Source organism: Cryptomeria japonica, chromosome 8 (genome assembly GCF_030272615.1).
Source record: "Cryptomeria japonica chromosome 8, Sugi_1.0, whole genome shotgun sequence".
Classification (NCBI taxonomy): Eukaryota; Viridiplantae; Streptophyta; class Pinopsida; order Cupressales; family Cupressaceae; genus Cryptomeria; species Cryptomeria japonica.
The window spans coordinates 13,343,764-13,415,852 of record NC_081412.1 but is presented as its reverse complement, the minus strand read 5'-3'; positions in this window follow the sequence as shown (position 1 = coordinate 13,415,852).

Here is a 72,089-nt window from a genome sequence, read left to right as displayed (position 1 = left end):
ATTGATGAACACCTGAATGCCTTTAATGTAGCTTGTGGAGTAATAGTAGTTCAACATGAGGATGTTGCAGTGAGATTGTTCATTCAGACCCTAACTGGGGCAGCAACAGACTATTTTTATCACTTACCAAATAGTGTGATACCGATCTGGCAAGATCTAAAAAATGTGATTTGAAGAAAGGTTTAAGGTAGCAAAGGATGAACATTCCCTCTTAGCCCAATTAGCCTAGCTAAAGAAAGAAATTCCTGAATCAATGAGGGATTTTATGGCAAAGTTTGACAAGATCTTGCACAAGATTCCAGTTAACCAAAAACCCTCAGATGATAATCTCAAGTGTTTTTTTATTAATTCTTTGCCTTCTGAAATAGGTTTCTTGATCCGTAGGCAAAGAGTTACAGATCTAAATGCTGCCAAAACCCTTGTAGTTGAATTGGAAGATGATCTAATCACAACAAGTAAATGGAATGTTAGCAATATTGCATTATAACAGACAATGAAAGATTGTTAGCATTTCATAAGGATATTGAGAAGGTTATTGATGATTATGGATATAATTGATTAAAGATGTTTACTATCTTGATATTATTATTTTGTCATTGATGTCAAGAAATTAATTTTCTAAATCAGTATGATGTTGCCATATCTTGAGAAGTATGATATGAAGATTACAAAGATGTCGATAAAAGACACAGGAAAAAATATGATGAATAAAGGGATGAATAAGGTATTCAATGGGCAACTAGTACCGAGTCAGACAATGATGAGATCATGATGTTTAGATTGTTTTAACATCATACATATGTTATAAATGTAAAGGTTTATACTATACTATGTTATCAAGCAAAGAACCTAGTCGGTAAACCCTAAGGTTATCACTATCGGATAATGAAGGTAGAATGTCTACCGAGTGAAGTTTAGTATTCACCAAGTTGTTACTGAGTTGTAACCGAGCTATAACAGAATGCATTAAATGTTTACATGCGTTATTTAATGAAGGAAGCTGATGAGATGGAGCTGATCAATGATTGGTGAGCCGTGAATGAAGTTTGTTAACGAATTTAAGGCAATGAAAAGTCAGCATGAAGATCTACAGCTCAGATTGAACTGCAATACCCTGGCATAAGTTCCAAGACTAATATGCAAGTTCCAAGGCAAGGTAAAATGTTTTCAAATCGAAAGATTCATTGAACCTGGACAAGATTGAAGATTTGATGGCTATGATTGATGATGGGAAATGTGATCAAGGAGATTAAGCAGTTACGTAATTGTTTATAAATAGGAGACTGATGATAAACAATGTATGCGGGCAAGTGTATGCACAGGGATGCTACATAGTGATTACCGAGCACAAAAGCTTGAAGACCTATTTGAATAACAGAGTATAGAAGCCCAGCAGATAGACAAGATTAGTTCTATGTCTAGATTGTATTGAACAAATAAGAATCTGCTTTAGCATTTTAGATGTGAAGTTGCAGATAGATTTTATTACTATTATTTTGTGAAAGTGACAGAAAATCTCTTAACCGAGTGGACTTAACAGTCTTATTTGTAAAACCCTTTAGCAAGGTGACATTCTGATTGAGTGTTTGAAATCCTTTAACAAGGTCACTTCTAACAAGGTGAAGATCCTAACAGATATGAGGGAAATCCCTTAACCGGGTCACATCTAGCAATGTGTTTGTAATCTTTAATAGGATTTGCTTTTAACCGAGCATACTCTAGAAGAGTATATTTCTTAGTGGGTCCGAAAACCCACAGTGGTTTTTCCCTATTTTGGTTTCCATGTTAAATCTAGTGTTATGAGGTTTATGATGTTCATATGCTTTTGAGTTTGTATGTTTAACAATTTTGGTTATATTACTGAAATATATGTTACCGAGGTTGAATCTGATGTTTTTATGGAAGATTAAGTTTGTATGATTCACCCCCCCCTCTCATCTTGTTGGCTATTGGATTTGTACTTATATTAAGTATCAGAACTATCAATTGGTATCAGAGCTTTGGACTCCGGAAGGAAAGTTTAAAGGCACTTGAGTTAAAGATCCAAAGATGTATAAGAGGGATGCACCGAAGCTGAACAAGTCAAGTTTCTCCACATGGCAGAAAAGGGTGAAGCTACATCTATCAGGAGTTGGAGAATATGCTGTATACTATCTGGAGAATGATTTTGTCACACCAAGAACCTATCCATTGACTATGGAAGAGATAAAGGCAAAGCAAGAACATATTCAACCAATGATTGAAATAACATCTGCATTGTCTGATTCAGAGTTTATTGATCTAGAAGGCTGCAATGATGCAAAGGCAATGTGGGATAAGCTCATATTAGTATATGGAGGAGATGAACATGTTCAAAGAGAAAAAATAGATAGTATAAGAGGACAACTTGAATCTATGAGGATGAATGAAGGTGATAACATAACTCAGTAAAGTACAAGACTAAAGGAGATTGTCAATCAAATCAAAGGAGTAGGTGGAACTATTGAAGAAAAGGATATAACAAGTAAATTGTTAAGAATGCTTCTACTAGCTTATGCAATCCGAGTCTCTGCAATCAATGAATTGAGGTCTATACCTAATATGCCAGTTTCTTTAGATGCTACTATTGGTAAGCTACATGCATTTGAGTTAAGTAATTTTGACAACAGTGGATCTTCGGTAAATAAAGTTGAGTCTGCATTTAGTTCTTTTCATCTTGATGAATCTAATGATTTCAATGAAAGAAAGTATAAGTACTCTGAAGGAGATCACATTGGAGCAAGTGAAAGATTTCATAAGAACATGGAGGCAGTACACAAATTATATGAGGAAATCAGAAAGCAAGAAGAGTTTGAAGCACTATTAGCCAAAAGGTTACCAAGAGGCAAAGATAAGTATAAAGGAAAACTACCTTTGAAATGTTTCAATTGTGATAAAATAGGACATATGGCTTCTAACTATCCTGACAAAGATTCTACTGAAAAGAGAGATTACTGAGATGATAGACAGAAAGATAATCATTACAGAGGACACCGAGACTTCAAAAGAAGAGATAGAAAGTCATGCCTAATAGCTGATGAGGAATCCAATGATGATAAATCAGATGAGACTGATACAGAGGAAGTAGTTTATGTGGCTATCAAGGATGGATTAGATGAAGAGAGGTATGAAGAAAAAGCACTAATATCTCACATAAACACAAATGATTCTTGGATTATAGATAGTGGATGCTCACATCATATGACAGGAGATAAACACAAGTTTGTTATATTAGAAGATTATGATGGAGGCTATATTAGATTTGGTAATGATGCACCATGTCCGGTGAGAGATAAAGGATCTATAAAACTTCTTGATAATGCAAGATGCAATGATGTTTATTGGGTTGAAGGTTTGAAATACAATTTGTTGAGTGTAGCATAGCTAAACAACATTGGTTACCGAATAGAATTTCAGAAAGGAATTGTCAAAGTTCATGACAAAAATGGAAAGTTAGCTACTATCGGGACACAAACAAAAGGTAACACATTTCACCTTGACTCAACTCAGAATAAGTGTTTGCATGCAAAGTTAGATGATACTTGGTTATGGCATAAAAGGTTTTGTCATGTCAATTTTGATAATCTGATCAAAATAAGCAAGAAGCACAGAGTAAGAGGTCTACCAAGTCTTGAAAAACCTGAGAATGCTATGTGCCGAGGATGCCAAATGGGTAAGATGACAAGATCAAGCTTTACAAGTAAGTCTTACACTTCTAAAGGAATTTTAGATCCAGTGCACACTGATCTTTGCGGTCCTATGAAAGTTCAAAGTTATTATGGTGATAATTATTTTATATTATTTGTGGATGACTATTCAAGGATGATGTCAGTAATGTTTTTGAAAGAAAAATCAGAAGCTTTTCAAATGTTTAAATGGTACAAGGCAAGAGTTGAAAATGAAGCATGAAGACAACTAAAATGTCTTAGATTAGATAGAGGAGGAGAGTTCACATCTGATGAGTTCAACTTATTTTGCAATGATCATGGTATTAAAAGACAAGTCTCTGCACTGAGAACTCCACAGTAGAATGGAATAGTTGAGAGAAGAAACATATATATTGTGGATTGTGCTAGAACACTGATGATTGAAAAGAAGGTGCCACAAACATTTTGGAGAGAAGCAATAAGCATAGTAGTTTACACCTTGAACCGAGTTCAATTGAAGAAAGGAACTTTGAAGACACCATATGAAATCTGGTATGATAAGAAACCTAATGTAAGTTATTTTAAAATCTTTGGAAGTAGATGCTATGTTCATAAAGATGATAGAAATGGCAAATTTGATCAGAAAAGTGAAGAAGGAACGTTTCTAGGTTATTCTTCTAGAAGCAAAGCATTTAAATGTCTGATCAAATCATCTAACAAAATAGTAGAAAGTGCAAATGTGAAAATTGATGAATTTGCAGAAAGAAATGATGAAGGAAATTCCAAGGAACCAAAAGACTATGATGAATTTGTCTATGTTCAACCAAGAAGACTATTGAAGAAAATGAAGAGAATATCCCATTACCAAGTGATGAAGAAGATCATACAGAGCCTACTGAGCCTGTATTAGCCAAGTATGTCAGAAGACATCATGCACCAAGTCAAATTATAGGAGATAAGGATGATCCAGTGATGACAAGGAACAAACTAAGACAAAACACATGTTTGATATCTGAATTTGAACCGAGAATAGTGAAAGAGGCATTTAACAGTGAAGATTGGATAAATGCTATGATAGAAGAGATTGATCAAATCAAGAAAATGACACATGGACACTAATCCCAAGACCAAAGGACAAAAATGTAATCGATACAAAGTGGACTTTTAGAAACAAGCTAAATGAAAAAGGAGAGGTCATTCGAAACAAAGCAAGACTAGTTTGCAAAGGTTATGCTCAAGAAGAAGGAATTGATTATGGTGAAACTTTTGCACCTGTTGCTAGACTTGAAGGAGAAAGAACATTGTTGGCCTATGCTACTTTCAAAAATTTCAAGATATATCAAATGGATGTCAAATCTACATTTCTGAATGGAATATTAGAAGAAGAAGTTTTCATTGAACAACCTGAAGGATTTGTTGAAGACAAGAATAAAGATCAGGTATGTAAATTGAACAAAGCTTTATATGGTTTGAAACAAGCACCAAGAGCATGGTATGAAAGATTGCACTCTTATTTGATTAAGATTGGTTTTATAAGGACAAGTGAGAACAACAACATGTACATGAAGAATGATGAAAATGGAATACTAATCTCAGCCATATTTGTTGATGATATTATATTTTGTGGAAATGACTCTTTATGCAAGAACTTTGGAAATGAAGTGAGCAAAGCAAAGAATTTGAGATGTCATTTATTGGTGAGATAAAGTATTTTATAGGTTTATAGATACTGGAAATGAAAAATGAGATTTTCATTACTCAATCCAAGTACATAAAGGAAATCTTGAAGAAATTTGGAATGGAGGATTCAAAACTAGTAAGTACTCCTATGACTACCAACTGCAAATTATCAAAGAATGATGAATCTACATCTATTGATGAGACACTTTACTGATCCATGATTGGAAAGCTACAATATGTTGTTCATAGCAGACCAGATATAGCACATGCATTAGGTATAGTTGCAAGATTCTCTGCAGATCCTAAGGAAACACACATGACAACTGTTGGTGTAAATAAATATTCATTATGGATATTATTACACTTTACTTAAGTTAACTTAGGATAATGCATCTCTTCATAGTTTGGATTTGAGACACTTAGGGAAGTGTGCACATAGGGATAGAGCTTGTAGGAGAAATTCCACCTTTTGTGGTCTTATTTTGCTGTTACACTCCACATTCGGTGGGTCATCCACCTCTTGTGGAATATTATATTATTTCTCCTACCTACCCCTAGTATTTCTTACCTACCCTTGTTTCTCATTGAGCCACATGTCATAATTGTGTGCTCGTACATCCATATGGCCTTGCCTATATAAGCAGGCCTATATTCATTGTATTGGTTAATCCAGTTGATCATTTGCATATTGATGAGAATACAGTTTGTTCTTGTCATTCTATTGTCTCTCTTTTTATGCTTTTCATTATGCCCTTGATCTTGGCAAAATCCTACATGGTATCAGAGCCTATAGGGCTTCATTGATTAGTTTTTTGGAGACATTTTGGAGGCTTCATTTTTTGGGGGCATCGTACAACGATTTGGACATCACCGTTGAATCCGGGAGGCTGTTTCCATGAATTTTGACTATAAAGTCAACCTATTTTGGTGAGAAATTTTTTTTTGCCCATTTTGGCTATTATTGTACGAATTTCAAAATTTTTTAAAAATTATTTTTTGAAAAAGGCGATCAAAAATTAAAAAAAAAATTTTAAAAAAAAATTGTTTTTGGGGGGTCCGTAGACCCCCCCCCCCCCCCCCCCGTGATCTCTGAGACTCACAAGGTTTGCAGGTTTGTGTATCGTACCCTGCAGTTGGGGCACCCGCCCCCTGTACCCTCCTTAGCGCTCCAACAACCCCTGCAACCTTGGCTTCCTTCTAGCGTTGGTTCCGTGCTCCGACCATCCATCTCCCGTGCCTTGGCGACCTCCCCGACGATAATTTCCATGGCGACCTCCCTAGCTTCTGGCACTCCCTGGCCTCACCGCCAACAAACCGTCCGCCGACCCAACCCCGCCGCCGGCACCTCCTGTAGCCGCCGGACTTTGGACAGCTGGGCCCCTCCACTTTCGGCAGCCATTTCTCTGGTGTGGCCCCCACCCCGACCACCACTTAGCACTACCACATCACTTGCCTCATCAACATAGTGCTACATCATCAAACACCTCTACCACGTCAGCATACAACTAGTTAGCATATTTGCCACGTGTCATTAGTCCGTACGGTACGGACATCGAATGGCAAGGAGGCAAATTTTTTTTTGACAAGCAGACGGGAATCAAATTTAAGCCTATGATTTGTTGACATCAGCACCACATCAGCAAACTTTTGAAATTTTTTGACCCCCTCTTCATTGAGCTTTTCAGTTTTGCAGTTCAACTTTGAAAGGCCATGTTTTGCTCATTTTTGCTCCTTTTTTGGTGCAATTTTTTTTGAAGTGGGCTAAAATTTCATGATCTTCACAGTGGTGTGGTTATTTTTTGATTTTGGTGCATAGGTTTTTTAGAATTTTTGGATTCTCTCAGCTGTACCTGTCCAATCCTCAATTCTGCAACTTCAGAGGCCTCGTTTGAGCTCATACGACCTCCTTTTCAGGTGTCATTTTTTTTGAAAGTGCATATTTTTTCATCTACTTTCATAATCTATGATCAAATTTTAGAGATTTTGAGTGGAAGTTGTACTTTCAGATATTGGTCTTATTTGGCCTATTAGGTACTTGTAAAGTGCTTGGATCTTAGTTTAGATCTCTTGCATTATTAGTTTGAGTCTCTTTTGGCCTTATTGAGGTAGTTGTAAAATTGAAATCAGAAGCCCACTTTGCCATTTTTTGCAAGTGGCCCATTGTATACGCACTAATTATGAAGTGCCAAATCATCACTTTTGGGGGGGTTCTTTGATTGAGTGAATTTAGGGGGGTGTCTTGTGTGATTGTGCCTCTCTTTGTGCTCTTTCATTTTTTGTTGCAATGAGTCCTCATAAATTTCCACCTTTAACTCCACATAATTATGCATCATGGAAAATTAAAGTATGGAGTAAATTAATGGAAAAGGGTCTCACACATTACATAGATGGAACAATAGGAGCACCACCTAATCCTAAGGCTGATCCTAATGCTTAATTAGAATGGCTCACTAAGAATTGCATGGCTCTTGGAACTTTGTACAAGTATGTATCAGATGACCTCATCTTTCATATTGAAAAGTGTACTACAATCAAAGATGCTTGGGATATGTTTCAGAAATTGTATGGTCAAGTTGATGAAATCAGAGGTTATAAGATTGACAATGAGCTCACCAACTTGGATCCCAAGAGTTTTGATACAATCCAAGATTATGTCACCAAAGCAAATGAGCTAATAGCAAAGCTTAAGGATTGTGGAATTGACAAAAAGGATGCTCAGTTGATATTCAACTTGTTGGACAAGCTTGCACCATAATATGTAGCATTTGTGTCTAGCTTCCAAACTCATCGTTTGACAGTGGGGAGTTCCTATGTTATGCCTTCATTTGATGCTTTCACTGAAATGTTGATATTGGAACAATCTAAGTTGTTGAACATGGGACTTCTCAAGTCTTCAAAGTCCAAGGCTTTGGTGGCTAATCAAGGGAATCAAGGAAGTCAAGGCAAAGATTCCAACAAGAAGAAGAAGCAATCCAAGTCTAAGCCACAACAGGAAAAAGGAGATTAAGCGGTTACCTAATTGTTTACAAATAGGAGACTGATGATAAACAATGTATGTGGGCAAGTGTATGCACAGGGATGCTACATAGTGATTACCGAGCACAGAAGCTTGAAGACCTGTTTGAATAACAGAGTATAGAATCCCAACAAATAGACAAGATTAGTTCTATGTCTAGATTGTATTGAACAAATAAGAATCTGCTTTAGCATTTTAGATGTGAAGTTGCAGATAGATTTTATTACTATTATTTTGTGAAAGTGACAAAAAATCTCTTAACCGGGTGGACTTAACAGTCTTATTTGTAAAACCCTCTAGCAAGGTGACATTTTGATTGAGTGTTTGAAATCCTTTAACAAGGTCACTTCTAACAAGGTGAAGATCCTAATAGATCTGAGGGAAATCCCTTAACCGGGTCACATCTAGCAATGTGTTTGTAATCTTTAATAGGATTTGCTTTTAACCGAGCATACTCTAGAAGAGTATATTTCTTAGTGGGTCCGAAATCCCACAGTGGTTTTTCCCTATTTTGGTTTCCACGTTAAATCTGGTGTTATGAGGTTTATGATGTTCATATGCTTTTGAGTTTGCATGTTTAATAGTTTTGGTTATATTATTGAAATATATGTTACCGAGGTTGAATCTGATATTTTTATGGAAGATTAAGTTTGTATGATTCACCCCCCCCTCTCATCTTGTTGGCTATTGGATCTGTACTTATATTAAGTATCAGAACTATCATGGAAAAGGGAAGTATAGACACCCAATTCTCAACCTTTGACTTCTTCTTCTTCCTCTTCTAATCTTGTTATCCAGAGGTTAATGAATGACGTGATTACCCTTAAAAGACAAATGCCCAAAGCTACTACCTCGTACTCATCTCCTTACCAAGATATACCTAGAAGGAATGTGAACCAGTCTCCAGGCTATGGGTATTAGACAATGTAGTTACCTCCTGCTCAGCAAAGACTAGCAATAGAAGCACCTCCTACTAAAGGAAACATGTGTGTATTTCACCTAACTGATGAACGTGATGGCGGTTCCTTCCCTGAGATGGTACAGTATGTACAACATATGAATTTTAAAGATACTTTGAATGAATGGGGTGAAGAGGGATCTCCAAAGCAACCTGGCAACTCTGAAATCCATTTTCTTGAGTACGAGTCTAATTTGGAAAGAGGCGGTGACATTTTGGTTACTTTGGAGGATCCTTCATGTGCGGTGCTCACAAGAAATCAGTAAAATGTGAAACCCCAAATGTCTTCTTCTTCATCTGCGATGGCCTTCAAAGGTAAAAGAATGGATTCAAAGTTGCATCAAAAAGATCAAGAATTGCAAGAACCTTTATTTTTAAATACTGTTAAAAATGAAAGTTCCTTTGATATAGTAGAATTTTGCAAGTCCTCACAAATTCAAATCACACCTACTGACTATCTAAAATTAAATCCTAAAGAATTAGATAGACTGGTACAATTCGTGAAAGGAAATAATACACAACAGATTAATGATATGCAACAGTCAATAAATACCTTTTTTCCCTCACATAGCAATGAGTCAGTTCATTCCTCGGTTTGTGAAAAAATGTCTGAAATTACTGCTCTTCAAATAAATGATTATGTTCCCCTTCTCGAGGCGAAACCAGAGCCCTTTTATATATCATTATTCATTAATGGTCATAGGTTGAGTAATTGTATAATAGACTCAGGTGCATTTGATAACATAATGCCCTATGTTGTAGCCAAAGCATTGGGGTTATCCCTGACCAAAACCTTTGGTAGATGCTATTCCATGGACTCAAAACAAATTCCTTTGCTAGGCCAAATTAGAGATGCTCAAGTAGTTCTTGCTTCTCACCTGGATAAAAGGATCAAGTTGACAATTCTAATAGCTCATATCCTAGCTAGCTACGACATGCTTTTAAGTCATACTTTCTGTAGAGACTTAGGTAGAGAAATCAAAATAGATTGGTCCCAAGCCACAATCCTTGTTGGAAAACAACGAGTCATCCTACAACCTGAACCAAAGTCCAAATTCACTATTTTCCCATCCGATGACCCTAAGGCCCAGATTTTGTACCATGATTGTCAATTTGGGAACTACATGATTCTGTCTGACAGTGAAGTGGATGGGTATTCATCCCAAAATGGAGAAAAAGTAGGCCTGTGGCTAATGGAGTTCAATGGCAGTTGTGTAGCATCAGGATATGGCACAGGAGTTGTGTTGATACCACCTTCCGACAATCCTATTCCTTTTTCTTTTAAACTAGAGTTCAAAAACACCAACAATACAGTGGAGTATGAGGCCTTATTGTTAGGCTTAGTTGAAGCTAAAAGGTTGGGGGTTAAGATCCTACAGGTTAAAGGAGATGATGAACTCATTGTTAAGTAGGTTAGGGGATTGTTTAGCGTTAAGAATGAAAGGTTGAAGCACTATTGAAACAAAGTTTGGGATGAAATTGAAGGTTTCGATGCATTTTCCATTGAGGAAATACCCAGGGAATTAAACTCAAAAGCAGATTCATTGGCAGTCTCAGCTTCATTGCTTGTCCTACACCCTAGATTTGCTAAAGAAACTTACATGATAGAGTTGATATATCAGCTTAGTGTTCCAGATAATTCTGACTCGTGGCAGGTATTTGAGAATGATAAATAAATAAATAATTTTATGCAAGGTTTGGATATGTTTTCTGCCATGTATTTTGATGGCTTTGATGTAGAATGCAAAGAATTTTCGCCTGAACGAGCCAAGGAATTACTTGATGGGATCATGCAATTGAGAGGAAATAAGATTCCTAGAGGACTGGTTTCTTTGGAACATTTATTTGACCGCAATGATGCCTACACAAATAATAAAGGTGACAAGTCTCAAGAGGCTCAGGATAGTGGAGGCTATGAGAAGGTCAACATTGGTATTGAGAATGAACCTAAATGTATCAATCTGGGAAAGTGTTACACATCGACAGAAAAGGAGAGGTTCATTAATCTCTTGGTAGAGTTTAAGTACGTGTTTGCTTGGTGTTATGACGACCTTAAGAACTTCAGAGAGGGAAAATTTCAGCATCAGATTCCCCTGAAGCCCGGAGCAAGCCCATTCAGGCAAAAGCTTCGAAGCTTTAATCCAAAAGTGGCACAAGCTATATTCCAAGAAGTAGATAAGATGCTAAAAGCTAGAATTATATATCCCATCCATCATTCGATGTGGATAGCAAATATTATACCAGTCAGAAAGAAAAATGGGGAAATAAGGATTTGCGTCGACTTTAGAAATCTAAACCAAGCCAGCCTAAAAGACAATTATCCCTTGCCGACCATGGATCACATTTTGCAAACTGACTCAGGGTCAAAGATGATGCCCATGTTAGATGGGTTTTCCAGATATAATCAGATCAGTGTTAAGGAAAATGATCAACACAAAACTTCCTTTATTACTCCCTGGGGTACATTTGCATATAACCGGATGCCTTTTGGATTAATCAACACAAGAGCAATGTTTCAGCGAGCTATGGATTTTTCATTTGGTCACTTAAAGGATAAGATCATTGTTGTATATCTGGATGATTTGACAGTGTTCTCGAAAAGAAGGAAACATCACATTCGAGACCTGACACGAGTGTTGCAGAGATGTCGCGAGAATGGGGTATCCTTGAACCCTAAGAAATCAATGTTTGGAGTCACAGAGGGTAAGTTGCTCAGTCATATTGTCTCTAAAGAAGGGGTGAAAATAGATCCTGAAAGGGTAAGAGCAATTCAACAATTAACTTTGCAATCAAACAGGAATGTTGTCAGATCCTTTTTCGGGTAGGTGAATTTTCTTTGGAGGTTTATTTTGGACTTTGCTAAGACTACCAGATATATTGTGAACTTGATGAGTGAGAAACAATCTTTCAAATGGAGCAAGGAGGGGAAAAAGGCATTTTCTTCAATTAAAGATGCAATTGGTCAGGCACCTGTCTTGGTTAATCCTGATTTCAGAAAAGATTTTATCATCTACTGCTATGCATCAGAGCACACTATGTCAGGGGTTTTGCTACAAAAGAATGATAATAATGATGAGGTCCCTATAACATTCATGAGCGTACCTTTGAAAAAGAATGAACTTAAATACTCAATAATTGAAAAACAAGCATATACGGTCGTAAAGGCAATGAAAGAGTTTAGGTATTATATTCTTCATTCTCATGCCATGGTTTTTGTACCTCATTCAGCTATCAAGAGCATTCTAACACATTAGGACATAGGAATGAATGAAAGAGCTTCTTGGGTATCAAAAATTAAGGAGTTTGATTTAGACATTCGACCCACAAATCTGGTGAGGGGCAAGGTTTGTGCAGGTTGCTTGTTGAAAGTAAGCAGGAGGTGATAAATGAATTGCCTTTAGTTTTATTTGTTGCTCTACAAGATTCCTGGTTTGCGGATGTAGTGTATTTCTTGACACATGGAGATTGTCCGGAACACCTTTCTACGAAGGAAAAAAGGAACCTGAGACTGAAAGCTGCTAAGTACGTCATATTTAATGATGTGCTATATAAAAGGGGACTAGATGGGACCTTTCTAAGATGTGTTGATAAATCACTCCAGGAGTCTCTTTTGAGAACATTCCACGATGAAGCCTGCGGAGGTCACTTTTCTTCAATAGTAACTGCTTATAAGATCCTGAGGAACTGTTACTATTGGCCAGGAATGTTCAGGGACACGTATACATGGGTGGCCAAGTGTGAAAAATGTAAGTTGTTCGCTAGTAAGCCTCAGCTTGCAGCATTACCACTCAGACCCATGATTGTGGATGAACCTTTCAAGCAGTGGGGTCTAGATTTTATTGGTCCCTTGACACCAACCTCAAGTGTCGGTCATACCCATATTTTGACAGCCACATATTATTTTACTAAATGGGTGAAGGCCATTCTGGTACAAAAGACAACCTCAGAGATTATTTGTAACTTTTTGAAGGAGAACATTCTTGTTCATTTTAGAGTTCCCATAAAAATTGTGGCAAATAACGCTACCAATTTCTCCTCTGCTGAAATCTCTTTGTTTTGCTATGATCATGGAATCTCTCTTTCTCACTATCTGATTATTATCCTCAGGGAAATGGCTAGGCTAAATCTAGTAACAAAAACCTCATTAATATTATGAAAAAATTAGTGAGTGATAATTTTAAGGATTGGCATAAGAAACTATATGAATCTCTCTGGACCGACCGTACATCACCAAAGAGGGCAATTGGGATGTCTCCCTTTGAACCGGTCTATGGTGTTGACGCTTAGGTAGCACTTCCTCTAGAGCTGGAAGCCACCAAGCTATAGACAGTGATTGAAGACACTTACTTCTAGAGCTCTTTGGAAAAGTGAATCATGCACCTAACAAAGATTGATGAAGAGAGGGATAGACTAGTGGACTGGATAACAAAATATCAAATGAGAGTAAAAAGAATATTTGATAAGCGAGCAAGGCCTCGAAAGTTCATGCAAGATGATCAGGTACTACTTTGGGACAGAAGAAGAGAACCTAAGGGAGCACATGCTAAGTTCGAGTCGCTTTGGAAGGGACCATTCTTGATTCGTGAGGTAAAAGGACTGAATTCTTTTAAACTTGCATATTTGGATGGTACTGTTCTTCCTTTGACCTACAATGGTCAAGATCTGAAATTGTATCAACTATAACAAGAGTCCCTCATATTTTTTGTACATAGAGTCTGGTTATTTTTGTGTTTGTGTGTTTCTTTAGGTTTAGCTAGTTTGTATCTTTGAATAAAGTTTAGCGTGAGAAACCAGAGATTCTAAAGTTCATTTCTAGTTCCTTCATAGTTCTAGTCCCCAGTCAGAGCCGATGTTAGTCCACTAATAAGTTTTTCTTTTATAAAATATTCCAATTTGCGGGTTATCTTTTTGTGTCTTTTATTTCCATCAGGTCATTTGTTCTCTTTGTACTTGAACCTTAAAAAAAGTTTCAAAGGTTCAAGGCTCAAAGTACATTCTAAAAGAGAAGGAAAAAAAAAAGGAAAACAGTCGTTCCAGTCTCCAATTTTCAAATGCGTTCACTTGGTCTTCAATCATTTAAGGTTTGAACCCATTGAACCTCGTGTTCAAGCGGTTCAAGGGTTCAAGGGTTCAAGGTTCAAAAATGCCTTTTTAGTAGGTCATGGTAATGTATTGTTTTATGACGAGCACGAGTCTTTCTTTTATGTTAAGTTGGTATGCAGTCTTGAACCTTGAACCACAATTTCAAGTGGTTCAAAAGGTTCAAGGTTCATTTGTTTTTAATTATTCTATTTTCTTTGTCGCTCGTTCCCGGTGTTGTTTATGTGCTAACCATTATTGTTTTACTACCTAAATGAACTTGAACCATTGAACCGCATGTTCAAGTGGTTCAAGGTTCATAAGCTCTTTTAAAACTAATCCGAAAAAGCTTTGTGGAGGAAATAAAAGCAGCGCGACAAAAAGGAATATTCCCTTATTCGGCTTTTTGAAATTCTAAATGTGGAAAGTAATCATGAAAATGTCAAATTTCTTGTGTGGAAGTGATGGATAATTAAGGTGTCAGATTTGTCATTTCATCGTTACTTCGCACGTTTGAGTAAATCATGACGAAGCATGTGCAACCCTATTGATATTTGCCCGTTTGGTTAAAGGAAGATGTATGAGTTTATTTCCATATTTAGGAAGATCATAGTTGCCTGACTTCAATTAGTTGGAGGCGCTAGAGGTAAATCCAGTTCTATTCTTTAGAGGAATTCCCAGTTTTCATGGTATTATCGGGTGTCTCAAAGCCCGTCATAGAGAAAATACCGCCAAGAAGGTCGGGAAGGTCATCATCCATTCCTATAGCCACCCGAGTAACCCGGTCAAGAAGCAAGAAGAAGAGTAGCAAGCCCGTTCTACAACAGGTCATGGTGGATTTAGACCCCAGTGAAGAGCTTGAACAAATAATGGACCCACAGGACCAAAGTGAACCTAAGATACAAGAAGAGGATACAAATGAAGGGGTAGGAACTCAACAGGGTCCCATGAATGCTCTAGTAATTGTTACCTCTCGAGATACATAGGTCACTCCACCACCTAAAGGATCTACCAATGCTCCAAGATGGTTGGAAGCCACCATTGGCAAGAAAAGGAGTGTGGTGCCGATCACCATTCCATTAGAGGACATGGTTAATAAATGCCTAGGAAAAGCATCAAAGCAGAAAAAAGCTCCAAACACAAGCAATGCTTGATGTGGATGACACAACAGGACACTGGACAACAGAAGTGGCCAAGCCTATTCCTGGGAGAGATGCAAATAAGGCCACGAAGAAGATTTTACTATGGAGAAAATAGATTTGGGCATCGCATCAAGGGCCATGGATGTAAAACATTTGGAGTCTTCTACAAAGAGGATAATCTCCAGGACTTGGAAAGATGAGAAAGACAAGAGAGAGATGAAACAAATGGTCGCATAGATGGCAGAGTACATCAATGTTATTCATAATCCAAATCCTCAACCATTGTCACAAATACCAATGACATTTGATCCTAAGTCTCCAGCAAACCAGAAGATGCTTGATCAAGTTCAAAGGAACATGGTAGTGATGAAGATATTCAACAAATGGCTGGATCTAATAATTAAAAAAGGATCAGAATATAGTATTAATTTGTAAAGAGCTTGAATTGGAAACAATCACCTAGGAAAAGGAAAGGGTTAAGTGGGTAGCGGTTCTCGCACAAATGAATGATGTTCAGAAGTATGGATAGAATGAAGTTCTTAGCTAAGAAACCAGTAGAGAACCTAGATGATAATGTGCTATATGTGTCAAAGAAAAATGTGGAATGGTGCAACTCAATCATTGGGCAAGGCCATGAAGAATCCACTAAGCTACTTAAGAGACTGACTGATTTGATTGACACTATACAGAAGGATCTTAAATGTATTGACATCCAAGTCATGAAGGAGGGAGCTAAGGTGATTGAGGAAGTTGCAGACATGATTAAATTCTTTCAAGAGAGAGTTCATTCCATTCAGACCACAAAATATTTGACTACCAATGACTTTTCGAAGGTAGCAAGGATTGAATCAATGCTCATTGTCTATTCGGATCACTTGGAGGTTCATAAAGCGAAGGTCACGCAGGTGAATATGGATAAGAAAGTGTGGAAGCAGAGGATCATACACATTGGCCTGCCCTATTTCCATGTTATCCTAAATTTTTTGACCGCACACCTAGAATGGCGAGGATCTCTGACAAAATAGGACAAACCCGTAACTTCCTCAGTTGCAGTGGATACTTAGTTATGTAGCAATGAAATGTTGGCCTTTTAGCGGCTATTAGTTTAGCTTTCTTTTGTGTTATCGGAATGGTTTCTTTCACTGAAGTGAAAGTAAATGTTATTTGTTAATTTGTAAAAACTATGGTCTGGTGGCTATTTAAGTTGAAAAGCTTGCTTTTGGAAGGGTTCTAAAAACGGTGATTTTTGGAAACAAATAGAAGATTTTTTTATACGTATTGTGTGAAATGGAGTAATGACTGATTATTAATGGAATGTTGATACGTCTTTGAATCTGTGCATTCTGAGATTGGTAATTCTTCTTAGGTTGTTATGTGGGCATAATTTAATCAGATAATCAATTATCTCTGTATTTCCTTTTGGTTCATATTTATTATAGAATGTTGGATGACTCACACGATGTTAGTCAGCTTGATTCCCCTTGCACTATGAGGCACGAGAGAGTATCAATCGAGCCATTAGTCTTTTTTGAGTCCTTATTTTGCTTTGAATTTATATAGCAAGAATGTTATGAATCAGAGTCTGTGAACTCCCCTTTGAATATTCTTTTCAGACATTTCCTATGTTTTTCCAATTTTGTTTTGAAGGCATTTATTTGTGTTGATGGATAAATGTTGAAGCCTTTCAATTCTTTCTAGTTAAAAGTGCTAGCCTATCAATTATATAATAATTCATTGTAAATCATACGAGGAGCTGCCCTCTAATGCAGAGGTTGAATTTTCATTAATTCTTCCAACTGTTGGTATATTTGTTTCTTTCTAACGGGTAAAACGGAGTTATATTTTGTTTAAAGAAGATAATTATAAGCATTTCAAGAAAGAGACAAATGTGTTTACCAACAGAGAGATAATGTATTACATTTCTCAAATGAGGACGATAAAGAAAATGAAGCAGATGTAGACACTAGTTATTGAGCCCAATTTTATAACTTTTTATTTAAGACTTTTATGTTGTTTTAAGACTGTTTTATGTTGTAAGGACACCGACCTTCTAACTATTACTTGTTTTAAAGCTTTTATGTTGAAAAAAGTTGCAATATGAATATTTTAGCTTTAATATTTATTGCTATGCTACACTGTGACTGTGAGTTGTGCCTTATAACAATAATGACTACAAGACAAGCATTTGATGAAATGTCTTTGTAGATAGGCATTATCTTGGACTGTATTTTACTCTATCTTTGTATCATGGATTGCTCAACAACTTTTGGGACTGCTATATAATGAAAATATTTAATCTCTATTACTATCATGGTATGGTTTGTTACTGCCTTATAAATGTTGTAGATGATTCACCATTCTATGTATGAAACTATGATTCACTGAGATATGCTTTGTGAATTGAAAAAGTTTATTGTTCCTTTGTATTATCACTGCCGCATTATTCAATGAAGATCTTTGACAATAATAATCCCCCTTTGGCTTTGCTCTCATGAACTTATTGAAGTCTTTATAAGCATGATGATTGTATTTCTTGACAGTGATATGCTTTGGGTTTAGAATATATTGGTCTTTATGATAGTTAATTCTACTTGAAAATTAAGATTCTTTTGGATTCGATATTCCTTTAGATTATACACTCTATGTTTTTTCTGGTAACGAGATCTCTTCGGTTTGATGAGCTAATTATACATTATTGTTTATTTGGATATCAAAAAATGAGGAAAAAGAATTTAAGGCACAAATTAGATGATAGTGATCATATTGTTGAAGTTCTAATCACATATTATGAGCGCTCTCGTGAAGAAAGTGTGGCCAAAAATAATCATTTTGTATCACATCTTGATTTGACAAACAGTTAAGTTGTAAATCCACTAAGTAGTATATTATTTATTTAATATTGTTTAATGAAATTTTATAGGCAAGAGTTTGATGTACATAAGACATGATATGATATATTTTTTTGTTTTTAGGCAAGAAAAATAGTGCAGAGAAAATGCAGAGAAAAAACAAAAAGAAAGTAAAGATACAATGCGACCAACTTGTAGAAGCCAACATGTTTGTGACTCAACAATTGTAGTTGGTGAAAACAATAGTTGTGGTGATGTGCAATCTAGAAAAGTGCATGGTGATGTGCAATCCGACAAAGAACATGGGCATGTGTAGCCTAATATATAGCATGGTGATGTGCAGCCTGATATACCACATAGTGATCTCTTAACACAAAGTCTAAGAGAAATTACTGAAAAACATAAGAGCAAATGAACAATGAATTTGCATATGATTTATTCAATTTTAAAGGATATGTTTGAAGTGAAATCTGTAGAGACCACTACTAATCTATCTACTCATGCCACACATAATGTGGCAAAGGAGCATGAAGTTCTAGTGCCTCGGGGTGAAGTTGCTGCATCTGCAACTTTTGATGGAACTACTGGATCAACTAGAAATATTGGTAGTGGTTTAATAGAAGATGTGCTCACTTTTGTTAAAAGAAAGAGATTGAGTCAAGATTTATATAGACACGTAGAGAAGAATTCAAAAGAAAGAAAATTAGAAGGGAAGAAGTCGTTCTTGGTTGAGGTGTCAAGAGATGGTGAAACCATTGGGAAAAATGTTGTAAGGTGGGCCACTGAGTTGGGAGTAAGATGTAGGGCCCATTTGGATATTTGTAAATCAAATTTTGTAGAGAAAGATCCATGAAGTGTGGAAAATATTATTCAAAAAAGGGAAAATGCCTTTGACACTATTGGTGGACAAATCTCAAGAAAATATTATAAGAAAAAGATGAGACTTTTGATGAATAATTTTAGTTACAATTGCAGAAAAGTAATCATGGAGGGAAAAGAGAGGTCTGACTCCACTCTATCTCCAAAATAGTGGGAGGTATTGAAAGAAATCATGCATTGTGAATAATATTTGACAAATAGTCACAAAGGCAAGATAGCAAGAGACAGTGTGAGGGTAGAATACAGGTCATCTGGCCGAGGTGGGTTGCAAGCCAAAATGGACAAATTAGGAGTAAGTGTATGGAATTTTGGTTCAATCTACATTGTGCTATTTAATTAATCTTTTTTTGACTGACTATATGTTAAAATTGACATTGTATTTTAGGTGGAAAACAATAATAGAGAAGTAAGTGTACAAGATATTTTCAATTATATGTCAACACTAGATCCTACTAAATCTAATAGTATGAAGTGCAAATCTAGTTCGTCCATAGAGATTTCACATCCCTCAGTTGAACGCCTAGTAAGAGCCTCACAAAATCATGTCAACTCAAATGAAGGGTTACAAGGTATAATGAGTTGCTTATAGAGTCTCACTGAGAAAGTTTCACAGTTGGTCGTCTCTGTTAAGCCTATAGTTTTTGCATGGAATGACCATAATTCCATGGATTTAGATCAGGTAAGAGTCTATATCTCAATATTTTGATTCTCACCTATATCATCTTTATATTGTATTTTGAATATGTATGCAAATGTATTTTGATCATATAAAGAACAGTGAATCTATGAAATTTTACCTTTTGTTGACTATTTTTTAAATGAATTACTCCTCATATGGATAGTTTTTGTTGCTTGATGGTTAAACTACATGCAGAGAAATTTTATCAAAGAAACGCAAAAACAAATACACCTTGATGCCAATACAGCTGCCAATATTGATAGTGATGACAATGAATTCAAGGAGTATGTGAATGATATTCATAGTAGTAGTTATGCTGAACTTGATGTCAGTGCTATGAAACCTTTAATTTTCTTTTGTCTTTTAGTACTTGTTTTTGTTTGACTGTCAAAGTCTGAATATACATTGCATTGAAATGCATGTTGCAATATATCATATAGAAAGATTCTAATTATCATACTTCTGATGATCAAACTAAATATTTAATCAAATAATATCTCATGCAAAAAGATTCTAATTAGTTTATATTTACTCAAAATATAAATCACAAAGGAACCGATTGATTAAAACACTTATATGTATACTCAAGAGAAAATAGGAAACTGATCATTAATTGCAATAATTATTTACAGAATTCTTGAAATATTGGATATGTCATTGCTTACATAATAGTTCAAGTGTTCTTTCTAAAAGATATCCTCATGTTACAAAACGATTTCCTTTATATAGTGGAAATCTTGAACAATCATGATTCTTGACCAACAGTCATATTTTTTACAAAAATAACCATATAGTAAAATAAACTTAATTATCTTTAAGGACAAGATCAAATTTTCCTATGTGTTCAACATAGGCTGGATCTCGGTGAGTGCCACACTCAGTGATCAATCTCTTCATTGCGTACTCCTGTGCGTATAGAGTATCAGTTATTGTCAAGACTTGTGGTGCCAAATCTTCATCCTCCTTTATCTTAGAAATTATATGCTCCAGATTACCTCCCATCTCCTTCTTAAATTGATCCAGGATTAATATTTCTCCTTCACTCATCAAGTTTGGAAGCTCCTCTACACCTTCAAGTCTATCAACATCTCTCTTCAGCAGCTGATAAAATTCTTCATGTTTTCTCAAAATATCTAGTTCCACTCCATCCCCATCCATTAGTTTTTCTTTCAAACTCATATTGTGATCAATGCTTGAGAAGGTTTTCTTATAGGTAGACTTGAATGGGACCATTTGTGCATCCATAGTGACAATTCTGTGATTGATCATCCATGTCACTAATGAGCATACAAATGTCTATTTCTGTGCCTCCACCTTTTTCAATTGTTCATACTTCTCTTCTTTTTACTTCCAGTAGATTGTCTCTTGTGAGGCTAGAATGATTCTATGTTCATCAAGATAAACTTCCCTCCCAGGAGTTGATTCCTTCTATAGCTATAGGGCTGTTTCTTGCCATTTCTCATATTTTTCTCATTCCTTATGGTACAAATACTTAAAGTGTTCCATCGACTGCTTGACATAATCCATTTGGTCAATGTTCAGTCTAGACATATTCAAGTTTAACATGGTTGTTTTCATAGGATCACTCTTGCCTACTTGGTGCACTGAAAGAGTAGCATAAATTTCATCTGGGTCCAAAATGAGAGGTCTTTTATCCCTAGGATAAATTATCCACTATAGTAAGGCCTTCTGTCCAGGATCATACCTCGACCCAGTGTAGACTGATTCTATGTTATCTGGAAATCTCATTTGATGTCTCCCTACTACTTTTGCAAAGGTGTCAAAAATCAATGCCCCCTTCATGTTCCACCCTTGGTATATGATAGAACTTGATTCCTTCAGTAGTTGTCTCCCTCTTTCTAGGGTCATCATCTTCATCTCCTCCTCAATTATTCTTTGTAATTCATCCAAGAGTTCATTCCTGTTTATATATTTTCTCTTCTCCCTCAATTCCTTGCCTTTGTGTTCATACAAGAATGACTGAAACTCTTCAATTTGGATAAAATCATTGTTTGATATGAAGGTTACATAGTCATCTATTCCCTCATTGACAAATGTTTTCTCCTTAGAGCCCTCCTTGATAATATTTTCATCACCTCCCTCAGAAGGCTATGTAGGCATATTATCATGCCTCTCCTTTGCTTTGGAGTCAGGGTACATGTGTTCAACTGGGATTTCCTCAGTTGGTGCCTCAAGTTGTGCCTCCACTATCTCCCTAGGAACATCACCAAGGATTTCCTCTAAATATTGAATTAATGCCATTGCCTTATCTATTGGATTCACTATTCTTTCTACATCAGGAAAGTTTATTTCTACTGTAGCATCTTCCAAGTGTAGGCATTACCAACCTTATTGTAAAAATCCTTTCTTTTGACTAATTCCTCCCTCTCTAAGTTTCCGATGATGTCTTCATTCACCAATGGGATATGCTCTGTTTTGTCTAATCCTTATGAATTCCAAGTTTTTTTAATATACCCCTCAGGATCAAATTTTTGTCTTGGTGTACCATAGGGCAATTGATAATATCCTATATTCCCCTCAAGGAGTGCATATCTTGTTGTGCTTCTAATAAAAAAATCTCCAAAGGATAAAGATCCAGGCAAGAAATTGTAACAGGTTTCAAGGTCCCTTCTAAACCTGGTTTTGCCTTAATCCAAAATATCTAGGTAAGAAAGTTTGTTTCCTATTTTCCCTTAGATGGACTTGTGCTGATCCATTCATTTGTTCCATGATTTCCAAATAGGCCAATCGATCAGGAATGGTCATAGGAAGGATATTAGGGATCCCTTAAAATCCATAAACTCTAATCAAAGTATGGTTTTCATGTAAAAACTAGTCTCCCTAGTTATTATCAATTCTTTGCCCTTCATTGAATTACAATGGTCTGAGAAATTTCTTAATTTTAGGGGATAAGGAGAAATTCTTATTGTATCCTAGTAGATACATCATAGGATTTACAAACTTGTCCTCAAAATAGTTGTACTAAAAATTTGGATACCTTGAATCCCAGATGGACAACCACAGTTGAACATGCTTCTTCTCGCCATGCTTATCAAACACATTTCCTAGAAAATCCTCGCCCCACATTGAATTCATATCCCCAACAAATAACAACATATGCATTAACAGAGAATAATGAGGGAACACTATCTGTCTAGAATCTCCTTTGATCTTCCCCAAAGAGTGATTTATCTGATTTGCAATATAGGTTGCATAATCAAACTCTTTGGGATCCTTTGTTTGGATATCTATAGCCAGAACCATTAGTGCAATGTCCATTAGGGGAGGTCCCCCAACTCCCAAGGCTTGTCCCATAGAGTAATAGGTGTATTTGATGTGTGTTCTAAAAGAATTCACATCAAACGAAGCTAATTCTTTACTTCCAAATACTATTGGTTTTCCCCCTAGTTCCCTCCTTTTGTGATAAGGCAACCTCCAGTTTTTGTGTGTACTTTGTAGGGAAACATACTCTTATTTTAATTTTTCCACATGAATTTGTGCTTCATTTCTGAAATCCAAATTGAATACCATCTCAATGAAGTCCTTCCTAATTGCGAGTAATGGCTTGTTGTCTTTGTTATAAACTGTCTTTGTTTTAGGATCATATCTAACTGTGAGAGATTTTATCAGTTTAGGACTAATAAATACATTTGAAACTGCGAGTCTCCCTATATTCAACCTCCATGGATTACTGACAGGCTTAGGGATCATTCTCCTCTTCTAGTGAAACATGAATAAATAATACCCTCTGATCTCGATCTAGATATCTCCTACAAATTCCATATTATCCTCTAGGCCATCCTCTTCAAATTTTACTCTATGGGATTTCATGCTAGACCTAGGGAATTGGTCCAATAAGTCTTGGTTTAATGCTCTCCCTTCCTTTTTCTATCTTTTTATTTTAGCTACCTCACTAGTATCAATAGGTGGGAGATTCTTGGGCTTCCTACTCTTAGCTAGTTTAGATTAAGAGGACTCCATGAATTCACAAAGAAAAAGAAATATAGCAAGTTACTTGTTTCCAACTGTGTGTTCCTTTCACTAGATCTCCAAGTTTCAATTCACCTCTGGATCAATTGTAAGATTTTTCTCTTATGTAACCACTCTATCCTTTCTTTTATGTTTTAATCTGAATACAACATTCTTTGTATTTACTTCAGAACACCTTTCAAATTTAATTATGTTAAATCTCACTCGTGCATGTATTCAAATTTTGCTCTAATCAAGGTATTACCATAATTACTAGTCACATCAGGAGTGATCGATGAGTTTAACATAGAGATAATCCCCCTTTTTCTTTTATCAAAAATCAATGTGTCATCAATGTGTATTCCCAACAATTGATAAGACAATGTCCTTCTACCAAACCACTTTTTGGATCATCGAAACCCTTACTTTCATCAATGGGTTATATCAATGAAACAATAGCCTTCGATAATGAGCAAATCCCTTTCTTCGAGTATCTTTGTTTATCGCTATCATATCATCAAACTTCTTATCTTCGATAAGATGTGGTGCTTTGATGAGAGCATTTTTTTGTTTCTTCACTGCGTTGCTTTTATCGACCTTGATAAAATTTACTTTGTGATGATACTCCTCCTTTTCTTTATCGCTATTGTAACTTTCATCAAAGTTCACCCTTCGATAAATTTCAATCCCTCAATCATATGAATTTTTGGATCATCGATAGTATAAGACCCATTGAAGTGTTCTATAGTAGCTAACCCTTATTTTGATGATCCTAAATCTTGGGATGATAGCTTTTATGGCTTCATCGATCTTACTTGTCTCATCAAAAGGGTTGATTTTCAATAATACACACTATAAGACTCTACAAGGATATAAGAAATGTTAGACAATTCAAATAACCGAAAGACAACTGAGAGTGGGGGGGGTGAATTGGTTGTCACAGATTACCAGAACCTTAAGTAATTAAAACTTTAATATCGAAATGCTTAAACCAAATACTAGAATAGTATTTAAACCAATTAAGCATAAATAATAATCAAATAATAAATACCATCCACATGACACCAATATTTGTACGTGGAAAATCCGGTAAAGGGAAAAACCACAGTGGGAAGCCTACCCATAATCATATAATACTTTTGCAGTAAGTATGTGAATTACAATTGAGGGGGCTGCACTTGCAGGAAGGACAACAACCTAGAGTGCACTGCTCATCACAAAAGGAGTTTCATTGACTACATAGAAATCCAGACTACAATCTGGAGAAGAGGTTGAACTGCAAAGATAACATCTCCTATGGCTGAGTACAGTTCCGGTCAAGCGTAATACCGGAGGACTAAATACCCTTACATAAACCCAATTCAATCTCCAATGATCAAACAAATCCTCTTCCTGAATGATATTACATTATTTGCACATTACATATCCATATCCTATTTTCATGATCTTATCCCCATCATGATCTACAATGAGATCTTACATCTATATATACAAACCCTCGACTATAAATAATCAAGTCGGCTACCAGACAATAAACCAATTACATAATTACAAAACAAATAATATACAACACATAAGACATCCTGGAAACATATAGAGAGGTCCAATCCACATGCTTCATTAAGCCGATCCAGAACCTAGATCAACGGGGACCCAATATAGGTCCACATGTTGGAAATTGACACTCATTGGATTCATATGTTGTCATTGATGGCAACAAGATTCTATTGAAGGCATATATTGGTATTTAGTGGCATACACCAATAGATACTGGCATTGGAACATTTAGGGTCATCACCAACACCGACACCGACATCCAACACTTCAGTGAAGCAAACATCAATTTGGGATCCAAAAGGTTTTATTTGTAAAATTTTGTAAATTATTGTATAGGGCCAACATTGAATATCTTTTGTATTACAAGACAAAATAAGGCATATTGTTTGTAAAGGGTATATAAGTCAGTCTGTTAGGTCATTTTGATATATGACAAGGTAGTAGAACTGTGTAACGTGAAGGATATGTATGTAGGTCATTTGTATGCGAATGTAATATCATGCAATGATCAATAGATGGTTTGTAAATCATTCTTGGAGGAAAGGAGATACCCACAGAAATATTGAGGGTTTATGAACCGGTACAAAATAGAGCTTTAATGGGAATTCTTTTTGGCATTGCAGATGCATTTTGTGAGTTCACCAGTACTGTTTAATCTCAACAGAATCTTTTAGTCAGTGAGACTCTTTTGTGTTGAGCAATGTGCTCTAGGAAGTGTGCCTTCTTACATGTGCAGGCCCCCATGCTATGTAATATCTTTCATATGGCTAGTGAATTGATATTGTGGGTCACAAATCCCACTGTGGTTTTTCCTCTTTGAGGTTTTACACATATTAAATCTGTATGTTATGGTGTTCATTCATGTGGCTGGTTTATTTACTTCATGTTATATGTTTCTTCATTTACTGGTTTATATGTGTATGTTATAATAAGGTAAAATCTTATATTATCGTCAAAACACTAATTCACCCCCCCTCTCAGTGTTCTTAGATTCCAACAATTGGTATCAGAGCTTGGTACCTCAGAGGAAGTTTAACATCTTGAAGAAGATCCTGAAACCAAAATCATTGAACATGGCTATGGAGAAGCAACTTGAGATGGTACTTGAGGATTATGATGTTGAAAGGATGAAGAACTTAAAAATGCAAGATGAATTGAATTTTACTAATGAGTTTATTCTTGTTCTGCAAGAAAGGTTATCATCAGCTCAAGCTAAGAGAAAGAAACTTCTACAAAACCAAGATGATGAAGAGAAAAATGTACTTAAAGAACAATGTTAGAAACCAAGTCAAGCAAACATGTTGATGAAGAATGAAATGCAAGACCTGACTATGAGGTTATCAAAAGATATTGAGGACATAAAGAAGAAGGAAGAAAATCTTACTATATCTCTGAAGAACAAATTTGAAGAATGTGGCAGATTGACTCATGAGAATAATCTGTTGAGAACTGATTTGTTACAATCCTAGAATAATGAACAAGAGCTAGAGAGACAAATAATGACTCTGAGAGATGATCTAACTACAACAAGTGAGTATAAAGAAAAATTTAGGACTAGTGCTGCATAGTTGGATAATCTATTGAAAAGACAAAGGCAAAGTGAAGATTCTAGAGAACTTGGATTTGTACAAGGTGAAAGCTCAGGTACTATAAATGAAGATCAGACAACCGGTATGCAAAACTCATTTGACCAGAGGAAACCGACAAGGTAATCTAATGCTTAAAAATTCAATGGTAGATGTTTTGTTTGTAATAAATTTAGGCATATGGCTAGACAATGTAGAAATAGAGCAAATGAAAATTACAATTCAGTTCCCGATCAATGTACAAATTGCAAGAAATATGGTCATAATTCAGAAGATTGCAAAATTAATATTAAATGTCATGCATTTGGAAAGTTTAGACATTTGGATTTTAAATATAGGTCAAGGAATGACATCGGATATGTCAAAGCAATTCAAAATAACAATGCTACATGTTCTGCATGCAACAAAATAGGTCATATTGCTAAGTACTGCAGAAGCAAGACTACACCGGTTAACAATGATAAAGCAAATGAGAAAGGGAAGCAGAAGGTAGATGAAATACAACAAGATCACACCAATAGATGGGTTAGAAAATATGAATAACCAAGTGGAGATGCAACTACAACGGTAACTACACCATTAACTGCACCGGTAGAACAAAGCATTCCTACACTGATTAGAAATTCAACTGGTAACTAAGGCATATGCCTTAGGGGCTGGCAAATTCATTGTGAATCTGGAGAGTGGTAATGATCATTGATGGAGGTTTATCCAGCATAAAACTATGAAACCGACATTTGGTAGGGTACATCACTAGGAATTTATGACAGTGATGAATTAGGGTTTACTCGCTGATAAAAAGGGAGCTAACCAGAGTAAAGCAAAGGCAAATCACAGGCGATCAAGAGCAAGAAAAGGCATTCTAAAATATTTCCAGCAGTCATCTAAGAAGTAATCAAAACCCTTCAACAAATGGCTATTTTCCAGGTATTTCTTTGAAATGGCATCCAGATCATCATCTACTCCTACTTTCGTTGTGAATCCCATAGTTGTTGAGGTTAAGGATAGGCTTAGACCTATTTTCAAGGAGGTTCCCCAAATTTCTATGAAGGAAGACTCTATTGGTGCATTTTTTAGGGTTCCCAATGGTGTGTTTTATGTGGAAGATGTCAGGGCCTATATTCACTGCACATTGAAGGATTTAGCCACTGAGGAAATCAAAGGAATGTATCAATCTATGATACTAGGCAACTCCGAAATAATCAAGCTAGAATATCAAATCATTGAGGATCTAGGGTTAACTGAAATCCTATACATACTGAAATTCAAGGATGAAGTGATCATATATGTTCTAAGTAGGCTCCATAATGAATTCACCTAGCTTGACCGACCCCACATGATCACCAAAGAAGCTATTCAAGTGGTCACTAACTTACCCAAAGTTGGACAGGAACTAGGTAAGAATATCTCCAACATTGCAGTTGAAAAGCTCATTGGTGCAACCCATGATGGAAGATCAATGAGGGTCAACACCATCAAAGACATAGATGTGAAATTTTCCAACATGATCATTGGCTACAAGGTAACTCAATCAAGTCAATTGAACTCTGTTGCTAGTTCCTGCATCCATGTTGCACACCAAATGATAAAGAACAATGAAAAGTATGACTTGTGTGAATGGTTAAGGAGTGAATTAATGATTAATCTTGGCAAGATAAAAGGTGTTAAGAAAGGAACTTTCTGGTTTGGCAATCTTATTGTCTATTTGATGTTGTACTTCATGAATGAGCACCTGGGTTTGGGAAATAATCGTTGGGCTCATGACATACCGGTAGGTATGCAGATCAAAGAAGAAATCATTGGTCTTGGTAGTAACAGGGATGATAATCTTTGGGGCTACTTCAAAACTTTTCAGGAGAACATGAGACTGAGCGAGAGAATCTCCAAACACATTGTGGAGAAATACTCCACTAATATTTGCTTCATGGAAAAAACTTATGAGACACTGATGGAAGCAATGGAACCTAGAACTATATGGGTCACTGAATTGGGTTATAAAGTAGATGACAACATCTTGGAGCTATATGCTAAAATGCTAATTTATGTTCCTTTGGATGAAAAAGCTGAACACTTTGGCATTGCAAAGGAGAAGGCTCTTGAGGTCAAAATTGGCTTCAACAAGAAAAGAAGAGATAAGAAGATAGACAAAATGTTTGCATTTGTTCAAAATGTAATTCACAAGATAGATACAGAACTAGGTTTTGGATCTAAACTGGTAAATCAACTGGCGGTACCAAATTATCTTGAGGTGAAGAGGCCTAAAAATTTCATATCTTCTATCACTTCTGACTCTGATCTAGAGGATAATCAACCTCTTGCATTTAGAAGGGTACAAATAAAGAAAGATGACAAGCCTTCGGTAGAAGAGAATAAGGTGGAACCAAGGAGGAAGATAATTAGAATGGTAACAACTGCAACCACACCTCCGACAAGGAAACCTACTCAAAAGAGGCAACCTACTCCATCCGCTTCTGCAACCCCCAACAAGAAGAAAAAGAGTGATGAAGCTATTGAATCTAGTAAAATGACTTATGCAGAGTTAATTGATGAGGTAACTAAAGATATAATTTTCAAGAATGTGTCAAATTATTATGAAGATTTAGATGATAATGAGCAGAAATAGAAGAAGCAATCTTATTATATTTAGACATATATATGAGCAAAATGAAATAGAAGAAGCAATATTGTTATATTTAGACATATATAAGAAGGCTTTGGTAGAGATTTTGAAGGAAATTCCCTTATCATTGTATAATAAGTTAGATGCAAGGAGATTAGATGCAATCAGAAGGGACAAAGAAATTAAAGAAGTTGAACTTTTGAGTATGTGTGGCTCTATAAATAATGAGAAAATGAAAAGGTGTATAGATGTTGCAAATAGAACAGTCTTTAGTAGAAAAACCTAACAAATAGGCCTAATGATGGGTGGAGTCAATGAGATAGTAAATGAGACCAGAGATGGTTGGACCAAATTCTTCCAAAAGAATCCTGATTTTCTCACTTCTCAAGAAGAATTTGCTAAGGCAACTGCTCCCACCATTCTAGACAAATCTAAAGGGAAAGGAATTTTGGGAAGTTTAGATCCAATTTTGAATGAACCGATAGATAAAACTAAAACTGATGAGAGTGTACAGACTAAACCGACAGAGACTACATTTGTATAGTTTGGGCAAGGAAATATAGATAATGTACAGGTTACAGATAATATTGTGGATAATACTCCATCGATAGTAATAGATACTATACCATGTGGTGAAGCCACTGGTGCAAAAGAGGATGAGAAAAGAGATACACCAGGAGAGGGTAAGGAAGAAAAGGAAAAGGAGACTGAACCAATAGTTGATTCTCCTGCAAAATGTTTTGTAATTGACACTTCTCAAGTTGAGAAGAAATCAATCACAGAGATGAGTCCCACAAAGCTAATGATGATGGCTACTCAAAAGCTAATGAAGGAAGGATCTGCAGACAAAGGAATAATAGATCAATCAATAATAGTTTTGCATAGATTGATTCTTGATTGTATGATTGAAAATGAAGCAAGCCCTTCTGGCAAGCTTAAGGCATTGACAGAGAATATATCTAAAAACTTTCAGTCATTGTAGTGGATTTTTGACAAGAAAGCACTTGAAAAATTTACTCTGGCCAAGAAAGCCACTTTTGACTAGATTATTGAGACAGAGAAGAGGAAGGTTGAAGAAAAACTTATACTCATTGAAAATTCTTTGAAATAGTGTACTAACATCTACAGGGTATGCTGTAATATAGAGATTATTACAACAAATGTAAATCAAAGGTTAAAAGAATTACATGAAAAGATTGCTAATATTGCCAATTCTTTTGATGGACTAACTTCACTTACAGCTTCCATTGATGGACAAATTTTGACTGGGGAGAACTAAGTTTTTTCTTTTGAAAAGGAAAGAGACAAGATCATCTGAAAAGCAAGGAGTCTCAGAGTTTTGGTGAGTCCAAGATTGGATTCACTTGGTGTGCATAAGAGGGAATGTATGGATATGCTTGCGAAGCCAACACCGACATAAGTCACTAAGAAAGAAACACTTGCACATTTATTGAGTGGACTTGTATTCATATCTGAAACATTCAAAACCGGCTAGGATACCTATGTATAGTTGCTAGAGAAAGCTTACCCAAAAATTTTGAGATTGGTCAAGCTTCGGTAAAGTAATTTGTAATTGTTCTTTCAATTCTTTCATCGGTCTTTGGTATTGATGCCAAAGGGGGAGTGTATATTATGTGAAAATATGTACACAATCCTAGGGGAGGATATTGACAGAGTCCATCAGCTCAGGGGGAGCATGTTTCATGTTTCAGTTGAGCCGACAGGGAATCCATTTTTCACATGAGTGTTGCCATCAATGCCAAAGGGGGAGATTCTTTGAAATTGACACTCATTGGATTCATATGTTGTCATTGATGGTAACAAGATTATATTGAAGGCATACACCAACATTTGGAGGCATACACTGGCGGATACTGGCATTGGAGCATTTAGGGTCATCACTGACACCGATACTAACATCCAACACTTCAGTGAAGCCGACATTAGTTTGGGATCCGAAAGGTTTTATTTGTAAAATCATTTTGTAATTATTGTATAGGGCCGACATTGAATATCTTTTGTATTGTAAGCTGACATAAGGAATATTATTTGTAAAGGGTATATAAGTTAGTCTGTTAGGTCATTTTGATATATGAGAAGGTAGTAGAACTGTGTAATGCGAAGGATATGTATGTAGGTCATTTGTATGGGAATGGAATATCATGCAATGATCAGTAGATGGTTTGTAAAGGATTCTTGGAGGAAAGGAGATACCGATAGAAGGATTCAGGGTTTATGAACTGGTATAGAACAAAGCTTTAACCGAAACTCTTTTTGGTATGGCACATGCATTTTGTTATTTCACTAGTATTGTTTAATCTCAACAGAAGCTTGTAGTCAGTGAGACTCTTTTGTGTTGAGCAGTGTGCTCTAGGAAGTGTGCCTTCCTGCATGTGCAGGCCCCCATGCTATGTAATATATTTCATATGGACAGTGAATTGATATTGTCAGTCACAAATTCCACCATGGTTTTTCCTCATTGAGGTTTTCCACATATAAATTTTTTGTGTTATGGTGTTCATTAATGTGGCTGGTTTATTTACTTCATGTTATATGTTTCTTCATTTACCGGTTTATATGTGTATGTTATAATAAGTAAAAATCTTATATTACCGACAAAACATTGATTCACCTCCCCTCTCAGTGTTCTTAGATTCCAACACCACATGCTACAATAATAATCTCCATTCACCAAGTCTCAAACATGGTCACCATTAGCATCCTGAAACTCCACCAGAAGCTGCACCAACACCACTTATGGATATCATCAAAGATCTTCATCAAAAAGCTCTGCCGGTAAAACCCTCGCCGAAACCACAAGCCAAGTTTCCAAGTAAACAGGATAACATCTGATCACCAAACCAAAACCAACTTACTGAATATGAACATGAGTATCATGAATAAGCCAATTCCATAACCAAATCATATCGGAGCCTACCGGATTATTGCAGATCCAAACCAAGCAGAAACTACTCAGCCTACTAAGACTAAAAGGGTATCAGTAAAGCATCCAAATAGCTAGTGTTGGCATCAATGACAAAACATCAATGCAACACATAATCAATTCCACCAAATGGCCAACAATCTCTCCCTTGGGCATTGATGGAAACACTAAATGTGAAAAACATCTAAGTATTAAGAAATGCTAAACAAGTCTCCCCCAATGGAAGACAACCAACAATCTCCCACATATAGATGTAGCAATGAAGTTTTGAAACAAAGACCAAACTCCCCCTGTGAATGATATCTCTGTAAAGCTCTTAGTTATACATATATCTCTCCCCCTTTGACATTAATGCCATAAATGTGATAAAAATATCAAAGAAAAAATATAAACCACTGAATCACAAAGCTGACTACTCCCCTTGAGCAATAGCATCCCCACATAAGTACCATAATGAAAAGTATCTCTGATAATGCATACCGGATTGATGCCAAGCCACATTAATTAGTTCTTTGCTCGGAGGGGGAAAAACCCCCAATCTATCTCTGAAGTACTCAAATGATTCCTTAGGCAAAGGTTTAGTGAAAATATCCACAATCTGCTCTTTTATGTTCACATAAACTAGTTTAACTTCATTTGCTTCCACCTTTTCCTTTAAAAATTTATACTTGATAGTGTGATGCTAAAAATGTTGTTAGTATAAGAGGCATATACATATAATGAGACAATAAAAACATAATTGAAAAGCTTAATTGAAAACTAGATTAAAAATGCAAACCATAAGACTTCCTTGAAATGTCTTATTTTCCTCTATTCTTGAGGACCTTGAAGGTGTTGGATTGATGGACTCTCAGTAGAGCAATGACCTCCAAAGTGACAACTCAAGAGTTGAGTAGCTATTTGATCATAATTGACTATGCAGATGATATGAAATACATGATCTAAGAAACTAGATTAACATGTTATGATTAATCCAAAATGATAATTACTAGATAATTGAAATGTAAATGCCTATAGTAATGATTCCTAAATCGATATGAGATGGGATCCATATTGCTCCAAAATGAGGGATATTTATAGGAATTCCAAGGCCAAAGTTGAGGTGGTAGGAATTGACAGTTCAGATTTGATCTGAAGATATTAATGGCCAAGATTGAGGAAGTTGGAGGAGAGGTTGAAGGAAGGGACACTTGTCATCTCTGTGGTGACAAGTGTCAAGGAGCCTTGCTCATGAGAGGGCAAGTTCCAAGGGAGGAGACATGTGGTAAAAGTGCCATGTGTTTCAAGGAGAGAATATCCACACCATGGGAGGTTAGGATAAGGAGGTTAGAATGTGCAAGATAGGATAGGGTTAGTTAGACCCAAGATTAGATTGAATGGGTTAAGCTAGGGGATGGTTAGGTTAGGTGGTTAAAGTTAGGAGCTATGTGCTCATTTGAATTTAGAAATTCAAATAATTGGAAAATGGTAATTAATCTCAACAAACTTGAGTTTGTTAATCTTAATTAGGGATTAGAAGAACTGATTAATATGGGGAGACATTAATTAATTTAGAATTAATTAACCAAAGGGGGATATGAGATTAACTATATAAATAAATCATTTAGATTTATTTACTAGTAGATGAATAGAGAAATTAATTAAATTGCTTGTGAATTCAATTAATTGGGAAGGGGAATTCAAATAACTGTGTATTTAATTAACTATCTTCAGACCATTTTTAGGTGTATACATTTTGCCCCTCTTTGAATGATGTGTGACGACATGTTGATTCAAAGAATAATCTCAATGTGATGATGTTGATGTGATATTAGTTCGATGGGATGCTCCAGCCATTGATTGCTAAATTGTGATACTACAATGCCCCCTCGGGAGATCAATTGAGATAATTGACCTTTGGAGTTTTTGGATCTTTGTGAAATTGATTTCCCAATTGGAAATGATTTGACTTCTGCAACATTGATTGATGAAATTGTGAGTTCTTTGATCACTATGATGTGATGATTGATAAAGCTTGATTGAATTGATAAGATTGATTAGATTGATAAGATCAATATTTAGTTTGGTTTTAGGAATGATACCTCCTATATAAGACAAAGATGATCAAAGCATTGGTTTCAGGAATGATATATCCTGTATAAGACTTGATCAAAATGTCTGGTTCCAGGAAGGATTCATCCTATATAAGACATGATAGAATGGATCAGATGAGATAAAGAATTGACATTTTGTTGATATCATGTTGTAGGAAGATTTAGATGCTGATGTGGGTTCATATTTGAGGGGGTAGCGCAAGATTTGCATTGGGAGAGATGATTCATTGTTCTGATTGTGTATATACCTATGATGATACATTGATGATTCTTGCGATAGATTTGGCCTTGGATAAGATGACAGCATACCACCATGGATACCTTTCCTAATGACCATGCCATATCTTTATATCTTAATGAAATTGAACCTACAACAACTCTCACCAGAAATTTTAGAAACGTATCTTCAAGTCAAATGGGTGTTAAATCTCCTAGTCGCAAAAGTGAAAATAAAGAAAATAATATCAAGTCTAATGCTGAAAACCATATCTTGGCAACATTAGATCGAAAAAGAGTAAAAATAAAGGACAGATCTAATGGTGAAAACCTCCTCGAGGCACCGGAAGATGGGAGATTTGACACCTTATCTAAATTTTATCAAGAGAAGTCATATATCTTGATGGAACTAGCAGAGGCAGTTATCATTGGCACAACTAATCTACATCCAACAACTTCTCTATTGAAACTAGAAAGGCAAAAATACTTGGAACTCTTCAAAAGGAGGCAAATCAAAAGATGGTCATATGCAGACATTCCAGGGTTCGCAAGTTTTTCGATCTTCAGTTTTCGAGTGCAATGGTGATGATTTGATAAGAACCAAGTCCAATAGGAATGATATATCCTATGATAAAGAACAAGGTTATTTTGATCAATCATTGTAGTTTCATGATTAAAGGATGATAGATCTTGATGAGAAACTATGTTTGAGTGATTAGTTTATCTAAGAAAGTGTGATGTTGCACTTTAAGGTGTTAGATCTTTAAAATTGTTGGAAATGAATACTTGGGACCTTTAGCATGTCTAGCTCTTGAATCTATTTTGAGAGAAGATAACTTGATTGAATGACCCAAGAAGATGACCTAGTCTCTATGTTTGACTGTCTGAGAAATGGGTTATTTTTGTTTTCTAATTTTGATGCAGTTTACCAGAAACGTTGACAAAATAACCAGAAACATTGCTATACGGACCAAAAATGCTGCTAAACTGACCAGAAATGTTGCTATATGGACCAAAAGTGCTGATAAACTGACCAGAAATGCTGCTATATGGACCAGAAGCGCTGACAAACTAACCAAAAACGCTGCTATACTGACCAGAAATACTGACAAACTGACCAAGAATGCTGAGGAACATACCAAAAATGCTATTATGTAGTGCAATGACTCTAAAGTTCAAAACAGTGATGTTTAGACTTAGCAAATTAGGTGTTTGAACTTAGGAGATTGTTGTTTTGACCTATCTTTTTTATTTTGAAACTTAGATAACTGAAATTTAAGCCTAGCAAGTGCATACTAGGAGATTTAGTGTTGAAACATGAGTAATTTGACATTCAACCCAAAAGAGCTAATGTTTAGACCAAGAGAGCTGAGGTTTAGACCAAGAGAGCTAACATTTAGACCAAGAGTGCTGACATTTAGACCAAGAACTCTGAAGCTTAAACTAGTGATGTTAGAACTTATACAATGATTATTTTGACCCCAAGAGTTAATGTGTAGAATGAAAAAATTGATGTTTATACCTAGCAAGCTCAACCTTGGAGAGTTGATGTTGAAATATGAAAAATCTAACATTCATACCAAGAGAGATGACATTTAAACTAGAAGAGTGACTATTTGGACTGTAGGTGTGACTATTTGGACCATAGGTGCAATTGTTTGAACCGCAAGTGCGACCGTTTGGACCGTATGTATGACTGTTTGAACTGTATGTGCGACCGTTTGAACCGAAAGAGATAATCTGTAGGTGAGACTATTTGGACCATAGGTGCGACTGTTTGAACCTTATGTGCAACCTTTTGGACCGTATGTGCAATTGTTTGAACCGTATGTGCGACTGTTTGGACCGAAAGAGCTAATCTGTAGGTGCGACTATTTGGACCATAGGTGCGACTATTTGAACCGTATGTGCAACCATTTGGACCGTATGTGCGACTGTTTGGACTGAAAGAGCTAACCTGTACTAGATCCCAACAACATGAGCAAGGTACACACAAATCAAGCCCATGGAGAACATAGCGAATGAGGTTATTTCAATCAAGAATTGTAGTTTCATGATTAAAGGATGATATATCCTGATGAGAGACTATGTTTGAATGATCAATTTATCAAAGACAATGTGATGTTGCACTTTAAGGTGTTTGATCTTTAACTTGTTTGGGGTGAAAACTTGAGACCTTTGTGTGTCTTCCTCTTGAGTCTATTTTGACAGAAGATAACCTGATTGAATGATGCAAAAAGATGACCTACTCTCTATGTTTGACTATTTGAGAAATGGGTTGTTTTTGTTTTCTAATTTTGATGCAGTTTACTAGAAACACTGCTAAAATGACTAGGAACTTTGATGTTTAGACTAGGAACACTGTTCTGTACACCAGAAATGCTGACAGATAGACCAAAAATGCTGACAGACAGACAAGGAATGCAAACAAACAGACTAGAAATGCTGACAGACAGACCAGGAATGCTGATAGACAGACTAGGAACGTTGTTCTGCAATACAGTGACTCTAAATTTCAAATGATAATGTGTAGACTTAGTAAATTAAGTTTTTGAACTTGGGAGGTTTCACTTTTGACCCAAATTTGTGATTTTCAGACTCAGAAAATGGATATGTAGACTTAGCAAGTACAAACTAGGAGATTTGATGCTGCAACATGAGCAATTTGACATGCAACTCACAAGAGTTGTTGATTAGACCAAGGGATCTGACCTTTAGACCAAGAGAGTTGTTGTTTAGACTAGGAACTCTGATATACTGTCCAAAAACGCTGCTAAACTGACCAGAAATGCTAGCAAACTTACTAGAAACGCTGGTAGAATTACTAGAAACACTGGGAAACAGACCAAGAACACTGATAAACTGACCAGAAACACTGCTAAACTGACTAGAAACGCTGGCAAACTTACTAGAAATGCTGGGAAATAGACCAAGAACGCTGTTAAACTGACCAGAAACTCTAATGTTTAGACTAGAAACTCTGATGTTTAGACCAAAAACTCTAATGTGCTCAACCTTGGAGAGTTAATGTTGAAATATGAGAAATTTGACATTCACACCAAGAGAGCTGACGTTTGGACCGTAGGTGCGACTGTTTGAACTGTAGATGCGACTGTTTGAACTGACAGTGCTAATGTTTGGACCCAAAAGTGCTAAGGTTTGGACTCTGAATGCGATTGTTTGGACCGTAGATGCGACTATTTTGACTGAAAGAGCTAATCTACTATGAAACTTGTGAATTTGACCATTTGAAGTTTGATTTTTCAATGTTTTTTGTATTTCAATGGATGATATCTTGAGTTGACTTACAAACATAGAATTCAAATTATATTTTTGTCCCAAAGGACACATAAAGTGTATGTTCAAGAAGCTTTATAGAAAGCACAAGTTTTCACGGGTTTTGAATAATTTGAAAACACATCAATCAGTCTATCTTGAGGAGATTGGCTTCATTATTAGTTCTTAGCCCACAACTTGGTACCCTATCAGCTCACACAGTCTTGTCACCCCCTAAAGGGCAACTGTATTTTGCCTTTGTGAGAGCTAGTGGAGTCCCGTTATGAGCCTAGCAATAAGGTCTCAAAAGGGGAGTTCGCACATACACTCAATAGGGACATATGGTGAGTATCTTAAGGAGAGAATCTTCCCCCTCCGTGCACTAAGAATTTAATAATGTTCGGAGGTAAACCGGGTAGCTTCTAATTTACTTGGAACTAGTAAGGGATCTGTTCAGCGTGTCAGGGTATAAACTCAATTAAGAGGTCTCCCAGCCTTGAAAAGCAAGGTTTGATATACCTGAAGGTATGGAGGAGAGCTATTCTTGAGCAGTGCTATCACTTTTATTTTCATCAAAAACACATTTCTTTTATAGTGGGTTGGAGTACTTGGCATTAGCCGTTCCCACTTAGGTCATTCCCCTCTCACTAGCCTTAAGGGCTAAGAGTTAATAACTCCTCGGGAGGGCAGGCCTACTAAAGAAATGCACTATTGAAAGCAAAGGATGAGTCTGGTTTTCTGATCACCTAAGAAAGGTGAGAGCATACTCGCCTATCATCAAAACACATAAGGAATGTTTGTTCATTTCCATTGTAATTAGTCTATGTGCCTAGTTTAACAAATATAAGTGCAAATTCCCGCGGTTGGAAACAAAGTTAGTAGTTTATGTTGCATTCTTTGATGGAAAAATAGTTTATGACTCCGGTCTTTCACAGTGAAATAAGTACCTGCAAAACCAACAATCTGCGAATTAAGTTCAGGAAAATGATAGTCCAGAAGCAAAAATGAGGAATGCAACATACAATATTTGCAAAATTAATAAAAATTTGAAAACACCATCAAATTGACCAAGAACACTATCATATATGCCAAGAACGCTGCTCTGAACACCAGAAACGCTAATCTGCACACCTGAAACACTGTTCTGCACACCAAAAATGCTGCTCTGAAAATCAGAAACATTGTCAAATATACTAAAAACATTGACAAATGTACCAAAAATGTCACATTGCATACCAAAAATGCTAAAGTACAGACTGAAAATGCTAAAGTACAAAAAAACATAAAAATAGAGTTGAGGAATCTCCCATAAACACCATTTGAGGTGTTGGAACACCACAATAGAGACCAAGAACGCTATTCGGGAGCCCAAGAGAGCTAATATGCACTTCGAAAGAGCTAATCAACCTGTCAATGAAATTTCCTATGAGCAAACTTGTTAAAGATCAAAGGGGCTAGGCCCCACGGTGGGCGCCAATTAATGTGATGCTAAAAATGTTGTTAGTATAAGAGGCATACACATATAATGAGACAATGAAAACATAATCAAAAAGCTTAACTGAAAACTAGATTAGAAATGCAAACCATAAGCCTTCCTTGAAATGTCTCATTTTCCTCTATTCTTGAGGACCTTGAAGGTGTTGGATTGATGGGCTCTCAGCGGAGCAATGACCTCCAAAGTGACAACTCAAGAGTTGAGTAGCTATTTGATCATGATTGACTATGGAGATGATATGAAATACATGATTTAAGAAACTAGATTAACATGTTATGATTAATCCAAAATGCTAATTACTGCATAATTGAAATGCAAATGCCTATAGTAATGATACCTAAATTGATATGAGATGGGATCCATATTGCTCCAAAATGAGGGATATTTATAGGAATTCCAAGGCCAAAGCTGAGGTGGCAGGAATCGATGGTTCAGATTTGATCTGAAGATATTAAGGGCCAAGATTGAGGAAGTTGGAGAAGAGGTTGAAGGAAGGGACACGTGTCATCTCTGTGGTGACAAGTGTCAAGGAGCCTTGCTCATGAGAGGGCAAGTTCCAAGGGAGGAGACATGTGGCAAAAGTGCCATGTGTCTCAAGGAGAGAATATCTGATGAATACAAAGAGGGGGGGGTGAATTAGTATGCCAAAAATCTGTGTACTTAAACACTCTACTAGACTAACAGTAAATTGGTAAAATAGTTTAGCAGACAAAACGGTTAGCACACATGCAAACCAAATAGAAAATAATGCATTCACCCATAGAAGCACAAACATCATAACACAAGAGATTTTGACATGGAAACCCAAATGGGAAAAACCACAGTGAGATGGAACTCACAAGTAACTATCTGCAGAATAGGAACCAAACCGGTTAAGGTCATACAATGTTCTTTACCAGAACAGATCCTTTTAGGAATCTCAATATCTGTTAGGAGATATGTCCAATTAAAGACTACCTTGCTAGAGGATTTTAGATCCACAGATGTGAACCACCTTGTTAGAGGATTTACAAAAGGCTTTTGGGCCTACCTGGTTAAGGGCTTCAAACTTGTCGAAGATGTGAGTAATCAACAAGTGAGTGATCTAGCAAATAGCACAGATTGCTTGGTTAGATCCTTGATAGCTCATTCCTAATGCATTTCGGCATTACTTCAGTCTTCAACACATTCACACTCTTTATAACTCATCAACCACCTTAAACCCTAGCAACAACCTAAAACCCTAGACATGATGTCCTTTTAAAGGAATCTGATTTCATGTCGGTCCAATAGGATTACAATACAATTTCCTAGGTTCAATGCATCTAGACATATTCTATAACATGACACAAAAAGCACCGTTGAAGTGTCAGCATTGTCAAACAATCGATGGATGGTAACTCATCACAAAATGCTAGTTGGTAGCTCATCACAAAGTATTACTGGTTCATACAAAATACCGGTTGCCAGTTTGACAAAAATGAAGACTGGGAAATATGTGTTCTGTCGCTTTGATCCTTCGTACCGCTTGAGATCCTCGAACCACTTGGGGTCTACATACCGCTTCAAATCGGTAATCACTTTTTGCAAAACACCAATAGTCTAAGGACTATAATGCATCATACCGGTTGGAACAAATACCAGTTGAGCTTTAACTTATACATACAAAAGTGATCTTAATGCAAGTGTGTGTCCATCAATGACAATCACAACATAATCATAAAAAATGCCAACAATATCCACACCATGAGAGGTTAGGATAAGGAGGTTAGAATGTGCAAGATAGGATAGGGTTAGTTAGACCCAGGATTAGATTGAATGGGTTAAGTTAGGGGATGGTTAGGTTAGGTGGTTAATGTTAGGAGCCATGTGCTTATTTGATTTTAGAAATTCAAATAATTGGAAAATGGTAATTAATCTCAGCAAACTTGAGTTTGTTAATCTTAATTAGGGATTAGAAGAATTGATTAATATGGGGAGACATTAATTAATTTAGAATTAATTAATCAAAGGGGGATATGAGATGAACTATATAAATAAATCATTTAGATTTATTTACTAGTAGATGAATAGAGAAATTAATTTAATTGCTTGTGAATTCAATTAATTGGGAAGGGATTTAATCAAATAACTCTATATTTAATTAACCATCTTCAGACTATTTTAGGTGTATACAGATAGATATGTTATTTGTCTTAGAATGAAATACCAGATTCTTTGATATATCAATAGCAGTAGAGTTATCACATTGAATAACTACCAGTCCATTAAAATCCATCTTTATATCCTTCAACATTTGCTTCATCCATGTAACTTGTGTACAGTTAATAGCAACAACAACATACTCAGCGTTAGCAGTAGATAAAGAAGTACATGATTATTTCTTGCTGATCCATGAAACCAACTTATTTCCAAGAAAGAAAGCTCCACCAGAAGTACTTTTCCAATCATCAACATCTCCAAACCAATCAACATCTGTATATGCACATAAAGTAAAGTTATCATCCTTAGGGTACAACAAACCGTATTTTGATGTACCTTGCAAGTAACTAAAAATCCTTTTCACTGCACTCTCATGATTTTCTCTAGGATCACTCTAAAATCTTGATACAATACAAACAACATTCATTATGTTAGGCCTAGTTTGAGTCAAATAAAGTAGACCTCCAATCATAGATTTGTATCTTATAGGATTTACCGGTGCAGAAACATCTTTCCTTGTTAATTTCTCACTTGTAACCATAGGAGTACTTACCAGTTTAGAATCTCCCATACCAAATTTCTTCAACAATTCCTTAGCATACTTAGTTTGACAGATGAAAATACCTTTGTTTGTTAGAGTAATCTGCAAACCTAAGAAAAATTTAATTTCCCCAATCATAAACATTTCAAATTCTTTCTTCATATTCTTAGAAAATTCCATGCATAACTTATCTTCACCTCCAAAAATAATATCATCAACAAATACTTCAATAATCAGTATATCATCATCAGTGATTTTATAATATAAATTAATCTCAACATTACCCTTAGTAAAACCAAGCTTCAAAAGATATTTATCCAACCTTGCATACCAAGCTCTAGGTGCTTGTTTCAATCCATATAAAGCTTTCCTTAACCTGCAAAACATGTTTGTATCATCTGATAGTGAAAAACCATTAGGTTTCTCAATATAAACTTCCTCATCAAGATCCCCATTAAAAAATGCATACTTAACATCCATCTGATAAACCTTGTAGCTCTTATGAGCAGCATAGGCAAGAAATAATCTTACAGCTTCAATCCTATCTATAGGTGCAAAAGTCTCTCCATAATCAATTCCTCCCTTCTGAGAATATCCTTTACAAACCATTCTATTCTTATTCCTTATAACTTTACCATCCTCATTCAATTTATTCCTTAAAACCCATTTAGTTCCAATAACATTCTTATTTTTAAGCCAGGGAACCAAAGTCCATGTTTTATTTTTCTCAATCTGATCTAATTCTTCTTCCATAGATTTCAACCAATATTCATCTTTACATGCCTCAATTACTGATACCAGTTAAACTTGTGAAATTAAACATACCTCATTAGTTTCCAATCTTCTTCTTATCATCACTCCATTGTTCTTATTCCCAATGATTTGATCTTCTGAATGATTCAATCTCACATACCTAGGAGTCCTCTAACTCTTTGTTCCTCTTCCATGTTCTTTAGTTACTATAGAATTTTTCGATACTGCCAGAGTAACTGGCTCAACACTTTGTTTCGATAAAGGTGCTACCGGTTTAGATATAATCATTTTCACCACCTGTTCCTTCTCATAAACTCTGATTTGACCTCTATTCAGCTCATCCACTTTGACATTAGCACTCTCCACAATTCTCTGCAATCTCTTGTTATAACATCTATAAGCCTTAATTTCATTAGAATAACCAAGAAATATGCCACCATCACATCTAGGATCAAATTTTCCAATGATATCATCTCTCCTGATATAACATTAACTACCAAAGATTATGAAATACTTAATTGTAGGTGTATTGCCAAACCATAATTCATAAGGTGTCTTATCAGTTTCTCCTTTGATATGTACTCTGTTGAATGTATAAACCTTTGTGCTCACTCTTCTCTCCAATAGATATGAGGTAGACTAGCTTCCATCATCATTGTTCTAGCATCATCCAAGATAGTTCTGGTCTTCCTTTCCACAACTCCATTTTGCTGAGGTGTTCGGGGAGCAGAAAATTGTCTCCTTATACCATGCTTCTCACAAAAGTTATTAAACTCACCGGATGTGAATTCTCCACCATGACTTGACCTCAAATGTTTAGTCTTCAATCATGTCTCAGCTTCCACTTTAGCCTTAAAGATTTTAAACTTTTCAAATGCCTCATATTTTTCCTGTAGAAAAGTAACCCACATCATTCTAGAATAATCATCAATGATTTGCATGAAATATCTATCACCTTGAAATTTTTTAACTCTAGCAGGGCCACACAAATCAGTATGAATAAGATCAAGAACATCATTAGATTTGTCTTGTATACTCCTAAAAGAGGTTCTGACCTGTTCCCCATTTGACATTCTATACATACCAAATTATACGGCTTCATAATCTTAGGTATATCTCTAACTACCTTAGTTGAACTGATCTTCATAATGCAATCAAAATTCACATGACACAACCTTTTATGCCATAGCCAAATCTCATTAATTTGTGTAATCAAACATGTCTTCTCACTGGAATTCATATGAAATATGCTACCTTTTGTTTGTGTACCGGTTGCAATCTCCAAACTAGATCTATTAAAGATTTTGGATTTTCCATCCTTGAATTGTAATTGAAATCCCTTATCCACCAATTGTTCTACGCTCAAAATATTATGCCTTAAACCTTTAACATAATAAACATTGTCAGTATTATTCTTACCATCCAATGATATAGTTCCTTTTCCTTTGATCATACATGCTTTGTCATCTCCAAATCTAACGAGACCACCATCAAATTCTTGCAAAGATAGAAACTTCCCTTTATCTCCAGTCATATGATGTGAACAACCACTGTCAATTACCCATTCATCCTTGTCTTCAATTTTAGCAACAAGTGCCTTCTCTTTAGGTACATTCTCTTCTAGTGCCAGAATATCTTCCTTGATAGCCAGGAACACCCATTCCTTCCCATTGCCAGAACCACTAGCAGAGTCTTCTGTCGATTCATCATCAAAATCAGTAATACCTTCCTCATCCGCTATGTAACAAGATTTGTCTCTATTTTTCTTGTACTTATACTTGTTCTGATATCTAGGATTAGGCTTAAATGATCTTTTAACTCTTTCTTCAAATCTTTAATTCCTTTTAGGACATCTAGATGCAAAATGACCAATCTTACTACATGCAAAACATTTAAAAGGTGCTTTTCCTTCATACTTACTTCCTATCGGTCCTTTAGGTACTCTTCTAGCAAATAGTGCTTCAATTTGCTCAAATTATTCATCTTCTCTCTTCATATCTTCTAGTTCCTTTGCATATAAAGCTTTCCAATCTTGCGTACTAGTTGATGATGCAGATGCATGAAAAGCCGGTTTAGTCTTCACAGGTCCAGAAGGTCCAAATTCTTCAAGCTTAAAAGTAGATAATTTCCCAACCAGGGTATCTCCATTGACAGATGTATTAGCCATTGTTCTCAACTCATTAATAATAGTAGCCTTCATTTTGTAAGTTGATGGGAGTGCTCTCAGGACGTTAGAAATAATTTCATCTTCGCTCAGAGTTTCACCATAATATTAGATTCCCATAACAATCTCATTTACCCTTTCCATGAATGCAGTAATACTTTCATCATCTTCCTTCTTTAGGTTTTCATATCTTACTCGGTAACCATCAAGTTTACCAATCTTCACTGAAGGGTCACTTTCATTAAGAGTCTCCAACTTATCCCATATAGCATTTCCAGATGATTTGCTAGTTAATCCCATTATTTGCTAATCAGAAAGAGCACACAAGAGGGGTTCTCGTTCTCTACAATCATTCTCAAGCTCCTTATCCAAGTTTTCCAGAGGAGGATTGCTAGATGTTGGATTATAAGGTGTGACACCATTCTGTGTGATCTCCCAAATCTCCTTGCCAAGATATCTTAGATAAGTCTCCATCTGAATCTTCCATACTGTGTAATTTGATCCATCAAGCCTCAGAATATCCCTCCAAAAGATAGCTCTAGATGAACTGGATGAACTTGAATTGTTAGTCGCCATAGGATCTTCCTCAAGTGGTTAAGATTTATGCAGAGACGACCAAAGCTTTGATACCAATTGTTAGACTGTTCAAATAATCGAAAGACAAATGAGAGGGGGTGAATCAGTTGTCAAATATCACTAGAACTTTAAGCAATTAAAAATTTAATACCATCCACATGACACCAAGATTTGTATGTGGAAAAACTGGTGGTAAAGGGAAAAAACATGGTGGAAAGCCTACCCACAGTCAGATAATACTTCTATAGTAAGTATGTGAATTACAATCGAGGAGCCTGCACTTGTAGGAAGGCCAACAACCTAGAGTGCACTGCTTATCACAAAATGAGTCTCACTGACTACATAGAAATCGAGACTACAATCCGAAGAAGAGGTTGAACCACAAAGATAGCATCTCCTATGACTGAGTACAGTTCCGGTTAAGCTCAATACTAGAGGACTAAATCCTCTTACATAAACCCAATTCAATCTCCAATGATCGACCAAATCCTCTTCTTGAATGATATTACATTATTCACACATTACATATCCATATCCCATTCCCACGATCTTATCCCTATCATGATCTACAATGAGATCTTATATCTATATATACAAACCGTCAACTATAAACAATCAGGTCGGATACCAGACAATAAACCAATTACATAATTACAAAACATGTCCGCCTTAGAGAAAACAAATAATATCCAACACATAAGACATCTTCGAAACACATCAAGAGGTTCAATCCACACACTTCATTAAGCTAGTCCAAAACCTAGATCAATTGGGGCCCAATATAGTACCACACACTACAACAATGATCTCCATTTGCCAAGTCTCGAACATGATCACCATCAACATCCTAAAACTCCACCAGAAGCTACACCAACACCACTTATGCATATCATCTAAGTTCTTCATCAAAAAGATCTGTCGGTGAAACCCTTGCTGGAACCACAAGCCAAGCTTCCAAGCAAACAGGATAGCATCTGATCACCAGACCAGAACCAACTTACTGAATATGAACATGAGTATCATGAATAAGACAATTCCATAACCAAATCATATCGGAGCCTACTCGATCATGCCAGATCCAAACCAACCAGAAAGTACTCAACCTACCGGGACCAGAAGGGTGTCGGTAAAGCATCCAAACAACTAGTGTTGGCATCAATGACAAAACATCAATGCAACACATAATCAATTCTACCAAATGGCCAACAATAAATTTAATAAGAAATTCATTAATGAGTCTATAAGAAATTATTCATGATATTAAGTTTCATGATTAATTTCCTTGATGAATGGAACCCATCTTCCATTGAATATCTAGCCTGTAATGGCTGTTCTTTTGTCTTTATACTCCTGTAGATGTAATAATCTTCAAGATCTACATTAAAATCTTTCAAGAACCAAGCCCTTATTCATTAGTCTCAATGATAGTTTACTAGGACACTACCTCCTATTCTTGACTATGAACTGTGTTTGTCTTTCTATACCTCCAAATGCCTCTTTTGTCTCATTTTATATTCATGAGGTCCTTTAATAATTTTCACAGACATGGACCTCTATCATTATGTCTCTAGTAGCAGTGACTAGACATCTTCATTATTGTGATGGCTATTGTGTTTTTGAAGTTTGGAATATATTTTGAGTTAAGAATTGTGAGCACTTATATTTTGACAACACCGTTTACTTCTCAAGACTGTGTTCTTGGTAGGGATGCTTTGGTGAAAGGTTTGTTTGAATAAATTCTCATTTATTGACTTCTTTTTCAATGCAATGCTCATCTTATTGACATCAATCCCTACCACTTATGTATTAAGATAGAGGATGAGGGTAAAGGCCTTGAAATATTTTGTTGTTACTATTTTGAATCCTCGTTTATCTCCGTTAAACATGACCATGATAACTCAATGATGAACAATAAGTACCAAACCGGTACTAAGAGGGGGGGGTGAATCAATACAGTCACAAAAACTTTTCCCGAACCAGTTTGACTGCAAACAATGCAAATGTCTGACAGACAGTAACACCGGTCTGAAACAAAGTGCAACCAGTAAAGCAAAGAATGACTATGACAAGCATTAACCGGTTAATCACGTAGCTTTCCACTCAACTTAATACTACACTTCCATTTCACCCTTATGCATGAATAGGTAATCTATCATCAGAAATATAATAACAACTAGCTCAACATGATTTACCTTCAGACACAAATCACTTAAATCATCACATGAAAAATACTACACATGACACACAAATTTTTCACGTGGAAACCCAACTGGGAAAAACCACGGTGGGGATGAATACCCACAAGCTACTTTTGAACTCTTTAGAAGTCCGCTTTGTTAGGAGCCTAGTCTGGTTAAAGACTGTTACAACAAGTTCTTCTAGGAATCGATCCTGTTAGAGATCACCCGATTAAGGGATGGCTAAATACCCGGTTAAGGGTTAAACCCTGTTGGAGGTTACCTTGTTAGAGGATTTCAAGAACTCAATGAGTTTGAGTCACCCCGTTAAAGGATTTACAACAAGCTGGTTTAAGCTACTCAGTTAAGGGATTTTCCAACTGTTGAAGTGGTTAAAGATCAACAGGTATTACAATGATATGATAATAGCACTCAATGCCTAATGTAGATCCACTTAAGTTCCTTCCTTCTGCACACACACTATGCAGGAATCAATCCTCTTATCTCATCTAGTCTGGCAAGAATCATGTATCTCTACACTTAGATACACACATTTGCCAACAGCCTCAGTATGAAACACAACATTGACCTTATAGGAAACAGATAGGTCGGCAGCAAAAAACCTTAAACCCTAAACATTTAGGTTTACCAATACAGTCGGTTCAATCCTAACCGTTAATCACATTACATTTGACTACAATGGCCTTGAACAGATCTCAAGACATTCTCCATCATTCTTTCTTCACCGCTTCATGGATGCGATAACCCATCACATGTTCTCCACTATTTACAGAGACTTCACACATTCCCAAGGTAGATAGGATCGATCTCCTTCATGCAAGATCCTTCACACGCTTAAGCTGACATGGCAACATGACCCGATCTTCATTACAATGCTAACTCATCACACAACCTTTGAACACTTCAACCAAAAACCCTGAAGTTGAGACTACTAACCGGTAGTCATGCAAAACCTTCATATACCAGTTCTCATACCAATGTACCAGTTTACCTCAAACAAACATACCGCTTCACCTTTTCACATATACTGGTTCACAATGTTATACCAGTTCTCACATATACCGTTTCTTGATATCATACCGGTTCTCTTTGCCTGTTGCAAACTTCAATATACCGATTCACTCTTCAGCATATTGACATCAATGACAACATACAATATCATTATGTCAACATATTCTGCACAAATACCAACAATCTCCCCCTTTGGCATTGATGGCAATATACAAAGATATTACCTAGCGTCACATCTTCTACTGCTGATATCTTCTCCGCTTCACATCTTCTCCCCCTTTGACAACAATGCCAAAGTGGAGGCACAAGTTTTTTTGTTCCACTCTTCAGTATATTGCAAACTTCAATATACCGGTTCACTCTTCAGCATATTGACATCAATGACAACATACAATATCATTATGTCAACATATTATGCACAAATGCCAACAATCTCCCCCTTTGGCATTGATGGCAATATACAAAGATATTAACTAGCATCACATCTTCTACTGCAGATATCTTCTCCGCTTCACATCTTCTCCCCCTTTGACAACAATGCCAAAGTGGAGGCACAAATTTTTCTATTCCACTATGCTGCTCCCCCTGAGGAGTAGCATCCTTCAACACATCAATCCTGAAAAATATTGGACACTGCAATACTTGACTGATGTGGAGCACATACTTTCAGTTCATCTCTTGAAGGGGAAGCACCCCTAATTCACCTCTCATATAGGTAAATATAGCCTTTGGTAGAGGCTTGGTGAATATGTTTGCTAACTACTCCTTACTGGAAACATGTTCCAACACAACCTCCTTGTTCTGAACCTTCTCCCTCAAGAAATGATACTTGAGCTCAAAGTGCTTGGTTCTAGCATGCAAAACCAGACTCTTGGAAATGTTAATTGCTCTTGTATTGTCACAAAATATGCTTACCAGTTCAGATACAGGAACTTTGAAGCCATTTAATACATGCTTCATCTAAATAGTCTAGGTGCGGTTCATAAAAGCTGCAACATACTCTACTTCTACTATAGACTGAGAGATACAACTCTACTTTTTACTCATCCATGAGACCAGTCTACCACCAAGTAAGAATACACCACCAGTTTTGCTCTTCCGATCATCTACAGTACCAGCCCAATCAGCATCTGTGAACACTTTCAGGTTGAAATCATTATTGTATGGATACCATAACCCATAGTCAACTGTTCCCTTTAGATATCTAAGAATCTGCTTGACTGCTACCAAGTGGGATTCTCTTGGGTTTTTCTAAAACCGAGTGGTAATACCCACTGCATGTGCAATGTCTGGTCTGCTATGCACTACATAATGCAACTTACCAATCATTGATTGGTAATCCTTCTCATTTACCACCGCTGAGTCATCTTCTTTTGATAGCTTACAATCGGTCACCATTGGTGTACCAACCGGTTAACTATCCTCCATGCCAAAGGTCTTCAACACCTCTTTGACATACTTGGACTAAGTAATAAAGATTCCATCTTTCATTTGTTGAATTTGCAGTCCAATGAAGAACTTAATCTCCCCTATGAGTGACATTTCAAACTCCATTTTCATCTCATCAGAAAATTCATGACTCATCTTGTCATCAACAAATACTTCATAGATCAGAATCTGATCTCCTTCTGATTTCAAGTAGATATTGCTATCTTCACAAGATGGGAGTACAAGCGTTCATACCATGCTCTAGGTGCCTGCTTCAGCCCATACAAGGCTTTATGTAGCCTACACACCATGTCACTATCTTCTGATAGGGAAAACCCATCTGTTTGTTCTATGTACACCTCCTCTTCATGTATTCCATTTAGGAATGCATAGTTTACATCCATTTGATATACCTTGAATCCTTTAAAAGCTGCATATGCAAGAAGCATACACACTTCTTCCAATCTTGTTACTAGAGCAAAGGTTTCTCCATAGTCTTCTCCTTCTTCTTGGGCGTATCCTTTACACACTAGTTTGGCTTTGTTACTCACCACTGTGCCATCCTCATTTAGCTTGTTTCTAAAAACCCATTTGGTTCCAATGACATTTTTATGCTTCAATCTGGGTACCAAAGACCATGTACCATTCTTCTCTATCTGATCAAGTTCCTCCTCCATTGCCTTGATCTAGTCTTCATCTTTATGTGCCTCTTTGAATGATTTAGGCTCAGATTCAGAGATCATACATAAGCTTTCTCTGACCTTTCTTCTTGTAAGAATACCCGCATCTTTGTCTCCTATGATCTGCTTTGGATCATGATTGAGTTTGACATACTTAGGTATGTTCTTAACAGATTCTTCTTGCTTTTATTCTTCATCCTCATCTTCATCAGCATCAACATCCACCAGTGTAGGAACACAATTACTGGTACTGGGTTGATTTGCAATCGGTTCCCAAAAGGTTACTACCGGTTCATCTCCTACTTGCTCACTGTCAGTTTCCTCAGGTTTCCCAGAGTTTTCATCAACCCTAGCATTGATGATCTCAACAATTCTCTAAGTCCTATTGTTGAAACATTTGAGAGCTTTACTCTTGGTGGAATATCCTAGGAATATTCCTTCATCACATTTTGCATCTAACTTGCTCTGATGTTCACTCCTCTTGATATAACATTTTCTACCAAACATTCTAAAGTAGCTTACCACTGGTGTCTTACCGGTCCAGTACTCATAAGGAATCTTATCCTTTCCCTTTTTAATGAGTACCTGGTTCATTGTGTAGACTGCAATGCTCACTGCTTCTCTCCAAAAGGTGTGAGAAATTTTTCCGTAGATCAACATAGTTCTAGCCACTTCAACCACAGTCCGATTGTTTCTCTCTACTAAGCCATTCTACTATGGAGTCCGGGGGGTAGACAGTTGCCTCTTGATGCCATTCTCTTCACAATATTTGTTGAATTCACTGGAAGTGAATTCCCCTCCTTAATCAGTTCTAAGGCATTTGATTCTTCTACCACTTTCCTTTTCTACCAATGCTTTGAAGGCTTCAGACTTGTCCTTCAATAATGTGACCCACATCATTCTTAAGAAATCATCTGTAAGAATCACAAAATACCTATCTCCCTGCACACTTCTAGTTTTCATAGGACCACACAAATCAGTATGCACAAGATCAAGTAAGTTGTCAACTATGAAATATTTACCTTTGAAGGTTGAGGAAGACATTTTCCCCAGTTGACATTCTCTGCACAAAGGATTTTCCGGTTTTCTCACCATCGGCAATCCTCTAACTGCCTTGATCTTACTAGCCTTCATAATGTTATCAAAGTTTACATGGCAGAGTCTCCTATGCCATATCCATCTATCATCAAACTTAGCCATAAGACATGTACTTATATTTGCATTTAGCTGAAATAAGTTACCTTTAGTCTGCATACCGGTGCCCATCAAATCACCATTCTTTCCTTTAATTTTGCACACTCCATTTTTGAATTCCAGAGTGAGGCAACTGTCATTCAGCTGGGCAACACTCAATAGATTGTGTCTGAGACCTTCCACCCAATACACATTGTCTACACTGCTCTTTCCATTCAGAGAGATGGACCCTCTTCCTCTGACCATACATGGTGCATCATTACCAAAGCAAACGACACCACCATCATATTCTTCCAAAGATAGAAACTTGCTCCAGTCACCAGTCATATGATGAGAGTAGCAACTGTCAATAATCCACTCACTAGAATTATCAAAGCGGGAGACAAGAGCCTTCTTGTCTGACACATCTTCCTTTACTGCACCAAACACAATATCTTGATTCTCTTCATCTTCTGATTCCTCATCTGTGACACCTTCATCAACTGCAACAAAACAATTTCTCCGGTTTCCTCCTTTGAATTGCTTGAACCTCTTCGGTTTGTCCTTGTTGTCACCATTAGGACAGTTTATAGCAATATGTCCTATCTAGTTACAAGAAAAGCATTTCAAAGGGAGCTTACCTCTGTATTTACTGGTTCCTTTAGGAAGTTTCCTAGCAAGAAGAGCTTCAAATTCCATGAGGATCTCCTCATCATCCATTTCTTTGCTCTATCTTGGTTCACCACTGGTGCTTTCTTCTTTTCCTTTTCTAGATGGTATAGTAGAAGCTCTAAAAGCTGATTTAGTCTTTTGAACACTATCATCAAAGCTATTTAACTCATAGGCTGTCAACTTTGCAATGATGAAGTCTAGGGATACCTTAGTCTTTTCTATTGATCTCAACTCATGAATAGTAGCAACCCTTATTGCATAGACCGGTAATAAGGATCTCAGAACTTTGCTTACCACAGTGGAATCTTCCATTTTACCATCTGCACTCTTGATATCTCCAACAATAGTTTTGATTCTTATTCCATACTGTTGTATGGTCTCACCTTCAACCATCTGCATGTCTTCAAACTTTCCTCTAAGTCTTTCTTCCTTAGCTTGTTTTACATGCTCATCAATGTCATAGATATTCTCAAGAATGTCCCATACTTCTTTGGGATTATCTTTATCCTGGACATCAATAAACTCAATGTTAGATAAGCTACTAATTAGGGCTTCCATGACTTGCCCATTCTCCCGTATTTCTCTCTTTTGATCATCGGTGAGAGTACCGGTAGGAATAACAAAAGCATTCTCAACATAGCTCCAGTGTTGAGCACCCATGCTTCTGATGTAAATCTTCATTCTATCCTTCCATATTTTTAAGTTATCTTTGTTGAACTTTGGACCTTCCCTCTTCATCATTACAATAGGATCTTTCCCTCAAGCGGTTAAGCTTACAACATAGAGGACCTGGAGGATGCTCTGATACCAATTGATAACTCAGTGATGAACAATAAGTACCAAACTAGTACTGAGAGGGGGGGGGGTGAATCAGTATAGTCACAAAAACATTTCCTAAACTAGTTTGACTGCAAACACTGCAAATGTCTGACAGATAGTAACACCGGTCTGAAATAGAGTGCAACTGGTAAAGCTAGGAATGACTATGACAAGCATTAACTAGTTAATCACTTAGCTTTCTACTCAACTTAACACTACACTTCTATTTCACCCTGATGCATGAATAGGTAATTTATCATCAGAAATATAATAACAACTAGCTCAGCATGATTTACCTTCAGACACAAATCACTTAAATCATCACATGAAAAATACTACACATGACACAGATTTTTCACATGGAAACCCAACTGGGAAAACCCACGATGGGGATGAATACCCACAAGCTACTTTTGAACTCTTTAGAAGTCCGCTCTGTTAGGAGCCTAGTCTAGTTAAAGACTGTTACAACAGGTTCTACTAGGAACCGATCCTGTTAGAGATCACCCGGTTAAGGGATGGATAAATACCTGGTTAAGGGTTAAACCCTATTAGAGGTTACCTTGTTAGAGGATTTCAAGAACTCAATGAGTTTGAGTCACCTTGTGAAAGGATTTATAGCAAGCTGGTTAAAGCTACCTGGTTAAGGGATTTTCCAACTATTGAAGTGGTTAAAGATCAATAGGTATAACAATGATCTAATAATAGCACTCAATGCCTAATGCAGATCCGCTTAAGTTCCTTCCTTCTGCACACACACTATGTAGGAATCAATCTTCTTATCTCATCTGGTCTAGCAAGAATCACGTATCTCTGCACTTAGATACACACACACCATTTGCCAACAGCCTCAGTATGAAACACAACATTGACCTTATAGGAAATAGATAGGTCGGCAACAAAAATCCCTAAACCCTAAACATTTAGGTTTACCAATACAGTCGATTTAATCCCGACCGTTAATCACATTGCATTTGACTACAATGATCTTGAACAGATCTCAAGACATTCTACATCATTCGTTCTTCACTGCTTCATGGATGCGATAACCCATCACGTGTTCTCCACCGTTTACAGAGACTTCGCACATTCCTGAGGTAGATAGGATCGATCTCCTTCATGCAAGATACTTCACATGCTCAAGCTGATGTGGCAACACGATCTGGTCTTCATTACAATGCTAACTCATCACACAACCTTTGAACACTTCAACCAGAAACCCTGAAGTTGAGACTACCAACTGGTAGTCATGCAAAACCTTCATATACCGGTTCTCATACCAACATACCGGTTTACCTCAAACAAACATACCGCTTCACCTTTTCACATATACCGGTTCTCACATATACTAGTTCTTGGTATCATACTGGTTCTCTTTACCTATTGCACACTTCAATATATCAGTTCACTCTTCAGTATATTGACATACCAGTTCAATCTTCAGCATATTGACATACCGGTTCACTCTTTAGCATATTGACATCGATGACAACATACAATATCATTATGTCAACATATTCTGCACAAATGCCAACAGACCATGCTCATGATATATCATTTATGATTGAGATCTTTAAGTCCTTAACTTTCGTGACACACTCATCATCAAAACTTATTACTGCATGTATCTTTCATCTTGTCATAATCTGACCCCTACAGACTACTTTGTGATGATCTCTACTAGATCCTCTGCATGTCTTTTGGTACCAATTTTGTGTTAGACCCTTCTTCGCTATGACTATATTATTTTCCCTAATTGCTTCTCATGGGTGTTTGCACTATTTATGACCACTTTAAATATGGACTTCTCTATTCCCATGACTTTGACCCTATGATGGTTAGGTCACTATCACCTTTGGCTGCAACTAATCCCTTTGTTTTTTTATGAGGGCTCATGAATATGCCTTTCTATGCTCAGTATGCCTGATGATTGCTATATAGTCAAAATTTATTTGCTCCAAGCCCTATGCCCTTGGTTGGCTGCCCTAGGGTCTTTTTAAAAAAAAATGTATCTCTATCATGAATCTATTCTTTAAGTGTACTTCTTATTGGACTGTATATTGTAGGCTTCATGGAGATTTATTATCATGAATGACTATGCTTTCATGCTCACTAAGCTTTGGTAGCTCTCCAACTGAATATTCTCTATTCTAACAAAGATTTCTAACATTATCCCTTGTCACTCTATTATTTTTATAGTTGATGATCCACAGGGTTTTCTTCATGGCATATGAGGGGCTCTTGAATCTCTATTTTAATGACTTCATGTTCTATCAAAGAAAGTTGTAACTTATCCTTGATACCCCACTTAAAGCTCACTGTCTTAAGAAAGAAGGCTATCCTTGACTACAAAAGTCTTTTGATATTGCTATTAATGGTTGTTTTATTATGCAAATAAGGGTAATCATTACATGTGTATTAATATAACATGTTATTTTTTTCTTTTTGTAGAAACGTATTGATAAATTCAATGAAGGTGATAAAGTTAGGTTGTTGGATCCATTTGATAGCGTTATTGTTGGCATTGGGAGGATCCACTCCCTATTTGTTCTACATGGAGTAAACTTAAAAGGAACAGGCGACGCAAATGTGAACATTTTAATGGTCACAAGTAACATACCTCTTATGAAGACAAAATAGATGGATTCATCCGTCTAAAAGAGAAAGAGTGAACCTTTGCAAGCTGGCCATTAAAATATTTGCAGAAAATGATATATTTGAATATGTTTATCATGTTTCTTATTGTTTTATGCAATATTTTGAATATTTTGAAAGAGTTGGAAACTCTTAGACAACTTTGACATTTTGGATTATATTTACATATATATATGCATTATTTGTTGTTGATGGTTTTCTTCTATCTCTTTTCTATTGGCTCATATTTTGAATCTAAATTATTTTATTGCTCATGGCAATGTGATGCGCTCTTGGATTTCATAGTAGACAGTCCACTTTCCTGATATGAGGCATTTATGGCATACATCCCATGCGTTGAGCTTTCACCATGAAATGTGTATCATGTATGTCTTATGTGTAGGGGTGTTGACTGTCTCTTATCTATGTTGATTTGGAAATTCTCATTGCTTACATGGTTGTATGGCGGTTTAGACATGTTTACCCATTGTTAGTTGTACTTACACATGTGACGAGATTGGTGGGGTACAATAGATTTCTTTGCTCGGCCCTTCCATTTATTGTACTATTTTTGTTTTGATATGACAGGACGGTCCTTTATGATTTATGTTTTATTACTTGTAATACATAGATCTGCTTTGGCACATATTTGGCTCCTTGTATGTGCGAAACATTTATTACAACTACTCTTAGTGAATGGGTAGTACTTTTATGGTATCGTGGCATTTCGATAATATTTCTTCTACAGGTGATTTTTTCTACAACATTGTTTTGCAGATTCTGCTCGACTTTGGGTGACTAAGTAATTAATTATGGCATCTTCATATTATTTATATGATGTTTCTTGGCCGCATAATATTCATTGGTTTTTTTTTATATGGACTAAAACCATGAGCTCAACATAAGCACTCCATTTTGTAGTTCAAACAGTTGGTGTATCTCCATGTGACCAGGATGTCAATACCCATCCAACATGAACACCTTCTCACTGCACATGGCCATAAAAGAAAGGAACAACACAACCAAACAAGAGGATAGACGCATATTATCAAACAAGGGCTCCAAGTTACCAAACCAACAACTCCAAGAAGATCCAAAAACATGAGCTTCAAATGCTCAACATAGATCACATTGATAATATCTATGGTTTCCAATCTCACAAATCTGTAAAACAAAGTTGACTAACAAAAAATTTGTTGCAGCCCCATAAGCCTTTCAACAACCTTTAAATCCTTATAAATTATTCCCACAACCTTTCCATACTAAGGAAATAAAAATAGAGAAATACCTAGAACCCATATCCTTTAGCTTTGATACTAAATGTTAGGAAATAACATGTTCAATACAAAAGATTGTGAAAATCAATCTCTATGTAATAAACTAATCAAAGGATTAGATTCAAGGCTTGGATAGTAGCAACATGAAAATCTAAAACTCATATGCAAATCTGAAAATTAAGTTGCCTTAATTGTGAAAAAACCATGATTAGATCCTTCTTGATGATGCCAAAAATCAATCTATTAACCATGCTAAATAAACCTATCTTACGTGAACTTATAACAACAATAAATAATTATTAACATCAATATAAGATAGTATAAATAAGACTTCAATAAACAACATACATTCACACATAACATAGGATCAATGTGGAGAAACCCTTGGGCAAAAAAACTCCACCAAGAAGAGAGGATAAACCTTTATTAACAACAATAAAATTGCTTACAATACAATAACTTCCATTCCATTCTTTGCCTCCACCACAATAGCACCTATGGATATGTGAACAACCTCTTCATGCCTCCCATTTGTTCTTTGTTCCTACAAAGAAATCTACATTCAATTGTTCTACTTAATTCTACACCCAAAAGGATTTATTTAAAGAATGTAAAGAGCTCCAAAACCACCATTAAAGGCTCCCAAAGAAGACTCTTCATTCTTGATAACCACAAACCTTTAATGCATCTATGAAACTTGAAAAGACATCAGTTTAACTTCCAATACCATCCCTTCAACATAGACGCCTATACTTACAAGATAAACATTACATTAAATGGCTAAAAACCAATAGACACTTGTTGCCTCTTCCATGATCCCACTTGGAGATGTCCATATGTCACCCTTTTTCTATTTTCTTAAGTCATTAAATATCTTATTCTATACATCCATAAGTGGGAAAAATAATATTGAACAATTGTGTTCATAATGCACTTTAACCATTGCTAGTGTAACCCATCATCCCTTGTGAATGCATTGCAAATAATGATGTGAATTAAATATTAAAAACTATTTTTCCAATACATCCTAAGTTCCTTAGGAAACTTTCCAAGGATGTTGGCACCATGCCATAAGATTTACAAGGTAGTGTAGCATCCTAAAATTGCACCCCTTGCAATTTTGACCATATTTGAGGCTTTCACCTTAGCGGTCTCATCCCCATGCTTGATCAAGATCTATTTGTGCCCCCCCCATGAAACCAAGCTTCATCTTTTCATTTTGCACCTTTCATAGCCCCTTGTTCGTGGCCCAAATTAGGGTAGGAACGGGGCAGCACACCCTAGTCCTCCCTAATTGGGACCCATTCTGGCCCCTAGGCCCTATCCCAAATTTGAGTGGGAAGTTAATTCCTCATGTCAGCCTATGTCGGAAAATTGATAAGCTTGACAGTAGGAAAGTATATAAGGAGGTCTTCCCCTCTCATTTTGATATACAAGCATAAGAAGACATTCACATACAATCATAAGGCAAAAATAGGAGAAGGTAAGGAGACTACATTCAAGCATTCTTCATCAAGCATTCCTCAAGGATGCATATTCTTCATTCATCAATTGTGGAGAATTATTACATCATTCATTTGCAAGAATGTGTGTGTGTTAGGGTTTTGTCATGTTCATGCCATTTCATACAACATATGTGATTACATCCAAGAAGCAAAGCATCATCATAATCTATTGCAGATTTGAAGGTATACCTCTTCATCATTTATTTCAAGCATTTGTAGTATTTCATTCAAGGTTGATTCCAAACCAGGGTTTGACTTAGGAAAACCCCTATTCCCAACCCCTTTCTCCTTTCTGTATGCAATCTCTCTTCTATGTGGTGAATTTGCTAAGCCCAAATTTTCCACTTTACATTTTGGTGAGCCTGACTCCTTACACCATTAATTCTATTTTTTTTTCTATTTAGATCTGAGTGTGTGCAATTTAAAATTCAAATTTTTCATTCACAAGTTTGATTTCCTTGCAAATATTAAAAATTTAGAGGTTAATTCATTAAAACCCCAATTTTTAATTTCAAAATTGAGCTTGTGAATTGTCTAATTTGGACTAATTATTTTAGATATGAGCATTCATTCAATTTCCAAATTCAAATTTTTATCTATAAGTCATATTCCACAATTAAATTTTAAAATTAAGTGGCTAATCCTAAAAAACCCTAATTTTTAAATTTTTAAAAATTGAGCTTGTGGGTTGTTTAAATTTTGAATTTCCCCCTTCAAATTTGTTGTTATTTTTAATTCAAATTCAAAATTGCAATCTTGGATCAATTTCAATTTTCAATTTAAATTTTAAAATTAAGTGGTTCTTTGATCCTATTTTTGAATTTAATTTTCTTGTGGACAATTTCAAATTTAAATTTAAAAAATTAAGTGGTTAATTAAAGAGCCCTAATTTTTAAATTTCAACAATTACAATTTCCAATCTTAATTTTAAAATTAAGTGGTTAATCAAACAAACCTAATTTTTAATTTTAATTTCCAAATTTCAATATTTCCAATTTAAATTTTAAAATTAAGAGGTTATTTTCACAAGGCCCTAATTTTAAATTTACATCCCTTTTGGATAATTTTAATTCTAAATTAAGAGATTATTTTACATAATCCTAAATTTAAATTTAAATTTCTTATTGAATAATCATTTTCTAAAATTTTGCATTATTCAATTTCTAATTTCCAAATTTGATTTTTCAAATTCTCTTTTCATTTTGCATTTAAAAAAAAATTAGAACAAAAAAACAATCATCAAATCTATGAATCTCATTAATTTAAATAAATTAAGATGTTTTATTTATAAAATCCTAATTTATTTTTATCATGTCAATCAATGAATTTGACCTATTTTCTATTTCACATATGATTACATTGCTTGTTACATACATTTATTATAATCATGTGTCAGATAATGGCTTCTTTCACTTCATGTTACTTCTTTTCATTCATAGCTCTTGGACATACTGTGTTTTTAGACTTTCCAAATTCCCGCCTTTCAATCAATTAGATCTCAAAGCTTGCATTTATCATGTACATTGTGCTATGGTGATATTTTTGGGAAAATACATTTCATACGTAGATCACATCAAAGATTTTGTAGATCCTCATCCTAGAAATGATAATGAAAAACCTCATACTTGTACCTCTACTAGGGTATCTAATGAGAATGAAGAACACGATAATTCTCCTATCAATGATCTCTCGAATAAAGAGAAAGCATTAAAGAGCAACATGGCCCCATCTTGTTCACACACATACCCTTGTGCAAGGGGCGCAAGATTGAAATATTGGTGTTTCCATACCTATAGATCCTCCTTATTCTCCAAGAGCCTATCTTAAACATCAAAACATTTATAGATAAGACGATGTCATGCATTTCATTCATGGTCTCTCTCCCCACATAACACTAAGTAAAGATGAGGCCTTAGATGATAAGGACCCCCCTTCTCAATCTACCAAAGAGGATATGAATGATGAAAGAAAGGAAAATCATCCTCCACAAAATATTCCTTCTTCATCTACTAATCCTTTCATTCCATCTAAACATCCTTACACTATGAACTCTAAAGAAATTTATTATAATGTACCCCTGTCTTATCAATCAAAAGAATCTTATAGGAGTGGCTTTAATAGAATATCAAAACAAGGTTTTAGAGGACAAGAACTTAGGAAATTTCACCAAGTAATTCAAGTGCCTATAAACCCTCCTACACAAGTTACCACAAAAGGCATAGGAAATAATAATAAACCTCCTATGGATGATCCCCTTAGGATTCAAGACTTCAAAGATCATCTTGCAAGACAAAGGATGCATTAAGAAGCTAAAAGGGTTTCCTCTTCAAAGACTCCTTTTTGTTTATGTATACAAAAGTTAGTCAATAATGGAACTATGAAATTCATTGAAGACAATCCTTCTTCTTCTAATAACAACTCTTGTCCTCAATCTCAAAAGAATGAGCCTATACTCATTAGTGATCAAGAAAAATTAGCAACTAGAATCTTTTGGAAATTGAAGTATGATAAGAATGTTGTCTTTCCTTTTGTGAATAAAAATAAAGAAGGAAATGGATATTATCTTTTTCATCATGGTGGTTCTCACTCTCTTGGAAATAGTGAAGCGTTTAAGGATTTTGTTCAAGAACAATACGATCGTGCTTGAATATGTCTTTCAACAGATCTTGCTCTCTTTCTAGGTGAAAAGGTAGTACCTTAGCACTCCTCTCACCTCATGTTGCTCCTTGTCCTATGACATAGGTAGTTAACTTAATTGGGGGCTCTAAGTCATTAGAGGTGGTGCTTTTTTTCTTCAAATATCTTGTGGTAGCAAAATGCTTCTCTTTTGTCTCTATCCAATCTTTTATCTTTTCACCTTTTCCTTTTATGGATTGCATTATTCATAAAGTGATGTTCTTTCTTGCATGGAATTATCCTTCATGTGAGAACATGATTGTTCCTTGGTTAGGATCTATTTCTTGATTTGAAATGGTGCATCTTTTATGAATAATCTCTCCTTAGAGAAATTTTATGAAACTTATTCTTCCTCTTTCTTTCTCTTTGAAAATTACTTCTTCTTTTGGATTTCATTATTCATATCTTGATGTCCTTTCTTGCATAGAGTTATCCTTCATGCGAGCACATGTTTTTTCCTTGGTTAGGATCTATTCCTTTCTTGAAATAGCATGTCTCTTCTAAATAACCTCTCTTTAGAAGGTGTAATTCTTCTTCTTGTCCTCTTGCTTGGGAGGCAAGGATGGCTCTTTTCCCTTTCTCTCTAACCCATCACTATTCCCTTTAGGGGCTGCATTTTTCATGTGTTGATATCCTTTCTTGCAATGGTATCTCCTATGATTAATCCCTACTTAGAGGAATATGTGATCTTTATTTCTCTCTCTCTCTCTCTCTCTCTCTCTCTCTCTCTTTGAAGATATCCACTTCTTTTGAGATGCATTTTACATATACTAATGACTTTCCTTGCATTGAATATTCATTCATGTGAGTTTATTGTGCATTTTCTTATGCTTGATCTCTCCGCACATGTTTGTGTAATTATTCTGACTGTCCTTACACTTGGGGGGAAATTATTAATTTCTCCTCCTCCTCTTTCTCTCTCTAAGGATCTACTTTACCTTTGTTGAGTGGTGTTTGTTCATGATTTAATGTCATTCCTTGTGTAAAGTTATTGTCTGCTCAAGGATTATCCCTTATACAAGAGGTGTATGTCCTTGGCTACAACCTCTTCTTCACTTGGTAATGTTTATATATCATAAACATACCCCTCACATTGGGTCAAAAGTGTGTCATCCTTCATCAAGAATCTCTTTCACCTATCAATAGGAGGAAGGTATGAATTCTTGTTCTCCTTCTCTCCTTTTGGTAGAAGATGTTGTGGTTGTTCAAGATAGCTCCTCTTGGAGGTAGATATCTTTTAAGAAAAGTTCTCTTCTCCTCCAAGGATCTCATTTACACTTGTTGCAAGATATCTCTTTTTCAACTATCTTATCCTTGCTTGAAGATTATTTCCTCTCTAGCTTGGATTTATGACATTGTTGCCTAAAGGATATCTCCTTGGTGTTGAAGGTAAGGTATCCTTGTCTCTAGCTTCCTTAAGACATCAACATAAAACTATGTCGACATATTAAGGGGGGGGGCACCCATATCACTCCCTTTGTATCATATTTTACTATACCTCTTGCATATCATTTTTGCATGTCTTAAACGAGGTGTTCATTCTCGAAACTAGAGTAAAATCTCTTAGAGTGAGATACTTCACACTCGAAATCAGATGTAGTATTTGATATATGTCTTAAATAGGGTTCTCATTCTCATAAGTAGAGTAAAAAATCTTAGAGCAAGATACTTCACACTCAAAACTAGATGTAGCATTTGAGATATGTCCTCGATTGGGTTACACATCACCAAAACCAGAGCAAAGACTCTTAAACAAGATGGCCTCAAAACCAGGCATGTATTTGTCATTCGCCACTTGGCATTTGCATTTACATTACATGTCTTAAACAGGTTGAAACACACTAAAAAATAGAGCAAAGACTCTTACATGGGGTTCTATACACTTGAGACCAGACATCACTTGCGCACATGCATGAGGATGGGTGGAACTAGTTAAAAACAGCTAGACTATTCTTACTATCCATCCCACATGGATCACCTAGATAAAAACATCTAGGGGAGAGTTGTCCATGTCCTTTCCCATGGATCACCTAGGTAAAAACATCTAGGGGTGAGTAGTCCATGCCCTCTCTCATCATTCTTCTTATGGATCACTCTGATAAACACATCTAGAGTGTATACATGATCTCTCTTATTCCTCTCATGAACTCATAGATTTTTTATTCATATTTCATGGATGATGCTTGCGTTTCTCTTTTATGTGACCACCTATGTTCATGAGATGGAATTTTTCAAAAATGATATTAGTTGTTGAGACATTTTGATATCGAGGTCTCTTCACCTAGTTCACTTGAGGTCTTGTTTTGGTATTTTAGCACTTGATGTGTGTCTTTTGCCTTTGTTTGTCATTTTTTATTTGTTTGCCTTTTTATTTTTGTCTTGTCATGTGTGTCCTTGCATATTTTTTAGTGAGCTAAGATATTAAGATTGGGGGCTTGGTTCCTTGATATTAGTGACATCTTATACTCCTTGTGATTTTGCTTTGCATTCCTCATCTTCTTCATATCTCTTTCTTCTACTTTACTATGAGTATTTGCATAAGCTCATACTCCCACTAAAGTGGGGGCTAAATGTAGCATACTAAAATTGCACCCCTTGCAATCTTGACCATATTTGGGGCTCTCACCTTAGCGGTCTCATCCCCATTCTTTATTGGGACCTGTTTGTGCCTCCCCCATGCAACCAAGCTTCATCTTTTAATTTTTCACCTTGCATAGCCCCTTTGTTCCTGACCCAAATTGGGGTAGGACCCTGGTCCTATTGGCACCCTGGTAAATTAACTTCCCGCTTCAACAAATGTAAAATTCCTCATGTTGGCCTATGTCGGAAAATTGATAAGTTTGACAATAGGAAAGTATGTAAGGAGGTCTTCCCCTCTCATTTTGATATACAAGCATAAGAAGACATTCACATACAATTATAAGGCAAAAATCAGAGAAGGCAAGGAGACTACATTCAAGTAGTCTTCATCAAGTATTCCTCAAGGATGCATATTCTTCATTCCACAATTATGGAGAATTATTACATCGTTCATTTTAAATCATGTGTGTGTGTTAGGGTTTTGCCATGTTCATGCCATTTCATACAATATATGTGATTACATCCAAGAAGAAAAGCATCATCATCATCTATTGCAGATTTGAAGGTATACCTCTTCATCATTTATTTCAAGCATTTGTAGTATTTCATTCAAGGTTGATTCCAAACCAGGGTTTGACATAAGCAAACCCCTTTCTCCAACCTCTTTCTCCTTCTTTCTCAGTGCAAGAAATAGGTGTGCAGCTGTACCTTTGGAATTAAGCTTTATTTGTAGAGACAAAAAAAACCCTTTTCAACAAGAGAAAAGTTTGGAGGTCCAAGAGGTTGGGCATCCTGGTCTGAGCACATGGTCCCTACTACTTTTGGAAAATTTCATAGAGCAGTTCCGAATCATTTCATGTACTTCTCAGATCTAGGTGCATGATGAAATCCTAAACCTGTAGCTCTCTGTTTCCGCTTATTTTGTCTTCAATTTCAACACTTTACTTATTCAAATTATAAAAGAGGGTAAAAAACTTTCCAAACACAATCAATCTACTCAGTATTCATTCCTTGTATCATTTAAGATTGGATCTAGTGGATTCATCCCCTCTTTTGAATGTAAAGTTGTCCAAGAGAAAATTGTCTTAGTAATTTCTCCCTTCCATGTGGTGAATTTGCTAAGCCCAAATTTTCCACTTTACAGGTGGATGGCATCTTAATCCTAACATTGCTTCCAAAACTTTTAGGGTTACTTTATCACCTACCTCTTCATAGGGTGAACCTTTCAAATCTGAGGAAACTCCTTCTCCATCCACATGATGCTCTATACCATATTGAGATCAATAGACAATATAACACACATGCCTTCATATTGGGGATCATTTAAATACCTCGAGTAATCGGTCATAACATAATCATTTTTTACATGCAATCAATTCAATATACAATAATTTCATGACACATCAAGTATTCCTAAGTGGGATTCTACCATTAAAGAACAAGTGCCATGTAGTGTCTAGTACTTGCCTTTTTAGTTTTGTAGATAATTATAATTGTAATGTCAAATATAATTATAATATTAATTCTAATTAAATTTAATATATTTTATTTAATATAGTTTAAAAAATTAATTTTTTTTTTAAATTTAAATTTAATTTATATAATTGTAATTTTCTTGAAATACAATGAGACTAGAAGAAATTTTCCTTAATTCCCACATAGCAAATATGAGAGACATCATCAATGATGTAGATGCTAATGATAATGGAATGAAACTTTAATGAGTTTTTGAATCTCATAACAACAAAAATGAAGGAGACAAGTAAAGATGAAGATATTAGAGAAGCACTCAAACCATTTGATAATGACCAAACTAATTTCATTTTAGCTTCTTAGCAAAGTCATGTAATGATACTTGGAAGAAAAATTGGGAGATGAAGTTGAGCAGATAGTTAAGGAAGTAGTTATTCATAGAGATGGATAGGTTATTTGTGATAATGACATTGTTGTAAATTTTGTTCAGTTTATGTCCTTGTTTGTGTTGGAATCAATGAACACTGAGTTGGGGGGAGGGGGGTGAATCAGTTTTCTATAGTTATCAAATGTGTTAACCTGATTCTTTATCCATCAGATGCACAAGTTAGAAACTGAAATGCATAAACACAAATAAAATAAGCACATAACCATAACACCAATATTTTTACGTGGAAACTCAAAAAGAGAAAAAACATGATGGGATTTGAACCCACAATATTATTATACTATGGTCAGTAGTAGAGCAATATTACATGAGGGGAATGCACATGCATTCAGGCACACTGCCTAGAGATCACCTCTCAATTACAAAAGGGCTGCAACCTGGAGGAAGGCTCATTGCCTTATAGAATAATACAAAATGATTACAATGAGTAATGAAGTGAAGAAAAGCATCTAACTATGCTAAATGATAATTTCAGTTAGGCACAAAGTGATTCCTTGTTGCTGTTCTGATAAACTGCTTTGTTATGCTCTGCTATTGATTACTGAATCAACAAAATTTAAGGTGAAACTGCACTCAATCGCTCCCAAAATCATCTCACATATCATCTCATCATAGAAAACATTATCCAAGTCGATCTTATATATCCACACTAACAAAATTGATCTCCCACAAGTCGGCTTCTCAAAATATCAAAATATGAAACATGTAGCTTCAAGTCAGCTCAAATATTCACAAAACCATATTTCAGATCCAAAACATATGATCACACGCTTCCCATAAGTCAGTCCAATTACCTCTAACTTACCAGCAACCACCAAAATCAACTCAAAGAATCTGGTCCACACGTTACACCACCAATTATGAAGATAACCCTGTTTTACCACTCTATCGGATACCAGACCTTCTAACATGCTTAAGAAACAACACCGGAGGATGGGATTGTGTGATAATTTGCTTCTCATACTAAATCAACTTAACTTTGATCATCAAGATATCCAGATATCCCAAACTACATACCAGATGAGATCAATAGGCTAAGTTGCCATCAATGACAACTCCTAAGAAATCCCATGCACCAGACATCATCAATCTTTACTGAGCATCACCAAAATAGTGTCTTATGCCAACAATCTCCCCCTTTGTAATTGATGGCAACACTGTGAAAAATGATAAGTGTTCCAAAACTCAAAAAACTGTAAGCAATCCGACAATCTAAAATCTATACACTCAACTAACTCCCCCTAAGAATGAGCATCATTTTTTGTTGCTCTCTCCCAACTCTCTCCCCCTTTGATATCAATGGAAAAGGGTAGGAATCTACCAAAACTTATGTACAAATGAATGCAATAATTTACATAAATTTAAAAATATCCGCATAAGTGACCTTCAAGGATTTCAAGTACTCATTCCATCCTCTCAGGAAACAATCTAAAACATTTATTAAGGCACTAAACATATATGCATGAATTTCAACGCCTTTGAGATATGATGACACTAATTTATCTAAAGCATTGACTACATCCTACTGAGCTCCAAGTAAGGTGTCCATCCGAGGAGTGATTAGACTTCTTAGTTCTCCCACTCTACTTAACACTTGCTCTTTTTCCTTATTCAATCCCTTTATTTTATAAGTCAGATGCATTATTTGAGCTTCAAGGAAACCTGGAAAACTGAATGAGGGGAAAATGGATGACCAATACTGGCTAGAATTCATTCAAGATCTCTTATTTTCTTATCAATATCTGTAGTAAACTTGGGAAAAAAGAGACATGATTTGAATATTTTTCCGCCTTCATCTAATGCATCTTCTACACTCTTCATGATACTTCTTAGACTGATTTTGTCTCCCTCGACCATCTTCAAAGTTTGCTACAATCACATCTCATTAAACCTCTTCTGAACTAATTCATCCACACCCTTTTCTAATGATTCAAAATGAGTTTCAACAACACTAGCATATTATTTAGTTTTCTAGATGGTGAAGCACTAAAATCCTGTTTGAAATTTGGCAAAATCTTCTCCAAAACTTTTGTGGCAAAAGATATAACTTATCTTTCCTTAGATTGTGATTTAAATAGGTCCTCACTTTCCTTGATCTATGCGAGAGTGACAAGTTTAAGTTCTTGAAGAGGGGAGAGGGTGCTTGGATCTACCAGACCATGAGAGAAATCATCCTCAACATCTACAATCTACTTACCTTTGTCAAGAACAATAACTACTATCATGGTTGTCGGAGCCTTGTCAGTTTTATCTTCACCCTTCTCCTTCCCAACTTCTTAAGTCTTATCCTTTTCACCCTCTTTTCCATCATCTTTATTCTTTCCTATATTGCCCATCTCCTCAGCTAGTATATCTGCTATGATCTCAATCTCTGGAGGATTCTGAGTAGCATCACTGGAGTCGTTGATTTCCTGATTTGCAATGGGATCATCTGCAACTTCTTGTTCAACTGGATCTATAAATGGCTGAGCTTGCTATCTAGTGGGAACATCTGCAGGCACATCTGGGATAAATGGAGTATCATTAGGCTCAGAGACTGTTGCATGTTCTCCTAGCACATATTTTTCTTGAGAATATTCTTCTGGAATCACTTCTATGCCCTACTCTATCAAAAAATATCTCAAAATTATTTCAGCTTCCTTTATGACTTCATCCTTTTTGCTAACCATAAATTTGATAACTCTCCTCTTGCTCCAGAACTTGTCCTTTGCAAGATTTAGTAGATCAATGACCTCTTCCTTAGAAATACTATGAGATAGACTTGCTAGTACATATTCTTTTATTCTCCCATCCTCAAGTAAAGATGTATGTCTCCTTGCATCCAAAATGTCATACAAGCTCTTGGGGATCATAGATGATAATTCTATCAAGACCTTACTAAATTTATCCATATACTATACAATGGCTTCTTCTACAACTTGCTGATCTTTATCCTCAAAATTCTTATTATATATAGAAACATTTTTCAAATTTCTATCTTCCAAAATCTCATCAATTAACTGCTCCAAAGTCATAGGAGACACAATTTTATATGGGCTTTCAAGCTTACTGGACTTAAGGGCTTCATCTATCTTATATTTATTCTTGCCTGCCCTTGTCCTTTTGGATGACTCTCCTTGTGTCTTAGCTTTCTTGGCAGGAGGAGCATCACTAGATGTAGGTTTTTGGACTACCCTTGCATAGGTGGCAGTCTTCTTTACTTCCCTCACCCCTTCATCTGACTATGTTTCCTCTTCTTCTGCAACATATTTCCTTGTAGATTTCTCCTTCTTCCTCTTCTCAGCTCCACCGCTAGATGTTGTTGGTTTAGGCTTGGCATACTAGAGGTAGGTGTAGATTTGCTGGGTTTGGCCATGGACTGCTTCAAAGGTGAAGATACCAGTTTGGGCTATGGCTTCACCATATTCTCTTCCTTCAATATATTCTATGCTTTGGCCCTTTGCACAACTTCTTTTGTAATCCCCATCTGCTCTGTAACCGCTTCAACTTCTTTCCTTATTTTCCTTTTCCTTGGTGGCTCAGTGAATTTCTTGTGCAAGTCCATATCCTTCTCCTTAAATGTGCCAAATCTCTATTCCTTTTGGTCCACTAGTTGACTCAACATGTTTTGAGTATATGCATCAAGTGTGTCATCATCAACCTCATACCCCATGGGCATTTTCCACATAGTTTTTGGCTCAACTGCCTCCATTAGACATTGATCCTTGTCCATTATAAAATAAATATTTTTCTCATATTTCTCTACTATGGTCTAAGGAATTCTCTCTCTATCTTTCATAGTGGTTTGGAAGTTCTTTAAATATCCCCATAAGGTAGATATTCTCATTACATTGTCACCTATTCCCAAGAATCCTTGCTTAATTTGCATAGCCACTGGTTTATCAAAAGCCCATTGGTCTTTACCAATTTCGGGGATCTCATATATGAAGTATAATGCTAAATAGACAATAAGGGATCCAAACTTGAAGGTATGTTTCTTATCTTGCTTTATTTTCTTCAATTTTCTCATCAATTCATTTAGGAGTACTGAACAAAAATCATACCTTTTATCCTCCTTAAGCATCAGATATGCAGTGAATATGGTAGTACTCGAGACTGAGTTTTGCTTGCTGGATTGATATACCTTGTAGCCCACCACCATTGAGGAAAATTTTACATCATGCTCAACTATGTCGCTCATTGTCATCGACTAGTTGTCATATTGGGAACCGATAACAACTGCCAAAGTGGTGTTCTATACTTTCCTCAAACTAGAGATCTCACTGGTTGCACTCAATCATGTGACTGCTTGAATGTCTTGCTTTGTAATTTTATGAGGTCTATCCAGCCATATGAACTCATCATGAACCCTACTCAGAATTTATCAGATCCATTCTGCTTCATCAAATACTGAAAAATGGATAAACTATGCGAAACCCTTGTCATGAAGAATATTGTATTCCAGCTCTAGATTTCCTAGACTATTCACCATATGCTTGTTATAGAGTGTAAGCATGTCTATATTGCCAAGTTCTTCAATATCAGAGTGAATGTATGTCCTGATATCTTCATTGTGAAGAACACCATATGGGACTGAAGAAAATGCTCCTTCTGGATCATCTTCAATAGATTTGAAAGGATGCTTTTTGAAAATGTGCCTTTTTTTATCAGAAATTTCTACTACCAAAGGTGTAGCAATACTAGATGCAGATGCCATTCATGAATTGAGGGTTTAAAAAGATATCTCGTGAATGGATAAATACCTCTTGATAAACAACTAGGTGCAAGAAATCATTGAATGATCATTTTAAGCTCAATGTTTGCTGTCAAATCTCTTTTACTTTGTTGCTTTGCTCTTTTCTCTCATTCACATTGTGAAGAATAAAATTATGAAATGCCCTTTTAACCTTTGAAAACCTAATTTTGAGTTGTAATAAATGCTCATCCTTAAAGCTTTTGGTTATCTTATTTTTCATGAAATTGCCTATCGGAGTCTCAAATCTCCATTAAATCCTTTGGATATTATCTGCATGCTTGATCTAGATCTTCTGCAACCTTTCAGAACTGGTTACGAATCTCTGAAGATGGGGTTCTATGAAAAACTCCCCCTAAGGCCAAAAAGCACTAGTTACTGGATGAGGTTCCATCACTGGATTCAGGTGTGGAGCCATTCTGCACATTTTGATCTTCTTTCTTAACCCATGTCTTCTTATGCTGATCTCTGATTTCATTTACTTTTGCTTTTCCTTTCCAATCAAATTTATTATTGTTCACTAGACCATTGTTCCTTCTTCAATAATTTTCAATATGTCCATGCTTGTTGCAAGCATGGCAGATAACATTTCTTTGCATTGGTCTAAAATTCATTTAATTTTGTCTCATCTTGCATTGGTTAGAGATATGTCCAAACTTTCCACAAGCATAACATCTCCTAATCTGTAAATTGTTCATCATTCTGCACATATTTGACTTGTGACTAAAGTTGTTACATTTGAAATATTGACCAGTAAATGTAGGACCATTATTCATCATATTATTTATCATCCCATTTTTCGTCCTACTTCAACATTGATATTTCATGTGACCAAATTTATTGCAAGTAAAACATCTACCATTGA